The following is a 72,089-nucleotide window of genomic DNA, read 5'->3' as shown; positions in this document are numbered from 1 at the left end:
AAAACCTATCATATTTTTCAGATATGTCATGTCTGCATGTATTTTTATTTTTATTCTACTCATTTCTGCACTTAAATCCTATGATATTTTATTGGCGATGTGCTCCATTATTTCCCTGAGCTTCTAATGCATCCTTAACAATTTCATTCTAAATTCCTCATCTCTTAATCTAGTAGAGGGCAACTATCAGCATGAGGGTGAATTCCACAATCAAATTAAAACACTGAGATGTTTGTCTCCCCCTCCCTGCACCCCTTGTGCCCCCAAACACACACACCCTTCACACACACATAGCATTTGGATCATACCTGGTGCTGCTCAAGGTTACTCCTGGCTCTGCGTTTAGGAATTATTCCTGGTGGTGCTCAGGAGACCTTGTGAAATGCTGGAGTTTGAACCCAGTTTGGCAAAGCAAATGTTCTACTCAATGTACTATCACTCTGGCCCACGTTTGTCTTATCTTTGAAAGAAACTCCTTTAATGTTTCCTGTAAGACTTCAAAGTATGAATTACCTAAGATGTTGCCTATCCTTGAAGTTCTATATAGTTCTAGCTGGACAGAGTATTCTTGGTGTGTTCATTTCATAGAGTTTTTGTACTATACCTTTCCTTTTTCTTTCGACCCTTAAAGTCTCATTTGATAGAATTTCGGTGAATGCTATCAATCTTTCCTTTGTGTGTAAGTTTCTTTTTTGATCTTACTGCTCTCAATATTCTTTCTCTTGTCTTTGACTTTTGTCTTTCTGTACAATGTGTCTGGATTTTTTTTCTATTTGAGCCTATTTTCTCTGGGATAGTCAGGTCTCTTGAATCTTGGTGCCTGCACTCCTCAGCTCTGGGAAATTATTTTTTATGAATTTATAAAAAAAACTTAGGCAGAAATGCCTACTCTTGACTCTCCCCTCTGTAGCACCCCATATTCTTTCTTAAACATATTGTTCTCTCTTTATTTCCTCATAATCTCCAAATAAAACTGTTTTACTTCACCATTTGTCTCCTGAAATTCTTTTCTGTGAGTGAAGGCAGTGGAGCTGGGAAGCCTGGGTAGGAATTTAGAACTGCATTTCCTTTCCTATAAAGAGCAGTTCCTCACTCCAGACTTAATTCCAGAGTTCTCCGAAGACATAGGGTGGCCAGACAGAACAAGTGGAACCCAGGTGATGTTTGACAACTGTTCAAGGGGCTGGTAAGACATAAGGTCTGTGCGATGAAAGTACTCATAGCAAATTCTCATCATTCCTAAATTTCACCAGCTATTTCCTTCCATAACTAAGGCAGGTAGAGTGGGGAAACGGTAGATGCCCTCCTCCGAGCTTCCATTTATCTTCTCCCCACTTTACACAAGTAATCTTCAATAATAATTAATAGAAGGAGCTGGAAATGAGAGCAAAAGAAGACTTTATTCTATTCCATGATTTCTCTCTCTCTCTCTTTAATGTAGGAGTAATGCTATTTATTCAGCCACTGATTAGCTGAGATTTTTCTCTCTTTTGAAGATCACACATATAGACTGTGGTAATGGTGGGTGGAGAACAAGGACAAAAAATATAGACTCAAATAAATTGTTTTATTTTCTATTAAGCATAGACGCTAATCATTTTATTAATTTTAAATAATTTTTCCAGTAAGAAATTTTGAGAACTGTCTAAAAGATTTTTTTTTATCATAACTCTGGTAGATTCTCAGCAGTTTACTTCTAACATAGAAGACAAAAAGAGGAAAACTCAATATATAATGAACAGTTTTCGATTAAGTCTTGAATCTCTTGGAGCAAAAGTGATAACCTGGGAAGCCTATACCAGGGGATAAGGGTGTGAAAAAATGCTCTTCATCATTAATTATCAGGGAGATGCAGATCAAAACAAGAATGAGATATCATCTCACACCACAGAGACTGGCCCACATCCAAAAGAACAAAAGCAACTGGTGCTGGGGTGGATGTGGGGAGAAAGGGACTCTCCTTCACTGCTGGTGGGAATGCTGACTGGTTCGACCCTTTTGGAAAACAGTATGGATGATTCTCAAAAAATTAGAAATTGAGCTCCCATTTGACCCAGCAATACCACTTCTGGGAATATATCCTGGAGAGGCAAAAAAATATAATAGAAATGACATTTCATTTGTATGTTGATTGCAGCCCTGTTTACAATAGCCAGAATTTGGAAAAATCCTGAGTACTCAAGAACAGATGACTGGTTAAAGAAACTTTGGTACGTCTACACAATGGAATACTATGCAGCTGCTAGAAAAGATGATGTCATGAAATTTGCATGTAAGTGGATCAACATGGAGAGTATCATGCTAAGTGAAATGAGTCAGAAAGAGAGAGACACACATAGAAGAACTGCACTCATTTGTGGAATATAAAGCAACAGGATGGGAGACTAACACCGTAGGATAGTAGAGATAAGGACCAGGGGGATTGCTCCATGGCTCAGAAGCTGCCCTCACATGTTGGAGGAAAAGACAGCTCAGATAGAGAAGCGGCCACCAAGTTAAGGATTCTTAGGGGGCCTGCTATGGAGGGGAAATGTGTGGTTAAAGCAGACTATAGACCGAGCATGATGGCCACTTAGCACCTGTATTGCAAACCACAACACCCAAAAGGAGAGAGTAAAAGGGAATATGCCTGCCACAGAGGCATGGTGGTGGACCCGAAGGAGTAGTGGTGGGAGGTATACTGGGAACATTGGCGGTGGAGAATGGGCACTGGTGGAAGGAGAGGTACTCAATTATTGTATGATTGAAACATAAACATGAAAGTTTGCAAGTCTGTAGCTGTACCTCACAGTAATTCACTAAAAAAATAATTTTTTTTTTAAAAGAGTGTGCTTTGCTTTCCTATGTACCTCTAGAAGAGTGGACATATTCTTGCAGCTCACAGATAGTAATTTAGCCATTCTTTCATAAGACAGGAGTGCAGATTTATTTTTGCTACAGGCAGAAACACAGGGGGCCTGGTACCTGATAGTGTGCATGGGGGTGTGGGAGAAAGACATTGGAATACAAAATAGTTAAAAGTCATAAAGATCTTTGAAATACAGGACCCATCAGAAAAGCTTGCAAAACCTTTGAGATGCAGAATTCCATGCCCAGAGCATCAGCTAGACCCCCTGAGAGAAGCCTTTGCAGGAACAAGAATTGTTAAGAATATTGTTAAGAATATCAAAGAAGACCACTAACAGTTCCAAGCTACCCCCTCTGGGCAATAGCCTAGCAACAGACTTGAGTGTCAGTTTGGGAAAATTTTATATGAAGTAACCTTGCAGAGGGAAAGGTATGTGTTTCTTTGTTCTGGGGTCACCTGTGTCCCCCTGATTGGGATGTGTCCCTGCTATCTCCTTTCTGGGGAAGCCCGCATTCTTTGTTGAGTGTGTAGTTCTCTTTCTTGTCCCTCAAATTTCCCAAATAAACTTATTTTACTCCAGGGGCTTTCACTGTCTCCTTACTGAAAATCTTTTCTGCGAGAGGAGGCAAAAGATCAGAAAAAAAAAACAAACAAATCAACTGGGCATAGGGTCCAGAGAGATAGTGCAGGGGTACTTGCCTTGAATGCAGCCAACCCTCGTTCCATTTCCATCACATCGTCTTTTAAAGAGCCAAGAGTGCTATCTCACTATAAACCCCAAATCCTTCACTCTGAGAACTTTTGAATATTATCCCTAAACCCACTGTCCAGCACTGTCCTCCTGTTCATTGATTTGCTCGAGTGGGTACCAGTAACATCTCCATTGTGAGACTTGTTACTGTTTTTGGCATATCGAATACGCCACGAGGAGCTTGCCAAGCTCTGCCGTGCGGGCGGGATACTCTCGGTAGCTTTCCGGGCTCTCCGAGAGGGGCAGAGGAATAGAACCAGGTCAGCTGCATGCAAGGCCAATGCCAATGCTGTGCTATCGCTCCAAGCCCCTAACAAACAAAAAATAGCCCAAACGCATGAGAAAACAGGCAGAAATCAGGCCTGATCTTTTCTATCCCTGAAAAGAGAAAAGTTCTCCCTTCAGAGACCGTGGGTCCCTGAGAGATCCAGTTGTGAGTAGTAGTTTGCTCACCACGAAGATCAAAGCCTACAGGATATAGGCTCAGTATGATGACTGACTGCCACGTGGAGGTGATGAGATACAAGGTCTGCACTATGTGAGTGTTTATAGCAAACTGTATCAGCTCTATTCCCCTCCATCTTTCTTCCCTCAGGTATTGTCTGGGTGACCGAAATGTGTCATGAGGAAGGTTGTAGACTCTCCTCTTGAGAGCACAACCTTTTTTCTCCCGGCTGCATATTACTTTCATTTTTTTGGGGGGGGGGCACACAATTGTCTGTGCTTAGGGCATATATCTGGCTCTCTGCCCAGGGATCACTCCTGGTGTGCCTTGGGAGACCACCTGGGGTGCTGGGATTGAATTTGGGTTGGTCGCTTGCAAGGCAAGTACCCAGCCCATTGTACTATCTCTTCAGCCCCTCATTTGTGACATTTTTAAGGAACAAGTGCTCTCATCACTGTATCACTGTCATACTGTTGTTTATTGATTGCCTCGAGCAGGTCCCAGTAAGGTCTCCTTCGTACTAGCCCTGAGATTTTAAAAAGTGCCACATTAGAGGCTCTTTCAGGGTCAAGAGAATGAGATCCATCATTGTTACTGGGTTTTGGCATATGGAATACACCACGTCAAAATATACCCAAGACCCACTTGATCTCTCTGAGGGAGCTGGTCCTGACCATCTAAATTTTGGGGGAGCAGTGTTTCTCAGACTGAAGTGATGTTCTTTATAGGGAAAGAAAAAGTCCTTACCTCCACTTGTATTTTTCTAGGTTTACCTTGAAGAAATAAATTTCAGAGGACAGTGTGACATAGAAAAGTTTTTTCAAGAAATCATGAGAGATGGAAGAGAGGGGAGACTTATAAAGCAAAGGACATAAAGTTTCACATCTTCTTAGAGCAGGGGACGTGGGCAATTCTAGAAATGAGTTTCTTATTAAACAAAGGATAAACCCAGAAAAGCAGGTACTCTTCTGCTTCTGTTTCAAATGGATTGCCCCAGCTTGCTTTGAAGTTGTTTTTTCAAACTTATTTCTATTGATTGAGGTACTGTGATTTTTCAGTACCATTAGTGATAACTTCCCATGTGCATAATTCCAACAACACATCCACACTTAACTCTCTCCTGGGGTAATATATATTTTCCCAAGATGCCTCAGCTTGAGACACTCTATGGACATAAGAGTTAGGGCATCGTTAGAGAAAAGGTTTTTTATTTCTGGTTTGCTTTTGAGTCACACCCCATGATGCACAAGGGTTTTTCCTGGCTCTGCACTCAGGAATTACTCCTGGCGGTGCTTGGGGGACCATATGGGATGGGGGGAATCGAACCCTGGTCAGCCGTGTGCAAGGCAAACACCCACCCACTGTGCTATTGCTCCAGCCCCCAGGGGAAAAGACTTTTTAACTGATAGCCTTCTTTGATTAGAATATTGTCAAACTTTCTGTTACTGTTTAATGGTTTTTTGAGAGGAATCTGGCCTTAGAATTCTAACTGGTAGCTTTGGTCTGGAGCTGGAGAAAGAATTATTTATAAACATTAATTGGCTTTATGGTTTACAGATGTCAACCCCTACCCATGAATGACTGTTTATTTCACAACCACAAAATAACTCCAATTTAAAGCACGTAACACATGCACAAAGAATACACTTCACATAGATGCTGAAAACAGGGTCTCAAGACAGCAGCTGAAAGAAGAAATGAAAAGATTGATCTTCTATTGTGACAGTCAAGACTCTGGGAAAAACAAAACCAAGGACAAAAGCCAAGGGTTAACAATGTATTTAGAAACCAAGTTTTCTTTTCTTATTCTCTTTTATCTTTTGGGTCACACCTGGTGGTGCTCAGGGCTTATTCCTGACTCTCTGCTCCCAGATCACTCCTGGTGGGAACCATATGTGGTGCCAGGGATGAAACTCAGCCAGCCATGTGCAAGGTAAGTGCCTGTATTTTCTCTCTAGCCCCAAAACCAAGTTCTTAACCCAAGATTCATCAGTCTAGTGAACCATTGTGTCCCCATTTCCAATTTTCATTTTTTTTTATAATTTATTTATTTATTGAATCACTGTGGGAAAAGTTACAGAGCTTTCAGGTTTAGGTCTCAGTCATGTAGATACCGAACACATTTCCCTTTACCAATACTCATTTTTAACCCCGAACCCCAATAGACCCCCACCTCCCACCCCTCCCAATTCTTGTGAGGCAGATGAGTTCTAGTTAATACTCTATCTACTTTGACTAGATAGATTATTTCGATAGAAGATGCACAATTATTGTTTAGAGTTTACGACCCACCCCCCACAATCAGACATGCTGAAACAGCGTTGTGAAATGATTTGCTTTCTACAACTTGGTTTAAGAATAGAATGATGTTTTGGATTTCTGCTATTTTACTTATTGACCCTGGAAGACTTTCTATTAAAAGTTAGCTAGTTAAGAGATTGGTTTCTGTGCCCTGGAGTCGTGGCCATGCCGGAGAGCCGCTCGTGGGGGGCAGCTGGCGACCTCGGTGGGGCGTGGGGGACGGCCCACAAAGCCCCCCTTCCCATGAGGTCCCCGCCGCTCCCCCGAGCCCGGCTCAAACCTGCTTTCCACAAGGCTCCCGTGCGGCCGCCATCTTTCTTTCCAGAGAGGAGCAGGCGGCTCCAATTTTCATTTTTTAAAAGATGCTTAAAATTAAAAAAAGTTCTGTATTTCTCAAGCAGACAGAACAATGAAGTTTGAAAATAATGTCTTAAGAAACGAATGGAAAGGTAAGAATAAATTTACCAACATATAGGTGTAGAATCCTATAAAGTCAGGGATTCTTCTAACACTTTGAATAAGGAAGTTATATTATAATTGTTTCTTTTTCTTGCAACATTCAAGCAATCATTGAAAGTTGCATTATAGCTGTTTAATTTTGGAGACTTTTTCTAACTGCATACATGAAACTCGGTTTGGGATATGTTATGGGTAATTCACCTTGGTTATTTCATTGTGATAACTTTTGTAAAATTCAATTCAGAGAACAAATTTCACAAGGGTGAACTTCATATGCATTATACATGAAGTTCATCAAGGGCTTCAGGATTTTTTTTTCTGTTCACTGGCCCCTTTATTCTGGTGTTGGATGTCTATTTCCTCTTTTTAAAAAAATTGCTTTCATCAAGAAAAAAAAACAGGAACTTCATGGATCAAAATGTGCTGCTTGGGTCCTGATCAGTTTCAGCTGCCACCTTCTTCTGTGTCTCAGCTTCTTCTGTTGTTCCCTACAGCAATAACAGGGGCTCAGAGTGCCAGTGATCAGCCTTATAAGCACCGTCTAGATAAGCTGATATTAATCACTGTCATTGCGGTGCCTTGTGAGAACACGTCACACCTAGCGTGCTTCACCCTTGGCATATTTTCTTGGCAGTCAGGGCCTGAGGCATGAGTAATGCTGACTGTGGGGAGATATTTCTTTCCTTTAAGGGCTGCTTTATGATTATTGGCCTTTATTTATACATTTTTTTTGTGTGTTGTAGAAATCTCTGACAATTTAAGAAAAGGAAAACTCTGGATAGAACTACCCTTTAACCCTCCCATATTATTTTTCTTTTTCACCAGAGGGGGGGAAAACCAAGTCTGGTTTTTTAAGATTTTCTTGAGTGAGGAAAATTTCAACCCACTTTCTTATGATAGATAAAGTTCTGCCTTTAGTCCAATGGGGGGGGGGGCAGGCGTTTTCCTTCGTTTGACTTCGTTTCTGCTCATCTTCTTCATTAGCTGGTGGTCATTCAAGGAAAAGAGAAAGAAAAACCTTTCATTTCCTCACCAGTGGGGCTGGAGAAGAATTTTCCTGTTATTTTTCTTTGGCCAAGGAGATGGAAAGAACCTTCTCATTTCTCCCACTGTTAGGAAACTGTACAGAAAAAATACAGCCCCTGAGGTTGATGAAAAATCCTTAAGATATCCCAAGAGAGAACTTATTTTTTTAACTTTTATTAGTGAAACACCATGAGGTACAGTTGTAGACTTACAAATTTTTGTGCTAGGGTTTCAGTTATACAATGATCGAGTACCCATCCCTCCACCAGTGCCCATTTCCCATCACCACAGATCCCAGTATCCCTCCCACCCCCCTATCCCCCTGTCCCACCCTGTCTCTGTGGCAGGGCATTCCCTTTTGTTGAGAGAACTTATTATTAAAGAGTTTTTTTTTCTTACCGGGAAAAAAAGTAAGAAAAAAGAAATACCAGTTGTTTTTTTTTTTTTTTGGTTCTTTGTTTTGTTTTGGAGCCTCACCCAGTGGTGCTCAGGGGTTATTCCTAGTTACGTGTTTCAGGGTCATTCCTGGAAGTACTGAGGGACCAATGATACTGAAGAGATCAAATCTGGACCTCCTGCATAAAGCTATATACTCAATTTATTGAACTCTCTCTTCTGAAAGACTGCTTCTGAAAACCAAAGTTCTATAGGTTTTTAAGCAGGTATACAGATGTGGGAGGGAGGGTGCTGGCAATGAATTCTTGGGAAGTAATGAAATCAAGATATGATTTAAAGGTGTTACTCTGCAGATGACTAGTTAAAGAAACTTTGGTACATCTACACAATGGAATACTATGCAGGTGTTAGGAAAGATGAAGTCATGAAATTTGCATACAAGTGGTTCTATATGGAAAGTATCATGCTAAGCGAAATGAGTCAGAAAGAGAGGGACGGACATAGAAATATTGCATTCATCTGGGGAACATAAAGTAACAAAATAGGAGACTAACACCCTAGAATAGCTGAGATAAGTATCAGGAGGTTCACTTCATGGCTTGGAGGCCAGCCGCACATGCTAGGGCAAAAGGCAGCTTAGGGAACACCAAGTAAAGGGAACAGCACGCCCAGGATGGGAGATGCTTGCTGAAAGTAGACTATAGACCGAACATGATGGCCACTCAACACCTCTATTGCAAACCACAACACCCTAAAGGAAAAGGTAGCAAAATGGAATGCCCTGCCACAGAGGAGGGACAGGGTAAGGGGATGAGGTTGTGGGGTGGGAGGGTTACTGAGATCATTGATGGTGGAGAACGGGGACTGGTGGAGGGATGGGTACTTGATCATTGTATAACCGAAGCCCAAGTATGAAAGTTTGTAAGTCTACAACTGTACCCCATGGTGTTTCACTAATAAAAATTAAATTAAAAGTGCATAATTAGTGGTATTGTATATTTATACTGTTTTGTAACTACCAACTCTGTTTAAATTTCTTCAAAAAATTTCCCAAGAAGAACAGTGTGTCCCCATTAAGTAATCACTCCTAATCTCCTCCTTCAGCCACTTATTTGCTATCTCCATAGAATTGCTATTATGAATATTTCATATAAGAGAAATTATATAATAAAAGAAGTTTTGAATCTGGAAAAAAAGGTGTTACTCTGTCACTAACCCAAAAGTAGCCACCCCCCAATAAAACAACAACAACAAAAATACCCCAAACCCTGGAGAGTATCACGCTGGGTGAAATGAGTCAGGAGAGGGATAAAAAGACATAGAATGATTGCACTCATTTGTGAGGAATAAAAAACACAGTATGAGACTATTACCCAAGGACAATAGAAATGAGGGCCAGAAGGACTGACTCACAGTTGGAAGCTTTTCACAAGTGTGGGGTGGAGAGGGGGGGTGTGAAGGGCAGTTCGAAGAATAGAGTAGGGACCACTATGACAATGACAGTTGGAAATAATCACTGTGGACAAGAATGGAGTGCTGAAAGTAGGCAAAGGAATATTCTTATATGATAACTTTAGTACCTGTACTGCAAACCATAATAACAGAGGCAAAAGGAAAGAGAGAGAGAGAGAGAGAGAGAGAGAGAGAGAGAGAGAGAGAGAGGTGTCTGAGAGAGAGAAGTGAGAGAGAAGGCAGAGTGGAGGTCACTGTCACTATCACTCCACTGTTCTATCACTATCCTCCACTGTTCGTTGACTTGCTTGAGCAGGCACGAGTAACATCTCCATTGTTGTTACCATTTTTGCCATAGTGAATATGCTACGGGGAGCTTGCCAGGCTCTTTCGTGTGGGTGAGATACTCTTGGTAGCTTGCTGGGCTTTCCGAGAGGCAGAGGAATTGAACCCGGGTTGACCACGTGCAAGGCAAATGCCCTACCCAATGTGCTAATGCTCCAGCCCTGGAAGTGTCTGAGAGAGAAGGCATACTGGAGGGGTGGGGTGATAGGAAATATACACTGGTGAATGGATGGGTATTGGAACATTGTAAGACTAAAACCCAGTCATGGTCAACTTTGCAACTGCGTACCTCAAGGTAATTTAATGAAAATATTTAAAAAAAATAAAGTAGCCAAAAAAAGCGTGAAGCTGATCCAATATTATAGATACAGGAACTGAGACTGATAAGACTCTAAGTGGCACCAACACTAGCTCACAGCAAACTGCACTTCATCGAGAGGAGAAGATAGAGCTGGAGTGAACGGCTCTGGTAAGAATGTGAAGGTGAACTGGCCAGAGCAACAGCAGAGTGAGTAGGGTGTTTGCTCTGCTCAGGTCAATCCAGGTTCAATTCCCGGCATCCCATATGGAACCCTGAGCCTACCAGGAGTAATTCCTGAGTGCAGAGCTGGGAATAATCTCTGAGCACTGTTGGGTGTAACCCCCAAACAAAACAGAACAAAACAAAAAAAAATTAAAGGTGAAATACCGAAAAGCTTTTTTGACATTACAAATACATTGGCTAAAAGCAACAAAAAGTGCCTTTGGAGTTTGAGATAATTGCTTGCTGCAGGAAATGTTCTGGGTGTGAGAAAATGGAAATGAAGACATAAGGATTCATTATGAGATGTTGGTATGTGTGTCTTTGTTCTGATAATTATTATTATGGACACATTTTTGCGTTTTTTTGTTTTGGGGCCATACCGGGAGATGTTGAAGACTTACTCCTGACTCTGCACTCAGGGACCACTTCTGGTGAGCTCAGGAGACTTACGGGGTGCTAGCGATTGAACCCAGGTCTGTTGTGTGCAAGTCAAGCACCCTACCCACTGTACTATCACTCTGGCCCCCTTGTGGTCCCATCTGAAGATGCTATTAACAAGAGACTAAAAGATAGATTAGACTGGAACTGTGACAGAATCTTTAAAGGCAAAAGGGTTTCTTTTTCTTTTGTGGTTGTTCCTCTTTGAGATGTACTAAAATGAAGTCTGCAACATTCTCACCTGTGCTCAAATGAAGGGACAGGTCTTGAAACATTGTATGACTGAGATCCAATCATGAATAACTTTTCAACTGTGTATCTCATGGTCATTCAAATAAAAAAATAGATTAAAACAAAAAAGAATGGAGTAAAAGTCAGTGATCAAAGTAAACTTATTGCCAATACTGAAGTATAAACTTGAAGGCACTCACCTGCAGGGCATCTTCAAAAGATGCCAAGGGCCCTAATTATATGTCCACAGAGTCATATGATTTTAGAAATCAAGTAAAAATAAGCATTTAATTTTAGTCAACAAAAGATTCCATGCTTTCCCGTTTTTCTCTTGTTACAGTTCCCTCACGTTGAATGAAACTGAGCTTGTGACAGGCCTTTTGGAGAATAGGTTGCAGGGTAGTTGACCTAAGGGTTTGTTTGGGTTTGGGTCAGAAGATTTATTTGCGGTGTTTTCAGCCATGGACACATCAAGCTGATTAGTTAGCTATTTTGGTAAAAAAAAAAAAAGTTACTATTGGGCCTCTTCTTATCACTCACTGGCTCATTAATAGCTGACACAAAAATTATTTGACCAGAGAATGTCTGGCTTCCTGACACATAAATATGGTTAGTTTTTACCATGCAAAACACGTGGGTGTTTGATAAGCAATATGGCTAGAAATACTAAGGACCACAAGCCATTGTATGGAAAATTCTTTCAATAATCAGACAGATAAAAACAGTTCTTTGCTGCAAGCAATACACTTGATTGGGTAGTTAATTTCTTTAGGAATACCTTGGAAATCTCTTACAAGAGAATTTTTCAGAATTACTGTGTTTGTAGGACACTATTGTATCTCTACTACAGACAGTATATCTTTGAGAATATATGTTTTGCACATCTAGCAATATAACTGAATTTTATAAATATGCTGAAAATATTTACATCAAGATGAGTCTCCTGCCTCCGCACCTGGCTGTCCTCACCGGGGCTCCTTGGAGAAGGGTGGGTTAAGTTTCCCTCCCCACCCTGAGCAGAGTCCCGGCAGCTGAAGACCTCCGGTTCCATCCACAGCCTTGCTTAAGACATTTGGACGAGCCTCACGCATGAGGGAACCGGCCGAGGAACCCAGGTGTGCAGGACCCGAGGCATAGATCTCCAAGCCTGTTTGGATTGGGACTGGGGTCTCCTCCACCCAGATCCCCCATCTTCCAGTATGTAGGTGTTTTTTTTTTTTATAATTTATTTATTTATTGAATCACTATGGGAAAAGTTACAGAGCTTTCAGGTTTAGGTCTCAGTCATGTAAATATCAAACACATTTCCCTTTACCTATACTTATTTTTAACCGCGAACCCCAATAGAACCCCACCTCCCACTCCTCCCAGTTCCTGTGAGGCAGATGAGTTCTAGTTAACACTCTATCTACTTTGACTAGATTTATTGTTTCGATAAAAGATGCACCATTATTATTTAGAGTTTACGACACCCCCCCCAAATCAGACATGCTGAAAAAGCGTTGTGAAATGATTTGCTTTCTACAGCTGGGTTTTAAGAATTAAATGATGTCAGCAGCCACGCGGTTTTGGATTTCTGCTATTTTACTTATTAACCCTGGAAGTATTTCTATTAAAAGTTAGATAGTTAAGAGATTGGTTTCTGTGCTCTGGAGTCGTGGCCGTGCCAGAGAGCCGCTCGTGGGGGGCAACTGGTGACCTCGGTAGGGCGTGAAGGATGGACCGAAACGCCCCCCTTCCCATGAGGCCCCTGCCGCCCCCAACCCCCGGCTCAAACCTGCTGTCCACGAGGCTCCCTGGCGGCCACCATCTTTCTTTCCAGAGAGGAGAGGGCGAATGGAGCAACACCCTTTCCCCTCCGGGCAGGCATGATGGTGTGGTTTAACACATAGTCCAATTGCTTTTCTGCTCCAAACTGCTGGTATGTAGGTGTTACACCCACCAACTGCCCTGGCGCCGTGTAATCCCATCAACGGTCAAGATCCAGAGACTATAAAACTCTGCTCCCGGAAACGCACGACCACATTTGCAGCTGCGTGACATCTTATCATCTAGTTCTTACTCTGGAGAACCTGGCAGGCTACCAAAAGTATTCTGCACACATGGCAAAGTCTGGCAAACTCCCCGTGGCATATTCAATATGCCAAAAACCAGTAACAATGATGGGTGTCATCCTCCTGACCCTGAAAGAGCCTCAAATGTGGCATTTTTTAAAATCTCAGGGCTAGGACAAAGGAGACGTTACTGCGGCCTGCTCGAGGCAATCGATGAACAACAGGAAGGCAGTGATACAGTGATACAGTTTTACACAGGAGAGCGACCCAATCAGATCTCTTTCTCTCTCTCTCTCTCTCGTTCTCTTCCTCTTAGGTCACACTGGCCATTGCATGCCAAGTGTGAGCTGGTATTGCACGGTAGTCCCAGATATCTGAAAGTCTGTATGTAATGCCACAGAAAGCATTCTAGGTTGGAGGTAAGAGTCATGGGTGGGGTGTGTTGTTACAGAGGTGGTGGTAGGTCATTTGAGAATCTGCAACTTGGTACTGTCAGGAGGGTTATGTGTATACATAGAATAGATGAAGGCCCAATAGCTGCATACAATACTGCCTTTAGAAAGAATAACTGAGCAAAGGCAGATAGTTGCATGCAATACAGTCTTGAAGAAGAGCAGATAGCATTTGTATGTCACAGGGACAGTCTTCCTGCACCAGATGTTGTTGGGTAGGGAACGTGGGTTAGTACCTTTTATTGTATTTAGTGTAGACTGGTATAGAAGATCATAGCTGGAGTTGTGTAAAAACATTTGGCAACAGAGGCAGGCAATGATGGTTCTTGGGTCAGGTTGTTAATGGTGAAAATAAAGACAAACCAATACATTAAAGTTCTAGGTTGAGGTAAAAGAATGCCAACCTCTGTGCGATTGGAATAAGGATGGCATGTTATCACTCAGGGGTTGTGTTTGCTGAAGTGTCCTCTGGAGGTGGATCAGGTTTAAGAGGATAATAAAGAATCTACTCCAAAAATTGTTAGATTGTGGTATGTTGGAGACACACCATTCAGCAGGAAATGTCAAAGAGGCAGAAAGAAATCAAGTTTTGCACCTGAAGCTTACCTTCGAACATCATTTATTTATTCTTTAGAAAAACTCACCATGCCTGTATCCCTGAGCTAGCTATTGGGGTAAAATTGTAGCTGAGAATCACTGGGGAAGGAAGTCAGAAACATTTGGATGAATATTGTTAGAGAAATATTTTCATACAGTCACGGGGTTTCATTAGAGAATATCATATATTTGCCTAAAGGAACAAGGAAAGTTAAATTTCCAACTTTGCTAGCAGGAGAGTTTTACTAGATGGAAAGTGAAGAGACTATTGTTGCCAGGAGAGAGGGAGAGAGAGAGTATTATTGCAAAGAGAGAGTTCATATGCTCAGTGTTTGCACTGTATGAAAATTGATGGTTTATGTGAGGGCTTTTGGGGCTGGAGCGATAGCACAGCGGGTAGGGCGTTCGCCTTACAAGCGGCCAACATGGCCGACCCGAGTTTGATTCCTCTGCCCCTCTCGGAGAGCCCGGCAAGCTACCGAGAGTATTGGATATGCCAGACACAGTAACAACAAAGTCTCCAATGGAGATGTTACTGGGCCCGCTCGAGCAAATCGACGATCAACGGGAGGGCCTTTACCTTTACCTTTATGTGAGGGCTTTTAAGTAGTTGGTGCAGACAGACTGCTGGAACTCTGTGTTATGAAAATGACCTTTGTGGTGGGCCATCCTTTGTGAGACCCCAGGCCCTATCAAGCATTGCTTGGGGGAGCCTTTTACATCCTCACCCCATTTAAACCAACATAACACGAAATATAAACTGACTTTGAGCTTTATGTTCAATTTCAGACTAGATCCTCATTTTGCCTGTGGGAAATTAGTGCTTGAACCTTGGCACAAGACTTCGCGTTTGTGAGTCTTCGTAAGAAACGATAAGATATTTTGGTGGTGAATTTTTTCACATGATGAGTCTTTCTAAAGAATAAATTAATGACATTATCAGACTTTGCCTTGTATAATTTTGAACAAAGTTATCATCATCAAAATGCTGCAGGCAGAGAGATGAGGGGGCCTGGTAGTGCATATTGGTGAAAGCCCCTGAAACCTAAATGTGCTCAAACAAGAAGGTCTTTGAAATACAGGCTCCACTGGAGATGGTGATGATGAGCGTGCAGAACCCCTGAGATGCAGAATTCCAGGCTCAGAGCATGGCTGGACCTCCTGGAAGGAGAGGCTCTACTGTTGGATCTAAAGCCATGCTAAGAATATTAAAAGAACATCAATAGCTGTAAGCTCTCTCTGCTGGCAATCACCTTAATAATAGACGGGTGGGGAGGAGGGCAAGTTGGGAAAATTGTATATAAACTAACTTGGCAGAGTAAGAGGTATGCTTTTGCTGGAATCTCTCCCTGAAATATAGACTTTCTTATCTTAGGACCATTCTGGAGAAATAGCCCACATCTATCTGAGATGTGTACTTCACTTTTCCACTCTGGAGAAGGCTATATTCTCTCTTAAGCATCTTTCTCTTTACCTCCCCTGATTTCCCAGATAAACTTATTTTACTTCATTTTTTCATCTGCTCCTGAAATTAATTTCTATGAGGGAAGGCAATGGATTTCGAAAGGCTAAGTAAGATTTAGGAATAGCTTTCCTTTCCTGCAAAGATCAGTTTTATCACTCCAGCCTGAGTCCACGTCTCTTTGAGAAACAGGGTCGCAGGGATTATTTGCTAAGCCAGGCAGAACAAGCAGAACCCAAATCTAGTTTGCTGACTGGCTCATCCGGCTGGTGAAACATGAGGTATATCCTATGTCGGTGCTTAGAGCAAACTACCATCAGTGACTAGGTGATGAGGGCAGGTAGAGAGGAAGGCTGTGGATGATCTTCTCGAGTCTTCTACTTCTCTCCTCCCCACCTTGCACAAGTTGCCTGGGGAACCCTACTCTTTTGGGGGTAGAAGCTACCTCAAAAATAATAGTTTGAGAATGCTTTCCTCTAATTGGGATTTTGGGTAGCATGCTTCTAATGTCAATGTTTAAATCGATAATAAAAATATTGAGTTGACCAGGCCTTGGGCCAGAGGTCTGTGTAGTTCTCAAATTTTTCTCTGAAAAGACACCGAACTGGTCATTCAGCACTCTGTTCAGTACTCTAAAATTGATTGTTAATCAATATGTCGACTGGATTTGAGAGAGAGAAACAGCTGGAGAAGAGAAAGGAAAAGAGGGAGAGAAAACAATGAAGAGTGAATAAGAAGAAGCTATATATCAGAAAAGGTGATTACAAAAAAAGATGCATTCCGCCCCCCCCCGGAATTTGCAGCTTTAAAAAAGTGGTATTCTAAAAAGTTCACATTTTAGTAAATATTAGCTCTTATTATTCTACATATTTAAGCTTCTCTCCTAGGCTACACCTGGAGCTATGTACAAGGTTGTTGCTGTTTGAGGCTAGAAATTTGCCTTCCCTGCTGATGAGATTAAAACCCTAAATCCCTGAATACTTAGCTAGCCAGCTAGTCTGGAGTCAAGATAGCTTCTAATTCCCTGGCATCGTAACTGCAAGAGATTTTGGGTGTAGGGTCAACGAAAGTACAAAATGATCCCAGAAGCTCCTGAAGCAATTTGGGCAGCACAGAGAAGGATATTATGGGCCAAGGGCTTAGAAACCTTGACGGTGAGTTTGGAGCCCCTTTGTCTTTTCTCTTAGGAAATATAAAGCAGAAAAAAGTACCACCACAACCAGTTAATAGGAGACAAAAAACTAATTATGCATTTGGGTGCTTGACCCAAGTGGCATCAAGTTTGAGGAATTTTATAACCATCTGAATATGGATTGCCTTTTTGGGATTCCCTTTGCTTGTCCCCACTCATAATAAAGTATTCGAGTCTTGTCTTTCTGATGTTTTACTTCTTGATGCATGATTGAGTCATAGAGTTGTCCGTTGATGCCTGACTCTATATTGGTCCAGGTGAAAACTGATCTAGACTATGTGTGTGGCTGTTCTGAAACCCTGAGCTGAGGTTTGAGCATACTTCCATAATGAAATGCCCACCTTTAGTTCTGAGAAGACTACCAGTAGATTTTTTTTTTTTTTTTGCTTTTTGGGTCACACCCAGCGATGCACAGGGGTTACTCCTGGTTCATGCACTCAAAAATTACTCCTGGCCAGGCTCGGGGGCCATATGTGATGCTGGGAATTGAACCCGGGTCGGGCCGCGTGCAAGGCAAATGCCCTACCAGCTGTGCTATCACTCCAGCCCCAGACTACCAATAGATTTTGGAATGTTATAGATTATAGATTTAAATCTCTCTCAATGGGTTTTCATGACCATTTTCTTCTATGCAAATAACTTTATGGGAAAGAATTCTGCCATTTTTATATACATAAGATTTTAGAGCCACGGGAGAACAAGCTTCGGAATTAGTCCCCTGGCCAAATTACCATTTGGGTGCTTATTTATAAATGGAGCGACTTTGAGACAATTAAATTATTCACGTATCAGTTTATTTATACACAAGATAAGAATAATGTCAGTGCCCACTTCACAGGATTATTGGAAGAACTCAAGATCACATATGTCTAATATTGAAAATGGTGCCTGGCAGTTTTTATAGTTAGTCTAAGGAGAGGCTGTTGGGGAGATGGTGATTGGTTGAGGCGAATGCATGTGTAACTCTTGCTTTTTTAATTAGTTATTTATTAATTGTTATGATTTTTAATTAAATCAACACAAAATAAACAAGTACAAAGTTGTTCATGATTGGGTTTTAGTCATATAATGTTCCAACATCTGTCCCTCGATCAGTATACATTTTCCACCACCAATGTCCTCAACTTCCCTCCTACTCCCCACATCCTATCTATCTCTATAGCAAGCACTTTTCTTCTCTTTTCTCTCTCTCTCTACTTCCTTTCCTCTTGGGCATTATGCTTTTTAATACAGGTACTGAAAGGTTATCATGTATATTTTTTAAATCTTCTTTCAACACAAATTCTTGCCCAGAGTGATAATTTTCAACAACCATGGTCATATTGGTCCCTTGTATATCCTAACTCTCTTCTCTCCCTGCTTGTGGCTAGCTTCCAACCATGGGTCAGTCCTCCTGGCCCTCATTTCTACAGTAGAAGCTCTAGCTGCAGGGCTGTGTCTACTGATCAGATGCAATGTATTTCATGTGTGACGTTTATTTTCCTCTGACCATAGTCCTCTGTGACATTTGTTCTTATTTAGGATACTTGGGTTTTGAAGCTATAGAAGCCAACAGAAGATGCATCAGAGAAGAGCATCGGGAAGAGTAGGTTTGGAGAGAGTTTAATCATAGGGCAGTTTCTTCAGCAGCATGAGTTTTTTTCCACTGAGTTTGTCTTCTTCACCTCAGGGAAGACTGTTTGATTGCTGATTTAAAGCACGTTTCATAGGGTGAAAACTCTCTGATCTTTTCATCTCAAGGTCATAATCCTCAAAGAGATAATAGAGATGAGTAGCCATGTGAATTAATTTTTAAAGAATAGAAACTATAGATCTTGTTGGATTGACCCGGCCCAGTAAGAAGTAACTCTGAAGTATGCAGTAACTCTGTTCAGTTTCTTTTTCCATCTGAACCAGGTACCTATAGAACAGAATGTCAGGACTCTTTTGCCCACTGAAAGTAGAATACTTAGTGAATATTGACTTACGTTCATTTTTAAATTATGAAACTGTTTAGAGGTAGGCACTTCCAATGTTTTTTTAAATAGTTTTAAATTTATTTTAAATTCAGTTTACATTGGTTTACAAGAGTATAAAAATTTCTATGCTTTAAGGGTACCTGCTACCCAGCATGACTACCACCAAAATGCGAATATCCTTGAATCATAGACCTTGAACCAAGTTGGCTCACCAGGGTCTTTTGTAGTTCAACAATTTCTGTTGGAAGCCAGACTATATTGGACTCTGCTATGTTTTATTGTTTTTTTTTTCTTAGATTTTTACCTTTTCTCTACAAGGCAGCTGCTTCAATTTCAGGAAAACCATGTGCTCTTGACATTACCCCAAGAATAGCAGTATTAAAGAACTCTTCTTTTTTGCTTTATTTTTTTTATTAGTGAATCACCGTGAGGTACAGTTACATACTTACAAACTTTCGTGTTTGCATTTCTGTCATATAATGATTGCGTACCCATCCCTCTACCAGTGCCCATTCTCCACCACCAATGATCCCAAGTATCCCTCCACCCACCACATCCCCCCACCCTCCCATGCAGGGCATTCACTTTTGTTCTCTCTTTCATTTTGGGTGTTGTAATTTGCAATAAAGGCATTGAGTGGCCACTGTGTTCAATATATATTCTGTATTTGGCACGCATCTCCCAACCCGAGCAGGTCCTCCAAACACCCTTTACTTGGTGTTCCCTTTTCTATCTGAGCTGCCTTTTCACCCAGCATTTGAGGCCAGCTTCCAAGCTGTGGAGTAAACCTTCTGGTCCTTGTCTCTACTATTCTTCAGTGTTATTCTCCCATTCTGTTACTTCATATTCTACAGATGAGTGCAATATTTCTATGTCTGTCCCTGTCTTTCTGACTCGTTTCACTTAACACGATATTTTCCATCTTGATCCATTTATATGCAAGTTTCATGACTTCATTAAAGAGCTCTCTTTATCTGAGCTTTCAGGGAAGTGGGGTCATAGGAGATGGTGGGAGGGAAACCTGAGAAAGTAGTGGAGGGAAGTTTGCCGCTCTGGTGGAGAATGTGGTGTTGAAATGTATGCATGAAACCCTATCACTAACAGTACTGTAAATTACATGCTTCAAATAAAAAAGAGCTTTCTTTAGAGAGAATATGACTTTTTAATCTACAAATAAAAGCTTTCCATAGACTTTCTCATAGATTAGTAGTCAACACTACGTCCACTCTAAGATAACCTACAACATAGATAAATGTGTTCTGCATTGCCTTAGAATAGTCATGTTTTTCACCCTGAAAGTTAAGTTGTTTGCAAGCAAGTGCATTCGTTTCTGTAATCAGCTAGTCCCTTCTCATGAGGGGGAAGATAGCAAGGATTGTCTGCCAGGAGGACTGAGAAGTATTTTGCTTCCTAGTGATCTTCTTCCAGTGTCTCCACTTGCTTCCCAGTGTCTTCACTTCCTCAGGTACTTTTCCTGACCCATGATTCTAGCCCTTGTTTCTTGTAGAGGTCAAAAATCCTTACCAGGTGGTTTTGAAGGGCTAACTTGTTTCAGGTTTGTTTTCTTTGTATGCCCTGTCTCCTTAATACAACTTTAATGTCTTTAAAGATAAAGATTGTAATATATTTATTTTCTCATCTCTAGTACCTAGCAGAGATCATGGTAAATGGTTGTATTCAAAAGAATCTTGCTGAATTAAAAAAAAAGTGCCCCCAAACCAAAATTTAATGTGAAAGTCATGCAGATTGGAATAGGGATGACACCAGTTTCAGATCATAAATTTAGCATCTATTTTGCTATTGATTTGCAAATAATCTCCCTTGCACCTAGAGACATCTGGCACAAGGGAAGAGGGGCTAAATGGTGTGAATCCACTGAATCAGGCACAGATGTTGCTATATATGGGCATGCATGCATTGACTCAGGGACAATCTTGAATGGTTTGTGATTTTTAACCCTTATCTAGCAACTGTCCTTGTGTTCAATTCTAACCTTGGTTACTGCCTCATTTTTGTTTGATGTACCCCCTACCTTCAATACAAAACACACACAAGGTAATGTAGCATCACTTTCCTACCTGTGCTACTTAAAATGGGAAAGCTGGGCCACAGTATAGAAGAACTCAGTAAATATCAGTGGCAGTAAATTGGACTTTTTTTTTTGGTAGAGTAATAGATTTTATTCATGATTATTTTATATCAGTTACCAGTTACCTCAGACAATAAGAATATAAATTTGAGGGGCAAAATATTTCATTAACTGTCTTTTATTTTTAAATTTTTTTTCTTTTTTTTATTGGGATTTATTTTTTTTTTCTTTTTTTATTAGTGAAACACCATGAGGTACAGTTATAGACTTTCAAATTTTGTGCTTGGGTTTCAGTTATACAATGATCAAGTACCCATCCCTCCACTAGTGCCCATAATCCACCACCACGGGTCCCAGCATCCCCCCCACCCCCCATCCCCCCCGTCTCACCCTGCCTCTGTGGCAGGGCATTCCCTCTTGTTCTCTCTCTCTTCTTTTGGGTACTGTGTTTTGCAAGAGAGGCATTGAGTGGCAGTCATGTTTGGTCTATAGACTACTTTTAGCATGCTTCTCCCACCCTGGGAGGGTCCTCACAACACCCTTTATTTGGTGCTCTCTTCACTATCCGAGCTTCCTTTTCACCTAGCACGTGTGGCTGGCCTTCAAGTCATGGAGCAAAATTCCTGGTACTAATCTCAGCCATTCCTGGGTGTTAGTCTCCCTTTTTGTTGCTTTATGTTCCCCAGATGAATGCAATCTTTCTGTGTCTATCCCGTTCTTTCTGACTCATTTTGCTTAACATGATACTTTCCATGTAGTACCACTTGTATGTAAATTTCATAACTTCATCTTTTCTAACAGCTACATAGTACTCCATTGTGTAGATGTACCAAAGTTTCTTTAACCAGTCATCTGCTCTTGGGCACTCAGGTTTTTTCCAGATTCTGGCTATTGTACACAGTGCTGCAATGAACAAACAATTGCAGATGTCACTTCGACTATACCTTTTTGCCTCTCTGGGATATATTCCCAGGAGTGCTATAGCTGGGTCAAATGGCAGATCAAATTCTAATTTTTTGAGAATCGTCCATACTGTTTTCCAAAAGGGTTGGACCAGCCGGCATTCCCACCAGCAGTGAAGGAGGGTCCCTTTCTCGCCACATCCGCGCCAGCATTGGTTGCTATTGTTCTTGTGGATGTGGGCCAGTCTCTGAGGTGTGAGATGGTATCTCATTGTGGTTTTGATCTGCATCTCTCTGATGATTAGTGATGTAGAGCATTTTCTCATGTGCCTTTTCGCCATTCGGATTTCTTCTTTGCGAAAGTTTCTGTTCATTTCCTCGCCCCATTTTTTGATGGGGTTGGGTGATTTCTTCTTGTGGAGTTTAACCAGTACCTTGTATATCCTTGATATCAACCCCTTATCAGATGTGTATTTGGCGAATATCCTTTCCCATTCTGTAGGCTGTCTCTGTATTTTGGTCACTGTTTCTTTTGAGGTGCAGAAGCTTCTTAGTTTAAGATAGTTCCATTTGTCTATCTCTGTTTTCACTTGCTCGGCCAGTGGCGTGACATCTTTGAAGATACCATTAGCTTCAATATCATGGAGAGTTTTGCCGACTTTGTCTTCAATAAACATTATGGATTCTGATCTGATGTTGAGGTCATAAATCCATTTCGATCTTACTTTTGTGCATGGTGTTAGGCAGAGATCTGAGCCAACTTTTTTGCATGTAGCCATCCAGTTTTGCCAGCACAGTTTATTAAAGAGGCTTTCCCTGCTCCATTTCACTTTTCTTGCCCCCTTATCAAAGATTAGATGATTATATGTTTGGGAGGAGATGTCAGTATATTCAACTCTGTTCCATTGGTCTGCAGCTCTGCCTTTGTTCCAGTACCATGCTGTTTTAATTATTACTGCCTTGTAGTAGAGTTTGAAGTTAGGGAGGTTGATTCCTCCCATTTTCTTTTTCCCAAGAATTGCTTTAGCTATTCGTGGGGGCTTATTGTTCCATATAAATTTCAGGAGTGATTGCTCCATTTCTTCAAAGAATGTCATGGGTATCCTTATAGGGGTTGCATTGAATTTGTACAGTGCTTTGGGAAGTATTGCCATTTTGATGATGTTGATTCTCCCCATCCATGAACAGGGGATATTTTTCCATTTCCTCATGTCCTCTTTTATTTCCTGAAGCAGCATTTTGCAGTTTTCTTTGTACAGGTCCTTTACTTCCTTAGTTAAGCTGACTTCTAGGTACTTGATTTTCTGGGGCACAATTGTGAATGGGACAGTTTTCTTGATGTCACTTTCTTCTGTTTCACTATTTGCGTATAGGAAAGCCATGGATTTTTGGGTATTGATTTTATGGCCTGCCACTTTACTATACAAGCCTATTGTTTCTAGGAGTTTCTTGGTAGAGGTTTTAGGACTTTCTAAGTATAGTATCATATCATCTGCGAATAGTGAGAGCTTGATTTCTTCCTTTCCTACCTGGATGCCCCTAATATCTTTTTATTGCCTAATCGCTATTGCAAGTACTTCCAGTACTATATTGAACAGTAGTGGAGAGAGTGGGCATCCTTGTCTCATCCCCGACCTTATGGGGAAGGGTCTCAGTTTTTCCCCATTGAGGATGATGTTTGCTGTAGGTTTGTGGTAGATGGCTTTAACTATATTGAGGAAAGTCCCCTCTATCCCCATTTTGGCAAGGGTTTTCATCATGAATGGGTGTTGGATCTTGTCAAATGCTTTCTCTGCATCTATTGATATGATCATATGATTTTTATCTTTTCTTTTGTTGATATGATGGATTATGTTGATTGATTTCCGAATGTTGAACCATCCTTGTATCCCTGGGATGAATCCTACTTGGTCATGATGTATGATCTTTTTGATGAGTTGTTGAATTCTATTGGCTAGTATTTTGTTGAGAATCTTCGCATCTGTGTTCATCAGGGATATCGGCCTGTAGTTTTCTTTTCTTGTGGTGTCTTTGTTTCCTTTTGGTATTAGAGAGATATGGGCTTTATAGAAACTGTTTGGGAGAGTTTCTGTTTTTTTAATTTCCTGGAAAAGCTTGAGAAGAACTGGCAATAGGTCCTCTTTATATGTTTGGAAAAATTCGCTAGTAAACCCATCTGGGCCTGGGCTTTTGTTTTTGGGAAGACTTTTGATTACAGTTTCAATTTCCTTGATGTGAATAGGTCTATTCAGGTACTCTATATCTTCTTGATTCAACTTTGGGAGATGGTAGGAATCCAGGAATTTATCCATTTCTTCCAGGTTCTCGTGTTTCGTGGCATACAGACTTTCAAAGTAGTCTCTGATGATCTCTTGAATTTCTTTAGTTTCTGTTGTGATATCCCCATTCTTATTTCTGATTCGATTTATTAGGGTTCTCTCTCTCTGTTTCTTTGTGAGTGTTGCTAGTGGTTTATCTATCTTATTTATTTTCCCGAAGAACCAGCTCTTGGTTTCGTTGATCTTTCGGATTGTTTCTTTGTTTTCCACGTCGTTGATTTCTGCTCTAAGTTTTATGATCTCTTTCCTTCTGCCTGATTTAGGCTCTTTCTGTTGATCCTTTTCTAAGGTCTTGAGCTGTGAGGTCAAGTTGTTTATGTGAATCATTTCTACCGACCTAAGATATGCTTGCAGAGCTATAAATTTTCCCCTTAATACAGCTTTCGCTGCATCCCATAAGTTCTGGTAGTTTGTGTCTTCATTATCATTTGTTTCCAGGTATCTTTTGATTTAGTCCTTGACTTCGTTCCTGACCCACTCGTTGTTCAGCATCGAGTTGTTTAATTTCCAGGTGTTTGATTTGGTTCTCCGTGTCTTTGTGTTATTCACTTCTATCCTCAGTGCATCATGGTCTGAAAATATGGCTGATACTATTTCTATCTTCCTGATTCTGTTGAGGTATGTTTTGTGTCCTAGCACATGGTCTATTTTGGAAAATGTTCCGTGCGCGCTGGAGAAGAATGTGTATTCTTTCTTTTTGGGGTGTAAAGCCCTGTATAAGTCCATAAGCCCTTTCTCTTCTATTTCTTCTTTCAAAGCCAATAATTCCTTGCTGGGTTTTGTTCTTGTTGATCTATCCAGAGGTGATAAGGCGATGTTGAAGTCTTCAAGTACTATTGTGTTGGTAGTGATGTCCTCCTTAAAATCTGTTAGCAGTTGTTTTAAATATTTAGCTGTTCCTTCATTAGGTGCGTATACATTTAAGAGTGTAATTTCTTCCTGTTGTATGTATCCCTTGATGAAGAGAAAATAGCCTTCACTGTCCCTTCTAATCTTTTTCAACGTGAAATTACTGTTGTCGGATATTAGTATGGCCACCCCAGCTTTTCTGAGGGAGTTGTGTGCTTGCAGGATTGTTTTCCATCCTTTGACTTTGAGTCTGTGTTTGCTCTGGCTGTTGAGGTGAGTTTCTTGTAGGCAGCAGAATGTTGGGTTCTGTCTCTGTATCCATTTTGCCACTCTGTGTCTCTTAAATGGTGAATTTAGACCGTTGACATTGAGAGAAAGTGTGGTTATGGGGTTTTGTGTCATCTTTCTGTGCGGGTGTGTTGTGGTTGTAGGGTTTGTCTTGTCTTATAGTAGCCCCTTTAGGCCTTGCTTTAGGTTTGGTTTTGAGTCTATGAAGTTCCTGAGCTGCTGTTTATCTAGAAAATAGTGTACCGTTCCTTCGATTTTGAAGGAGAGTTTAGCCAGATAGAGTATTCTTTGTGAAGCATTCATTTCAGTGAGTTTTTTGACTATATCTCGCCACTGCCTTTGGGCTTGTAGGGTTTCCTCTGATAGGTCTGCTGTGAATCTTAGGGGTGCTCCTTTGTATGTGATTTCCTTCTTTGCCCTTGCTGCTTGCAGTATTGTGTCTCTATCGGCAGCATCGATCATTCTATGATGTGTCTTGGAGTGTTTTTGTTGGGGTCTCTTTTAGCTGGCACCCTTCGGGCTCCTTGAACCTGAATGGCTGCATTGTGGAGCTCTGGGAAGTTTTCAGCAATGATTTGTTTGACGGTGTTTTTTTCGTTGGGATTTTTTCCCTGAGGTTCTGGTAGTCCCATGATTCTAATGTTGTTCCTTTTGGAATCATCTGCTAGAACTCTGATTCTCTGTAGAGCCATTTTGAGGTCCCTTGCCACTGTTTGTTGGTGCGTGTTGGCTTGGTGCAGCTGATCTTCCAGCTCACTGATTCTCTCTTCAGCTGCGGTCATTCTATTTTTAAGAGAAGAAACTGAGTTTCTCATTTCATCTACGGAATCTTTTAATCGTGACATTTCTGCTCTCATTTCTTCTCGTAGTTTGTCGATTTTTTCTGTGGTGTTACTGGCTGTCTGTCTGACTGTTTCATTGAGTTGTTTAAACATCGTCATGACTTCGTATCTGAATACTATGTCAGAGAGGTTCCTTAGGTGAGCTGTATTGACAGAATGTTCTAGATTGTTTTCGTTGTTCTCCCCTTGTGGTGGGGATTTTCTTTGTTTCTTCATATTGCTGAGTAGGTTGGGAATTAGATTCCTTGGGGACTAGGTTCCTTAGTATGGGAAAACAACCTGCGCCCGCCAGAAAATAAGCCACACCCACTTTTGAGGTCATGCCCACTTGTGAGGAGGCCGCGCCTCTACGGAAACCTGGGTTTGGGATGAGATGGGCGCCGTGTCAGGAGTGAAGAGGGCAGGGCAGACGCTCAAAACTGCTTCTCTCCAGGCATCTCGGGAGACACCTGGGGTCCTGCAGGGAGAGATGGAGGTCCCAGGGTCACGAGCCGGCAGCTGAGCTGACCTGGATTTGGGATGAGATGGGCGCCGCATCAGGAGTCTATTTTTAAATTTTTATTAATGAGATATCATGAGGTATAGTGGTAGACTTACAAATTTTTGTGCTTGGGTTTCAATTATACAATGATCAAATACCCATCCCTTCACCAGTGCCCATTTCCCACCACCACGGATCCCAGTATACCTCCCACCCTCCATCCCCCCCCATCCCACCCTGCCTCTGTGGCAAGGTATTCCCTTTTGTTCTCTCTCTCTTATTGGGTGTTGTGGTTTGCAAAAAAGGCAACGGGTGACAATCATGTTTGGTCTATAGTCTACTTTCCGCATGCTTCTCCCATCCCAACACCCTTTATTTGGTGTTCCCTTCTCTATCTGAGCTCCCTTTTCCCCTAGCATGTGTGGCTGGCCTCTAACCCATGGAGTAAAATTCCTGGTACTAATCTCAGCCATTCTTCGGTGTTAGTTTTCTATTTTGTTACTTTATGTTCCCCAGATGAATGCAATCGTTCTATGTTTATTTCTTTCTTTTTGAGTCATTTGGCTTAACATGATAATTTCCATGTAATATCACTTGTATGTAAATTTCATGACTTCGTCTTTTCTTTTCTTTTTTTTTTTTTAAATTTATTTATTTATTTATTGAATCACCATGGGAAAGGTTACAAAGCTTTCAGGTTTAGGTCTCAGTCATGCAAATATCAAGCACATTTCTCTTTACCAAAACTTATTTTTTACCATGAAGAACCCCAATAAAACCCCACCCCCCACCCCTCCCAGTCCCTGTGGGGCAGATGAATTCTAGTTAACACTCTATCTGCTTTGATTAGATTCATTGTTTCAATAAAAGATTCACCACTATTATTTAGAGTTTCCCCCCCCCCCCCCCCCCCCCGCAAATCAGACATGCTGACAAAGCATTGTGAAGTGATTTGCTTTCTACAGCTGGGTTCAAGAATTATATGTTGGTTTTGGATTTCTGCTATTTTACTTATTGACCCTGGAAGTATTTCTACTGAAAGTCAGATAGTTAAGAAATTGGTTTCTGTGCTCTGGAGTCGTGGCTGTGCTGGAGAGCCGCTAGTGGGGGGCAACTGGTGGCCTCGGTAGGGCTTGAAGGGCGGACTGGAACGCCCCCCTTCCCATGAGGTTTTAGTCGCCCCCAATCCCCCGGCTCATACCTGCTGTCCACAAGGCTCCCATGCGGCCGCCATCTTTCTTTCCAGAGAGGAGAAGGCGACTGGGGCAACACCCTTTCCCCTCCGGACAGACCTGATGGCCTGGATTAACGCATAGTCCGTTCACTTTTCTGCTCCAAGCTGCCGGGTTCTGCATTAAGTCCTTGTGCTTCTGGGGCCGTGGCCGTGCTGGAGAGCCACTCGTGGGGGGCAACTGGTGACCTCGGTAGGGCATGAAGGACGGACTGGAACGCCCCCCTTCCCATGAGGTTTTAGTCGCCCCCACTCCCCCGGCTCATACCTGCTGTCCACAAGGCTCCCATCCGGCTGCCATCTTTCTTTCCAGAGAGGAGAAAGCGACTGGGGCAACACCCTTTCCCCTCCGGACAGACCTGATGGCCTGGATTAACACATAGTCCTTTCACTTTTCTGCTCCAAGCTGCTGGGTTCTGCATTAAGTCCTTGTGCTTCTGGGGCTGTGGCCGTGCTGGAGAGCCGCTCGCGGGGGCAACTGGTGACCTCGGTAGGGCGTGAAGGACGGACTGGAACGCCCCCCTTCCCATGAGGTTTTAGTCACCCCCACACCCCCGGCTCATACCTGCTGTCCACAAGGCTCCCATGTGGCCGCCATCTTTCTTTCCAGAGGGAGGAGGGTGGAAGGGACCAACACCCTTTCCCCTCCGGGCAGACATGATGGCCTGGATTAATGCATAGTCCTTTCACTTTTCTGCTCCAAGCTGCTGGGTTCTGCATTAAGTCCTTGTGCTTCTGGGGCTGTGGCCGTGCTGGAGAGCCGCTCGCGGGGGGCAACTGGTGACCTCGGTAGGGCGTGAAGGACGGACTGGAACGCCCCCCTTCCCATGAGGTTTTAGTCGCCCCCACACTCCCGGCTCATACCTGCTGTCCACAAGGCTCCCATGCGGCCGCCATCTTTCTTTCCAGAGAGGAGAAGGCGACTGGGGCAACACCCTTTCCCCTCCGGGCAGACCTGATGGCCTGGATTAACGCATAGTCCGTTCACTTTTCTGCTCCAAGCTGCTGGGTTCTGCATTAAGTCCTTGTGCTTCTGGGGCCGTGGCCATGCTGGAGAGCCGCTCGCGGGGGGCAACTGGTGACCTCGGTAGGGCGTGAAGGATGGACCGGAATGCCCCCCTTCCCATGAGGTTTTAGTCGCCCCCACACCCCCGGCTCATACCTGCTGTCCACAAGGCTCCCATGTGACCGCCACCTTTCTTTCCAGAGGGAGGAGGGCGGAAGGGACCAACACCCTTTCCCCTCTGGCAGACTTGATGGCCTGGGTTAACACATAACCCGTTCACTTTTCTGCTCCAAGCTGCTGGGTTATGCATTAAGTCCTTGTGTTTCTGGGGCTGTGGCCGTGCTCCAAACTTAACTATGATTTTCAGAGAGAAACGTTGGATGGTTTACTTCCCATGGATCACTTTGTATATAGAGAGGTTTTGAGGAAAAGTCCTAGTTCCCGCATACTCGAGCTGTGGTTGTAGAGGCTTCTGGTCACCGGGGTTCCATCTGGGGGAGGCGGGATGCAGTACCTACCCCATCTGGGGCTTCCCGATGATCTCGGCTCTTTTTGGAACCTGTTTTTTTTTTTTCCTTCAAGATCTGTGGATCCTGCCCTCCATGTTGTCCTTCTCTTCGGCTGAATGCTGTAAATATGGCCGACTCCGTCTTTTCTAACAGCTACCTAGTACTCCATTGTGTAAATATACCAAAGTTTCTTTAACCAGTCATCTGTTCTTGGGCATTCAGTTTTCTTCCAGATTCTGGCTATTGTAAAGAGTGCTGCAATGAACAAACAAGTGCAGATGTCACTTCGACTATACATTTTTGCCTCTCTGGGATATATTCTCAGGAGTGGTATTGCTGGGTCAAATGGGAACTCAATTTCTAATTTTTTTAGAATCGAAACTGGACCTTTTTTTGATGGGCTTACAAATAAATTTTATTTTTTGAATCATTATTTCTTGAAAAATTTAATGTTGTCTTTATTTTTTTTAATTATTACTTTTTTTGTAAAAAAATCACCTCGAGATACAATTGCAAAGCTTTCCTGTTTGAGTTTTAGTCATACAATGATTGATCATCCAACCCTCCACCAGAGCACGTCTTCCACTGCCAAAAACCCCAGTATTCCTCTCATCCCACCCCTCCCCCGCCTCTATGGCAGACAATCTCTTCCATACTCTCTTTCATATTGTTTGTTATGAATATCAAAAGATGTCACGCAACTGCGAGAGTGGCCAAATGCTCCAGAAACTCCCAAATTTCAGATAGGGTCTAGAGAAATCTCTGCAGCAAGCTGCTCAGTTTGGAGATTCTTTTTATTTTCCTTTTTCTTGTTTATTTTTAAATTTTTATTAGTGAGACACCATAAGGTACAGTTGTAGACTTACAAATTTTTGTGCTTGGGCTTCAATTATACAATGATCAAATACCCATCCCTTCACCAGTGCCCATTTCCTACCACCACGGATCCCAGTATCCCTCCCACCCCCATCCTCCCCTCCCATCCTGCCTCTGTGGCAGGGCATTCCCCTTTGTTCTCTCTCTCCTTTTGGGTGTTGTGGTTTGTAAAAGAGGCAATGGGTGACAATCATGTTTGGTCTATAGTCTACTTTCAGCATGCTTCTCCCATCCTGGAAGGATCCTCCCAACACCCTTTATTTGGTACTTCCTTCTCTATCTGAGCTCCCTTATCCCCTAACATGTGTGGCTCTGGATCATGGCCATTAAGGAGCTTAAGTAGCAGCCAGAGGCAGTTTCTGGTTGTGACTTCCAGGTGACTGGCCCATCCCCTATCTCTTGAGGCCTGGAGTTTGCTGACACTGAACCCTCATAGCTCATTTCTCATTGTGTTCTGGAAGTTATTTTTATTGAATATCCATGAGATAGACCATTACAAAGCTGTTCATCATTGGGTTTCAGTCATAGAATGATTAGCACCCGTCCCTCCACCAGTGTACATTTCCCACTACCAATGTCCCCTGTTTCCCTACCAACCATTCCCCAATATCCCATTCCCCACCCCCAGCCTCCCTCTATGGCAGGTACTTTCCTTCTTGCCCTCTCTTTTTCCTCTTATGCACCATAGTGTGCTGTAATGTAGTGTAGATAGCTATTGAAGTAATGAAGTGTAATGAAGTGTAGATAGCTATTCTGCATTGTATTTTTGAGCCTCGAGGGTATATTCCTAGGAGAAATTTTACTAGGCTTATGGACGCTTAATTTCTAGTATTTTGAGGAATGCTCATACTGTTTTACAGAAAAGCGGGACCAGTCAGCAATGAATGAACGTTCCTTTCTCCCCACATCTGTGCCAGCACTGGTTGTTCTTGTTCTTTTTGATGTGCCAGTCTCTGTGGTATGAGATGATATCTCATTGTTGTTTTGATTTTCATCACCTAATCATTAATCATGTGGAACTTTTTTTCATGTGCTTTTTTTATATTTCTTCTTTGAAGAAGTTTCTGTTCCTTTATTCTCACCATTTTTTTTTTATAATTTATTTCTTTATTGAACCACTGTGGGAAAAGTTACAGAGCTTTCGGGTTTAGGTCTCAGTCATGTAAATATCAAACACATTTCCCTTTATCAATACTTATTTTTAACCGGGAACCCCAATAGAACCCCACCTCCCACCCCTCCCAATTCCTGTGAGGCAGATAAGTTCTAGTTAATACTCTATCTACTTTGACCAGATACATTGTTTCGATAGAAGATGCACCAATATTATTTAGAGTTTACGAACCCCCCCCCCCCCCCCAATCAGACATGCTGAAACAGCGTTGTGAAATGATTTGCTTTCTACAGCTGGGTTTAAGAATAAAATGATGTCCGCGCGGTTTTGGATTTCTGCTATTTTACTTATTAACCCTGGAAGTATTTCTATTAAAAGTTAGGTAGTTAAGAGATTGGTTTCTGTGCTCTGGAGTCATGGCCGTATTCTCACCATTTTTTGAAGGGGTTGGATATATATATATATATATATATATATATATATATAGTTTGTTTGTAAAGTTCTACCAGTGTCTTATATATCTTCAATACTAACCTGTTACCAGATGGATGTTGGATAAATAATTTTTCCCATTCAGTGGACTGTCTTTATCTTGGTCATTGCTTTCTTTGAAGTGCAGAAGCTTCTTAGTTTAGTGTAGTCTCATTTATTTATCTTCGCTTCCTCTTGTTTGATCAGTGGTGTTTCATCCTTGAAGGTGCTTTTAGCTTCAGTATCATATAGAGTTCTGCCTACGTTTTTCTCTATGTACCTTATGAATTCAGGTATGAATCCTCAATAGGTTCTTTTTTTTTCATTTTTTATTAACTCACCGTGAGGTACAGTAACAAAAATCTCATGTTTGAACATTGATCATATAGTCATAAAACACCCATTCCCTTCACCAGTACATGCTTTCCACCACCAAAATCTCCAGATTCCACCCCCCTCCTTCACACCTCCCCCTGCCTGTATGCCAGACAATTTTCAAAATATTCTTTCTCTACTTTAGTTATCTTCGATATTTCAAGACCAGTCTTACCACCCCTAATACCTGCCGAAAATGCAATGCTAGACAATGTGTTTTGTATTGCTTGTTATGGACATAATACAAGGAATTCTAAGATTTTAATAGTCTTGGTCTGAAGAAACTGCTGCAGCAAGTTGCTGGAGTCCAAGATTCATTTGTGTGGCTCTGGATTATGGCCATGTGGGAGCTTAAGTAGATGGTGGGTGGATGTGACATTATCTCGGTGCCCCACTAGGGTGGGTTGAAGGAGGGCCCACTCCTCCCCTGTCCCGAGAGACTTGGGATTTGCCATCACTGTGAACTTGTACCTGGTGCTTCTCGGTGGCTTTTACAAAACGGCAACCTCTGGAGCTCTTAGAGGGCAGACGGAGCTTAATAGATTCTTAATCTATTTTGATTTGACTTTAGTGCAGGGCATAATAAAGAGGTATGAGTTTTTTTTTTTGAAATAGTTGCCTAGATTTCCCAGCACCACTAGTTGAAGAGTGTTTCCTTGCTCCACTTCATATTTCTGATTCTTTATCAATGATTAAATACTCCACTTTATATTTCTGATTCTTTATCAATGATTAAGTGATTATGTATTGAAGGTCTTCGTCAGGATCACTTAATCACTTAACTTCCCGTTAGTCGTCAATTTGCTCGAGCGGGCGCCAGTAACGTCTCCATTTGTCCCTGTCGCGTGCTGGTGTAGCCCAATGGCATCTGTTCGCTCCGGGAACATGAAGGGCCTCAAACCGATCGTTCATGATCTTGACGAAGAAGTCTGACCATCTGGAAGGTGGGCGGCCATGCGGTCTTTTGACATCCCGTGGAATCCAGTCGGTAACAGCTCTGGTCCAGCGGTAGTCTTTAAATCTCATTACGTGACCAGCCCATCTGATTTTCGACACCTTGGCAAATGAGACAGCGTCCCTGATTCTTGATCGTCGACGGATGTCAGAACTCCGGATTCTCTCTCTCATTCGTCAGGATATTCAACTCTATTCCACTGATCTGCAGGTCTGTCGTCATTCCAATACCATGCAGCTTTAATTTCTACCACTTTGTAATACAGTTTGAAATTGGGGAAGTGAAGCCTCCCATGCTCTTTTTTCCAGAAGTTTGCTTAGCTCTTTGTGGGGGTTTATTGTTCTCTATGAATTTCAGGAGTATTTATTTCTTTGAAAAACATCATGGGAATTCTAATAGCAGCCTGGAATTCTCTCTCTCTCTCTCTCTCTCTCTCTGTGTGTGTGTGTGTGTGTGTGTGTGTGTGTGTGTGTGTGATATCCGATGACGCACAAGGGTTACTCCTGGATCATGCACTCAGGAATTACTCCTGGCGATGCTCGGGGGACCATATGGGATGTTGGGAATTGAATCTGGGTCGGCTGCATGCAAGGCAAATGCCCTACCAACTGTACTATCCCTCCAGCCCTGCCTGAGATTCTTGAATCAGCTTTTGGAGAAATTACTCACCATTGTTTTGCTTCTACTATAGAGTTCACCTTCTTTTAGTTGAATATAGTAAACATATATATACACATAAATATATATTTTTGTATATATTTTTGTATGACCATTAAGGGTCATCAACTCACCTTAGCTATTTGTAGTAGTAGTACTTAGTACTTAGTAGTACTTAGTAGTACTCAGGAACTTTCAGGGCTACATCTGGAAGTGCTGGAGGGCATTGAGATGCTGGAGATAGAAGTTAGGTTCTTCTATATGCAGTTTTAACCCCTGTCCCCTGAACTATTTCCTAGACTCCAAAAGGCATTAAAACAAAACAAACGAACAAAATCATACTCTACAAGCTGCCACGATTGGGATCCTCACTGAGCCTATTCCTTTACTCGCTGAGTTTCATTATGCTACGTGCTGTTGAGGATGTGCTGTCTCCTACATTTATAACCACACACTGTATTTTAAATCCAATTTATTAGATATCCTCCAACTTGGGACACTTAAGTATCTGCACATAAGTATTTCACACCAATTTTCTCAAGAATGTGTAAGTCTAGAGTCATGGTATGGCATATTTATTTAATTTATGGCATGAAAATTTTACAAATTGCATGAACTATTGGTATTTGTGGATGGAATATTTTAAGGTTTAGGATATTCTAGGTGTATAGGAAGTGGATGCTTAGCTAATAGAACACATAAAGGTAAAAATGTAAGTATGAACGTAGCATGTAGAAATAAGTCAATCATAGGTCAGGAACTTTTTTCTTCTTCAATACCCCAACCGCTTTCTACCACTCCTACCTCTATTTTAATTTTTTTATCTACCAAGAATGGTTATGACTGAGGGCATAAGAAAGGGAAGATATAGGGGTCATTGTTTTTAAATTCATAGTAATTTTAAGCATTTAGAAAAGCAAAAAATGATTGTTAGACATTACTTAGTCTAGTGGTCATAATTCTAAAATCCACTAAAAGCCATCAATTTTGTAATGATCCTAACATTAACTTAAAATTCATTATTATAAATTTCTAAATGTCAAGTGCTGAGAGAATGAATTCGTATCTGTGGGTGTGTGTATGTGAGTGTAATCATACCAATATTCAGTTGAATACTATAGCATTATAATTGAACCATTATAACTTTCTGTTTAGATGACTGAAAATAAGCATGTATATTAACTATGTTAAGTTTGCCACTGAAAGTGCATCTATCCTATACCATAAAATTGTCCCTTTTGTTCTGTTTACCTATCTTGCTTTTCCCTTTCTTCTGGTAATCACAAATCAGTCTTATAATCTAGAAGTTAATATTGTTTCATTTAATTAATTCATGATAGGGTGTTTGCCTTGTGCTCTGCCGACCTGACCAACCCAGGTTCAATTCCTCTGCCCGTCTCGGAGAGCCCAGCAAGCTACCGAGAGTATCCCGCCCGCATGGCAAAGTCTAGTAAGCTCCCCATGATGTATTTGATATGCCAAACACAGTAACAACAAGTCTCATAATGGAGACGTTACTGGGCCCACTCAAGCAAATCATTGAACAACAGGAGGACAGTGAAAGTGTGACAGTGATTTTCACTATATATAATGGATCTGCGTTAAGTCCTATGGTATTTGTCATTCTACACCTCATTTAATTCACTGAGAATAATACTGTAGGTCTTTCTATTTTGTTGCAAATGGCATGATTGTTTTTAATAGACAAGTAGTAATCCAAGTACAAGCAATGTTGTACTAAGTCTTGGAAACCATCAGGGTACTCTTGGTAGTGTACCAAGAGCGTACAATCAGGACCACATCAAAGTATTTTAGGGAGCCATATGGTGCTAAGAACCAAAATCAGGGCCTTTCCTATGCTAGGCATGTACTTTTCCTCTTGATCTACCTTCCCAGGCCCTATTACAGCTATTTTGAACTAGTTATGTGATGTTCCAATCTCTTGAGAGTTTTGTTTTCACCTATCATATATTTTTTGTCCGTCCATTTTGATACTTTAATTTTTTTTTAACCAAACCTTTATCTACAACCAGGAGAGTTAAAGTAAACCACTTTTAGTTTTCTAGCATTTGGCACTGTGGTTTGATCTGATCTGATATGATTTTTGTTGCTATTGTTGTTCTATTCCAACTTCTGGAAACACTTAGATCTCTATTTGCAATGTTGTGTCAGTATAGGGGTGTTGTGGAGGAGCCCAACTGCTATTGTCAATTTACTGGTGCAGTGTGTTGTTCATGTTTGTGACACTGGAGGTATCTCTGCTCAAAACTGGGGTTTTGAGACTCAGCAGTCTCTGTCCTGTCAGTGTGCTGCATGTTTAATATAATGCCCACAGGTTGGAGAGGAAGAGTATAGTCTAGAGACTTTTCTGTTTTCCTCCTTATTGGGATTCAGCTCAGAATGGATTCCAGAAATGCCATGTGGGTTTTATCTGAGTCAAGGGTATGTGTGTTAATATCATTTTCATTATTCCCTTTTCAGGCCCCCTGACTAGGCAGGGAGTCTGGTCATTTGTGTTTCCCGTTCAAAATCTTTGCTTCTCATGTTTCTCTCCATCCATCTTCTGCCCATTGAAACACGGAGCTCCTCTATGTGTCCTCTAGTCAGTCTAAGTTTTTTTTCTTTTACTTTATTTTTTTAAATTTATTTTTAATTAAATTTTTTTAAATTAATCACTGTGAGGTAAAGTTATAGACTTACAAACTTTTGTTCTTACATTACAGTCGTTAAAATGATCAAGTGCCTATCCCTCCACTCTTCACCACCAATGATCCCAGTATCCCTCCCACCACCCCCACTCCCCCCATCCCCCATCCTTCACCCCTCCTCCTCCTCGGTGGCAGGTGCATTCCCTTTTACTCTCGCTCTCCTTTAAGGGTGTTTTATCATGAAATTTTTTTTCAGGTATGCAATGTTGGTTTAACATATAAAAATCCTGTCATTGCCACTGTCCTCCCGTTGTTCAACAATTTGCTCAAGCGGGCCCAGTAACGTCTCCATTGTGACACTTGTTACTGTGTTTGTCATATGGAATACATCTCGGGTAGCTTGCCAGGCTTTGCCGTGCGGGCGAGATACTCTCAGTAGATTGTCGGGCTCTCCAAGAGGGGTGGAGGACTCAAACTTGGGTCTTGGGTCAGCCATATTGGCTGCGTGCAAGGCAAACACCCTACCCGCTGTGCTATCTCTCATGTAATGAACTATATCAATAAAATTTTAAAAACTCGTAGTATAAATGGATGAAGAGAAAATTTGTTAAAATATAGCACTTATTAACAATACAAAAATCTCAAAGAGATGGGGACCAAAGGATCATATCTCTGCACAATAATTGCTTTACACTAAACACTTTTGACCAATATACTCAATGGTAAAAATCTGAGCTTATTTATTTTTTTAATCAGGAAAAGAACAAGATTGTCACATAAAAAAAGTGACTAATTATTTGTCGATGATATGATAAGTGTGGAAAATTCTAAAGATTTTCTATAATTTACTGTAAGTGAAAGTAAAAAAGAACAGTATAATGACAATAACAATTTACTGTTAAAAGACATAGAACATGACAGTTAAGAAATAGAGTCTGTCTTAGTTTTTGAGGTGCAAGTTTCACTCTCACCCTGAGTTATCTGATTATTCAGTAGTGTTGGAATCTCTTTTTTTGATGATGGCTAGTTATTCCTCTTAAGAGATAAACAAGGAGATTGTTACATTGTCTTATTGGTGATGTCATCTGGTACATTTAGTTTGAGATGAACAACACCAAAAAAAGTGAATCATGTGAAAGAGAAAGCTACTGAGAAACACGCTTAGATTCTAACCTGACTCTGATGAACTGCCAATGTATTTAGTCTCTGAGACTCAGGTTTTGTCCTGTGATAAATTGAGAGATTTTTCACCTCTGAACATTCTTGTGAGGATCAAATGAGATCATGCACATAAACAATATGAAACAGTACCTGCTACTTACGGTACTGAATATAGATTAATTCTCCTTATTGTATGTCATGAGCTTCTAAAATGTTAACCTGAATATAATGAAATATATTTTTTCCTATCTTGGCCGATATCCAAGCCATTAAGTGCCACAAATAAATAAACTAAGTAAATAATCCGAGGTGTTCTAGAGGATTTGTAAATAATTAATGAAGTAAGGTGTTCAATAACAAGTTGCAATATGAATGAAATGTTGTTTAGGTTCATAGCTTCCTTATTTATGCTGGGAATTGTCACCGATATGAATATCCATCAATACCCCCTGGGCTTTCCTATATTTTCTGGTTTTCTATGACTTAAATAAGGGTTATATGATTAATTCTGGTGAATGCACTTTAAATAGATGGGACAATATCAAGTCTAAGCCAAAGTATAGAAGACTGGGGATGACTTCCATATATATATATATATATATATATCATTGTCTCTAGTTTAAATAACTGTGACTGGACCACACACAAAAAATTACTGGGAAACTTAGGCTTCCTGATGAAGCTACAGTTTTTGTAAGGCATCCAGATTTTTAGCAGATTTGCCTAAGCAAGAGATAAAAGTTTGCTAAGCTGCTTGACATTTTGAGGTCGACTGATTCTTGCTTCCAAATGTGTCTATATTCACTAGAAACTAGAAAGATAGGAGAGGATACCTTTAAGGAAGCTGTCAAAATGTAGTATATTCTTTTCCTTGCTTTCAGGGAATAGGCAGGCAGATGATTCCCTTTGACTTTTACCCCACAAAATATCTTCAGAGAGCCTGACCTGTCCAACTGGGGACCACATGGCATAGAGATGATATTAACCAGAGCATAAAGTCTGGTGATAAGAGAATATGTACATCTGATATTCTGGCTGAGCATATATAGTCCATACTCCCTGAAATTTTGGGGCAAAGATAGATGACAGTTGTAATTTGAGTGTAAAGCAGCTGATCTAACCATTTTAAAACGACTTCAAGATGGCCACATGGAGAGGCTTTGGCATTCAACAAAATCAAGCTGTCAGGTAGGCGGCTGGGAGTAGGGACTGAGCAGCAAACTTTAAGCTGCCAGTTGATGGAGTGGGCACCTGTGGTCTCTGCTATACCCTGATTAAAAAGGTTCTTAAGAGAAGCTATTTCCTTAACCCTCTTCCACAACTGGAAATAATCTCTTGCCACAACGAAGGAAGACAAAAATGATCGTCTGTACTTTCAATTCACGTATGCTAGCATCAGATGCATCCATCGAGGACCTGATGGTACAAGCACGAATGATCAAGTACGACATCATTGGTCTGACCGAGACAAGAAGGCACAAATCTCACCATGCCGTTTTCGACACTGGAGAAGAATTGTTCCTCGGAACATGCGATAAAAGAGGTGTTGGAGGCGTCGGTGTCCTTGTCAACACAAATTTGGCCAAGAGCATTGATTCATTCGAATGCCTAACAACCCGAATCAGACGTTTACATTTGAATAGATGTGGTTCACTGCCTGCAGTTTCTATCTTCGTTGTCTACGCACCAACATCCCCATATGATGAAAGAGAAATCAAGAAGTTCTACATGGAGCTAGAGAAGTTCTATAAAGAAGACCACACCTTCTACAAGATCATTGTGGGTGATTTTAATGCCAAGATAGGACCGAGAAGATCAGCTGAAGAACTTCACATCGGGACCCATGGCCTAGAATGGAACGAACAGGGTGAGAGACTGTCTGAGTTCATCATGTCGACCAAGACCATTCATGGTAACTCACAGTTCCAGAAGGCAGAATCTAAACGATGGACATGGGAGTCTCCTGGTGGACGATTCCACAACGAAATAGACCACATCATATTCAATCGATGGTTTTGCCTGACTGATGTCGCTGTTGTTCCAAAATTTCGAACGGGATTGGACCACCGTCTCCTTCGTGAAAAATTCTACTTCACAGAGCGGGGAGAAAGGGCTGCAAAGTTCAAAAAGAGAACTCCCAGAATGACCACCAACTGGGAACTCGTTGGTACTATTGCGGCAACATGGGAAGATGCCATTGTTGACAACATTGACGAGGAATACGATCGACTGGTTCAGCACCTCCATGAATGTGCGAGGAACGCCAAGAGAGAGATAGCCACAAAAAATCGCCTATCTTCGAAAACTCTTGAGCTAATTCACCAGCGTGGTTTGGCGCATGCCTCAGGCAACCGCAAGCTAACATCCGAACTCGCAAAGCAGTGCAGAGATGCGATCAAGGAAGACCTCAAAGAGAGAAGAGCAGAAGTACTGGTAGATGCGGCAGAAGCTGGGAAAAGTATTCGTAACGCCCGCCTGTCCTTCGTCAACTGTAAGACCAAGATGACTGCCCTCCGACGTCCTGATGGATCCATCACATCCTCCAGAACAGCAATGGAGAAGATTATCCATGACTTCTACTCAAATCTCTTCGATAGCCATGTCCACTTGCCGACATACCAAATTCCACAGGATGGATATGTCGTTCCCAACGTTCTCCCTTCCGAAATCCAACATGCCATTTCGTTGGTAAAGAAACAAACAGCACCCGGCCCAGACAAGGTCAGACCTGAACACCTGAAGAACCTGCCGTCAGTACTCATCAATACACTGGCTCGGCTCTTCACTCGCTACCTGTCTGAATGCAAGGTTCCGTCCCAATGGAAAACCAGCAGGACCGTACTACTGTTCAAGAAGGGAGACATCCATGACATTGGCAACTATCGCCCGATCTGCCTATTGTCTGTCATCTACAAGTTGTTCACTCGAGTCATCCTAAATAGGATTGGCAGAACACTAGATGAAGGACAACCATGTGAGCAAGCAGGGTTCCGCAAAGGATTCAGCACCATCGACCATATCCACACAATAACCAAGCTCATTGAGGTTTCTCGGGAGTTCAAGATGCCGCTCTGTTTAACGTTCATTGATTTAAAGAAGGCCTTTGATTCTGTTGAGACGGAAGCGGTCATTGAAGCCCTAGCCAATCAGGGCATTCAAGCCCAATACATCAGGATCCTCCGTGAGCTGTATTGCGGATTCACTACCAGGATCTCACCATTCTACAAAGAAGTGATCGTTGATGTCAAGAGAGGGGTGCGGCAGGGTGATACCATTTCACCGAAACTCTTCAGTGCCACCCTCGAGAACATCATGAGACGACTGGAATGGGAAGGAATGGGAGTGAAGATAGATGGTCGGCAACTACACCACCTCCGCTTTGCTGATGACATTGTTTTAATAACACCAAACATCAGCCAAGCGGCACAAATACTGGCCGACTTTGACCGTGATTGTGGAAAGGTAGGACTACAGCTGAATCTTACGAAGACAATGTTTATGAGAAACAACCTCGTTCCTGATGCCCCTTTCGCTCTCAAGGGAACGACCATCTCAGAATGCAACAGCTATGTGTACCTAGGTCGAGAGGTCAACATGACAAATGACCTGGCACCCGAGCTGCGCAGGAGGAAGAGAGTGGCTTGGAACGCCTTCAAGAGCATCGAAGAAATAGCTAAGAGGACGAAGAACCTCCGGCTCCGGGCACATCTCTTTTATTCCACTGTTCTTCCTGCATTAACATATGCCTCAGAGACCTGGGCCCTACGCAAACAAGATGAGAATGCTATTCAGGTCTCCCAAAGAAGAATAGGAAGAGCTATGCTTGGAATATCACGTTTCACTCAAATGAGAGAAAGAATCCGGAGTTCTGACATCCGTGGACGATCAAGAATCAGGGATGCTGTCTCATTTGCCAAGGTGTCGAAAATCAGATGGGCTGGTCACGTAATGAGATTTAAAGATGACCGCTGGACTAGAGCTGTTACCGACTGGATTCCACGGGATGTCAAAAGACCGCGTGGCCGCCCACCTTCCAGATGGTCAGACTTCTTCGTCAAGATCATGAATGATCGCTTTGAGGCCCTTCATGTTCCCAGAGCGAACAGATGCCATTGGGCTACACTAGCACGCGACAGGGACAAATGGAGACGTTACTGGCGCCCGCTCGAGCAAATCGACGACTAACGGGAAGTTAAGTGATTAAGTGATTAAGTGAATCTCTTCCTTGAGGCCCTTGAATACTCCCCTGACCTTCCTCAGGAAGAATCAGCAAAGTTTTGGACTCAATTGAGAGGTAAATGCTCTAGGAAAAAGGGTCAAAATTTCCTTGTCCCATCTCCATGATGAAAAAGGTGCCCTGATAGTAAAGGCCTCTGAGTTTTGACTCCTGTTTGAGATCCAATGGTTTTATTCTTAAAATGGATAGACAGAATCCACCCCCCTTTTCCTCCAAAATTTTATTTTGTTAAAACACCAAAATTTGCCAGCTTATTCATAGTTGGGGTTTTCATATATAATGTTCCATCACTAATTCCATCACCAGTGTCAACTTTCGTCCACCAGTGTTTCCAGATTTCATCTCCTACCCACCCACCATATGGCTGGAGCAATATAGCACAGCAGGTGGGGCGTTTGCCTTGCACACAGCCAACCCGGGTTCCATTCCTCTATGTCTCTCGAAGAGCCCTGCAAGCTACCAAGAGTATCCTGCCCACATGGCAGAGCCTGGCAAGCTCCCCATGGTGTATTTGATATGCCCAAAACAGTAACAAAAAGCCTCACAATGGAGACATTACTAGTGCCCATTCGAGCAAATCAATGAACAATGGGAGGACAGTGCTACCGTGCAGTGCTACCCACCCACCACAGCCCCAGTGTGCCATCTTGACAGAAATCTTTAAAATCTGATATTTAAAATTTTGGTCTGGCGATTTTAGTGTTGCTGATTGTGATTTGGATATTTAGCTGTATCATTACTTGACACCATCCTGTATCTGAGTCCCCTTGACTCCTGAACCGTTGTTTTTCATCTATATCTTCTCCCCTTTCCTTTCACTTTCCTTCTTTCATTTGCCTCCCAAAACTCTATGGCCAAGAGTGATGTAGACATCCCTTTTTTAAACAATTGCATTGAGGGTTCTTTTAAATATTTATGAGTGATAGAAAAAATATCCATGTCTTTGTTAATATAGGGAAGAATTAGTTCTATAGAGCTGGTTTGAAACACTGAGGAGAGGAAAATATTTTTGTTGTTACTCTTGCTTTCTGCAGGTCCTCCTACAAAGAGCGGGTTTTAAAAGCATCATTGCATATCAGTCTTGATTGCGTTAATACCAAGACACCCCAAACAAAGCTGTAACCCTAAATCTCTAACCTAGAGATAGCTTTTCTTGAAATATGCCACAGACTTTAAAACCACGAGAAATACATTATTCTCCTAAGTATAGAATATAGTCTCCTAATACGGAAAGGGAGATAGAGAGAGCCGAAGCACCTGAGCCTCTGTGCTGTCTTTAAAAAAAATCAATTAATTGTAATGCTGAATTGCTTGATAGTAAGAGCTTAGAGAAAAATTTAACAATAATTTTCCTAAATGCTTTTTATGGTCTAAAGTAATAAAAACAGCAAAATGGGAGATTATACTTTGCAAACATCTTCCATGAAGAAACAGGTAATTACATTTTTATCAACTGCACTCTTGCCTTTTCTAAATGGTTGTATTTTATCGTCTTCTAAAATGTTTTTACCTTATCTACTCTTTTCCAGCAAGAGCTAGAAATGGTGTGTGATAAGTTCAATAATTATGGACACTGTAGGTTGGAAGATTTTCATGGTTGGAGTCAATTGTCAGCATTATTATCCGAGGCCATCACACTGGGTTAAGTGTCTTTCAGGATGAATTTGTAGAGGATCTCAGTATGTCTCCTGTCTCATCAGTAAAGCCTTGTGGGAGGTAGCATTGGATAATGGGCAAATGAGGGGCTTTGAGATGACTTCGGAGATGAAACCCTGAAACAAGCCCTGATTCTTTTACCCAATACTTGTGAAATCTTGTCCAAGATATTTTACTTAAGCTTTGAGTTTCTCCCATAGAATAATATTTTTATTATTTATTGGTGGTTTCTCTGAGGATTAAATTAGTCAGTGTGAAGCACTAGCAGAATGTAAGGTAAATGGCAAGAAAAGACTAATAAAACAGAAAATTATTTCCAAATGATAATAGACTGACATTAAACAGAAATATAAAAGAACAGATGATGAACAGTGAAAGGATAAAGTAATAATTATGAGATGATAATTAAATAGCTCTAACAGAAGACATAGAGAAGATGATAAAAAATTATTCAATATAATTATAGGAGAGCCCGGCAAGCTACCGAGAGTATTCGATATGCCAGACACAGTAACAACAAAGTCTCCAATGGAGACGTTACTGGGCCCACTCGAGCAAATCGACGATCAACGGGAGGGCCTTTACCTTATAATTATAGCCAAATGGACATATATCATGGTACGGAAATTGATATTTATTTTCTTTCAAATTATTTTATAAATATAATAGGCTGGATACTCCCTTTTAATATTCAGAAAAGAACTAAAACTATTGAAAACATTTAGGACTACTTCTAAGACAACTAATGTAAAGCACTTAACACATATGAAGAGTCAACAAAATCTGCATCCACCTCATTTCAAAGTCTTGTGCTTAGCTCAAGTAAGAAAAGTTCACCATCATTTTGCTGATAGTTCACTTCCAGTTGTTTTATTGACCCTTGGACTATTTGAATTGTTTTAAAAAAGGCATGGGTATGCTTCTCTAAATTTGAACAGATCGATCCATAGGCACTTGTTCCTAGAAATGCAGATGCATTTGTTAATCTCTCTCTGCTTGCATGCAAAGATGACGGGATTTCTCCTTGCCAAAGGACTGGATGTTTTAAACCTAATAGAAAGATGCTAAGTCCAAGGAGTCCCTAACCTGAAGATTATTCTCTGTTGTGTTCATGCATCTGGAGTTTGTTTCAGTGGTTCTAATTGCAAAATTGAATGCTATATGCAGCTTTGTTTCTGCTGAAATTCAGCCTTGGGATGGTGTGTGTGCCCAGGGATTGGGTTGGGGCCACTGAAGTAAAGGGTTGATTTTCTTTTTTTCTCAAATGTCCCCTTTTAATTGATTATTCTCTTAAGACAAGTATTCCCTTAAGACTTCCTAGGCGTTTGTTTAAGGAGAGCTGCAGAGGAGAAGGAGTGAAACACAATGATCAATTTATTGATATAAACTGTTCTTCAATTTCATTCAGGAATTGCCGAGCCAGGAGTCCTGAAGCTCACAGATTATTTTTCTTTTCTGTCTTTCTCCAGATGGTGGCATGTATCTTTGCCCCTTTGGATGCTATTACTTAGACAGTGGCAAATAATTAGACAAAGCAATAAAAATAATAAACATAGGACAAACAATAACTATGAACCACTTCCTCCTGATAGGTGTCTTTATAATGCAAAAAATGTCACATGTGTTTATGTATGTATGTGGTAGTACTTTATCTTTTCTCATATATTTGCTTTAGCTTTGATTCAATGTCCCTGTTTATCGTCTTAATTTGTAACCTCCAAGAGATCACAGATAATACTCATCTATTTTTCTTTTATTTTTGTTCTATTATAGAAGTTACATCAATTTTAGGCTATTTGTCAATTTCTGTATATTTAAAATTTTTGAAAACTAGTAAAATAAAACTTTGAAGTTCCACCACTGAGAGATATTAGTTATTTGTTTTGTTGTTATTTCTTGTTTCTTGGCTTGACTTTGCACAAATATGCATAGATAAAGTCATACCACATATTTCTTGTTCTATTTTCTCTTATATCATACAATATATGATGTTATATATACATATTATACATATTATATCTTATATATTATATCCTATACCTTTTCTTATACTCATAAATGTTTCTTATAATTTTAATGAATAGAACGTTCCATTGTATGAATGTTTCAAATGTATTTAACCCTTTCCTTATTGTTGTGTCTAATTTTTCACTATCAGAGACAATGCCACAGTGAGGTCCTTTATAAAGTTTTCTTTTCCATAAATCACTATTGAGGTAACATAGTTTCATATTATTTAATGAGCTTCAGGTATGCAGCATTGTAATTCAACATTCGCATCACAGAAAAAAAATCTTTCCTTCTCTCACCAGAAAATTGACCACTTTTTATTCAACCCACTTCCCTGGTCAACATCACAAGTTTGTACCTAAGAGTTTTGTTTTGTTTTGTTTCTTTATATGCCACATGTGAGTGAAATCGTATGGCATTTGTCTTTCTCCTTCTGATTTATTTCATTTAGTCTAATATCCTCAAGGTCCATTTAATCTTTATTGCCCTGCAATGTTGGGATACACAGGGCTACTCACTTTGCAGCGAGTAGAAATTCATTTTCAGTCCCTTCAGCGGCGTGTGTCAGAGTTCCTATTCCATCAAACTCCCTCTATCACTGTGACGCCTTATATTTTACTGCCTATTTTAGAAAGCAGAAATGGCATCCCACTGTTATTTTAATATACATTTCTTTGATAATTAATATAATCTGTGCTGCCTGCTTTACTTACTCAGGGTACAAGTGTGATTATATTGCTCTAATTACCCCAGAGGATTATTTAAGCCTTTATAGCCAATATTAGCAGGAAGTTCAGTATGTCCCTGGAGGCTTCCCAGAAACACCCCCATCTCTGCCGCATCTGAGCGTCCACAGGGTGAAGGTTGTTTTACTTTGAAATGTTGGGGAATGAGATAACTGGGAAGTGTGATCACAACTTCTGCAGAGGTTACCGAGGACGTTGCTAGGCAGCTTGCTTCTTCTTTGTGTACCTCCCACACTCTTGTTCAGTGGTTGTGGCAGGTTGGTGGGGTGTGGGTGGGTGCTGGTTCTTCAGAGAGCAATGTTCCAGGATACCCCAGATTTGTTCTAATGAGCCTCTGGTCCCCCTACCATGCCTGGGTGCCTATACGCCTCCTGTCTTTTGAGGTCTATTTATTCCTTACAGTTCTTTTCCTCTCAGGAGAATTTAAGGGTCAGGTATAAGTGACATAGCCAAATTGCTTCCTGGGAGCAAGAGCAGGGCTAAGATCTCAGGAGGCTCTTGGGTTGCTGAAGCAAACTCATAGTTCCCTTGCAGGAGATGCGATGCTCAGGCAGAAACAACTTTTGCTTGAGTGTCAAACTGCCTTCTGGGGTCTGTCTGCTGGATGGGTGTTGAATCCTTTTACTAGTTTTGATCTGGGTAATCTTGGCAATATTTTTAATCTCCTTAAGACTTGATTTCCTTACCTATGAAAGAGAGTTTGAACACCTTCCTCCTGGGATCCCAGTGAGAATTAAATGAGATAATTCCTATGAAGTGTATTAGACGCAAAGATATTCAATAAGAGTTAACTACAAAATTTTTAATGCTGTATAGAATTCAAAATCTTCTGTGATACAAAAATGGAATTGTGAGAGAGACAGTATGTACAATAGGTAAGACATTTTACTTGAAAATGGTCAACCTGGGTTTGATCCCTGGCAACACTGTCAGGGGTGATTCCTGATTACAAACCTAAGAGTAAGCCCTGAGCACTTCTGGTGTGGTCAAATGCCGTACTGACAAAAAAACCAAATGGAGTTTTGCTACAAAGTTTTTCTCCATTTTGTGGAGATACTACTGGAAAAATTGCTATTTTAAAATCTGTTTTAACTTCATTGATTAGTAAGGAAACGGTTTCACCCCAGCTTAATTTGTTTTGCTTATTTGTTCTTTGTTGAATTGTTAGCAGAGAACTTTCTTGTTTCCTGTTTCATTTGTTAATTAAGTTTTTAATTTGGGGATGACATTACATTAATCTGTAGCAACGAGAAGTAATGTACAAATCCCGTGTAACCTTTATTTCTTCTTAGCTGTGTAGGTATATATGTGAGTGTCTGTGTATAGTGTGTATATCACTGTATCACCGTATCACTATCATCCCATTGTTCATTGACTTACTTGAGCAGGCACCAGTAACATCTCCATTCGTCCCAGCCCTGAGAATTTAGCAGGCTCTCCTCACTCATCTTACCCAATGCTGCCATGTTGGAGGCTCTTTCAAGGTCAGGAGAATGAGACACACACACACACACACACACACACACACACACACACATATATATCTTATGTATATAAGACATATATATATATATATATTTTGCTCTATTATTTGTTGCCTACTGTCTGAACTCCATCAAATATGATGTGGTAATTATGGAAAATGGGTAGAGAGTATCTTCTGATGTGTCCAGGAATATGTTCACTCATATGTGAGGCTCAGCCCCAGCGTGTGGAAAGCAGCATGGAGTGTGGAGGTTATTGGGTAGTAGAGGTCGGCTGCTGGGACTGGGTCCCTTAGGGCGGGGAGGGCTCTCACCTGCCCCCCTCTGGGGTTTCCCTAGTGAAAACAGTCTTGTGCAGGTCTGGTGGCTTGGTTCTGGGGGCCTCATTTTATTCTCCCTTCTGGGAGAAGCAGCCTTGAGTTCTGGAGGGTGGCGGATGAGGAGATTACCTGGCGCTGGCAGGGTTGGCTTATGGATGTGACCCCCTGGGTTGCCAGAGACTGGGAGAAGCAGGTAGAGGATCTCTGCTCCCAGGCCCCATTGAGCCAAGAGTGCAAGGTCACAAAGTTCCGCATTACCTGGATTCTGTGGGATTTACTCCTTGCGTGAGGCTTGGCCTGAGCATATGGAATGTGGCCTGGAGCATGGCAGTGGTTGAGTAGTGGAGGTCAGCTGCCGGAGTTGGGTCCCTTGGGGCGGGGAGGACTCTCACCCGCCCCCTCTGGGGCGCACGGAGTGAAAACTGCCTGATGCAGAGTCCAGTGGCACGGTTATGGGGGCCTCATTTTATGCTCCCTTCTGGGAGACGGAGCCGAGGGTTCTGGGTTCCATGGGAGTTCACTCCTGTGTGAGGCTCAGCCTGAGCATGTGGAAAGCTTGGTAGTGTGTATATACATATGCATGTTTTCCAGTCTCTTTATAGCTATATTCCTTGCTGGGTGATTTCGATTGTCCTATCTTTAAGGTCATTAACTATTTCTTCTATCTTCTACATTCTCTCATTGATGTATCCGCTGAGTTTTAGTAGATAATTGTATTTCCGTCACGTACTTCTGAATGTATTCAGGGTGCATAAGAACTACATATGGGGAAGGCAGGGCTGGGGGCAAGCAGGGCTTTAGATTCGAGACCAAGATTACTCTCATGCCAGGTATGGGCTCTCTCGCCTGAGCCACTCCCCTGGTTCATTACTGTTCTAAAACTTTCATTATTCCTTATACCTCGTACTTCTTCATACCTAGCTTATTTTTTAAATTCAAATTTTTTAATTATGCATTTGTATTGATATTAATATTCATGTTTCTGGAATAAAGTGCTATACCATACCTATTATCAGAGTGCCAGCATCTCTCCAGCACCATCTCTAGGTCCCTCCTCACTTCTCCCAACCCTTATTTCCACTTAGCAAACTCGGTTCTATGGGCAGAACCTCAGTCTGTTATTGATCCCTGTTTATTCTCTTACTATGTTTTCTTATAGTCCATATGCCTGAGATCATTTAACTTTGTCCTTCCCCTCTGGTTTACTTCACAAAGCATGATGCCCTCAAATTAATACAAGTTGTAGCAAATTTAGCACAGTGGTAGGGCATTTGCCTTGCATGCGGCCAGTCCTGTCAACCCAGGTTCGATTCCTCCACCCCTCTCGGAGATCCCGTCAAGCTACCAAGAACATTTCGCCCTCAAGGCAAAGCCTGGCAAGTTCCCCATGATGTATTCAATATACCAAACACAGTAACAAGTCTCACAATGAAGATGTTACTGGGCCCGCTAGAGCAAATCAATGAACAATGGGAGGACAGTGCTACAGTGCAGTGCTTATAGCCAAGTATTATTCCATTACACACACACACACAAACACACGTGCTGGCACTCACACACACACACACACACACGTGCACGCGCTTCATGGTTTCTTTCATTTGTCGTTGCTGGGCACTTGGGCTGTATCTACATATTGGATATTGTGAATTGTGCTGCAATGAATATAGGACTAATGTTTTATGTTCTTTTAAGTATTATTTATTTTTGCCATTTTATATTGATTTCATGTCTTATATTCTTGAAGTAGATGCCAATCTAATTTTTATTTCTTTAGTTTTGGTCACACCTATAGTGATCAGCTTTCTCCTGGCTTTGAGGGACTACACAGGATGCTAGGTATTAAACTTGGGTTCACTGTGTGCAAGGTAGCACCTTATGCATTGCTTTATTGCTTCACTCTCCTGCCTTGTTTCTTTGATGGTATTTTTTTTCTGAGCAGATTTTTCCATTTGTTTCGGTTTTGTTTATAATTTCTCACTAAGAATCATATGATAGTTTTAAAAGATCTTTGGCACATAATTCTAGCATCTGAAGTTGGTGCCTACAGGCACACCTTGTTTTACAGAAATTTACTGTATTCATTCCATAAATACAGCGATTTTTGCAAATTAAAGGCTTGTGGCAACCTGCATGAAGTACATGTGTCAGCACTGTTTTTCTAGTAGCGTATGCTCACTTTGTGACTTTGTCTCACATTTTGGTGATTCTCACAATATTTTAAACTTTTCATAATTATTTTTTTTCTGTTATGATATTCTGTGTCTAGTGATCTTTGAGAGTACTAGTGTAATTGTTTTGGGACTCCATAAACCAGGACCATAGAAGAGGACCAACTGAATGGATAAAGGTTGTGTTGAATCTGTCCATCATCTGACAATTGTTCTGTCTCTCCCTCTCCTTGGGCCTCCATTTTCCCTAAAACACACCTGAACTGAAATTAACCTGATTTATAACCCTGCGATTAATGAGTTCTAAGTGTTCCAGCACAAAAAAAGACTTAAATACTTCAAATTTGAAAGCAAAATGTAGCATGGATCAGGCTTCCTGAGAAAGGCGAGTTGAAAACTGAGAGAGCCCAGAAGCTCGTCACTTGCTCCAAATACTTAACCAATTTTTGAATGCGAAGAAAAAGTTCTTGAAGATAGTTCAAACTGGTACTTCACCAAACAGAAATGATAAGTAAGTAAATCAGCTTTATTGTCAACATGGAGAAAGTTTTATCTGGGTAAAAGAGAAAACAAATTACCACATTTCCTTAAATCTAAACCTAATCCAGAATTAGACTTTAGCTCTATTCGATTTTATAAAGTCTGATGGAGGCAAGTATAAGGTCCCTTGGGATCCCCAGGGAAATTCCAGAGCTAAACTCTGCTAATTAGTAATTGCCTCCTCCCTGGTAAAGCCTTGAGGTGTAAATCCTGCCCCCTCCCTAGTAGAGCCTTAGTGTGAAACCATTTGTCTGCCTTTCCTTATTGGGATGTAAATTCTGAAACCATTTGTTGGCCCTTCCTTATCTGTTACCTCTGTTAGTAACTTTTCCCATATCTGCCTCCACTGGAATGCAGGAGCCATGAGCTGAGAATCAAAGGGAGCCAGTTAAACATAGAAGATAACCAAATGTCTGAGTTATGAGATACCTGCTAGCTGCCCATGAAATGCGTGGGCTCTGCTGTAATGGCCAGTGAAGGCCTATATAAGATCCTCTTTGAAGAAGTTCGGGGTCTTGCCTAACCTATTGGACCTGCATGTTTGTGTACGCGGCTCGACCCTGGCTAGCCAGTCTTACAATAAACCTTGCTTGCTGTTTGCAGTCTCTGGAGTCTCTTTGTCGTTAAAGGGAGGTCACTATCTGCGTCCTAACAGTAAGAGAGCTGCAGAAGAAAAGTTTAAAGCCAACAGAGGTTGGTTCATGATGAAGTCCAGTGAAGAAAGTCATATACATAAATGGAATTCAAGGGCAAGTAACTAGTCTTGATATACAGCTGCATCAGGTAATCCAGAAAATCCAGCTAAGATCATTGATGAAGGTGGCAACTAAACATATTTTCAGTATATATGATATAGTCTTATAACAAGAAGTTATCAAGACATTCATAGCTAGTGAGAAGAATACAATGCCTAGTTTAAAATATCCAAGGACAGGCTGATTCTTTTTTGAGACTTAATTACAACTGGTGATTTTATGTTAAAGTCAATGCTTATTTATCAGTTTAAAGATTCTTGGGACCCACAGTAATTTTGTAAAATCTACCAGACTCTATAATAAATCTGGAAGACAGGATATTTGTTTGCAATACGGTTGACTGAATACTTAAAGTTCACTACTGAAACTACTGCTCAGAAAAAAACAGAATAGTAATTTTTTAACCCATGGATTGGCAATAATTTTGAATTTCAGGTCTTATTATTTTAGAGATATATTTTATGAAATCATAGTGATTCCATTAATGAATTTGGGCAAAGTCAACCAAAACCATTATGTAAAACATATCACATTCTATAAGCCATTAAGAATATCTGTGATTCATGAGAGGTGAAAAAAATATCAAGGAATTTGGAAGAAGATAATCCCAAACAAAGTATATCAATTCGATGGTCTCAAGACTTCAGTAAAATAACTGAAAATATGATAGATCAGAAATAATAGTGGAAGCTTAGGATATAAAGTGTTATCATCTCATGATCAAATATGAATAAGTGAGTTGTTTCTTACAAATGAGTAAAGAAGGTGTTTTTTTGAAATTTCTGGTTTCATAAAATTCTGTGAACATTATTAAAAGGAGAAAAAGATTTATACTATTACATAAACTCGGTTCATCAAGCAGTGGCAAGTTGAAAGGATAGTCTCAAATTCTGAAAGATGTTCTACTGTGAGTAAAATGCTATCAAACAGATAATGTTCCATAAACTACAATCTACAAAAAAATATTTCAGGAGTCAATTAGTACACCACACATTCCAATCACCATCATTTCAAATTTTTCCACAACCACCCAAGCCTGCCTCCAAAGCAGGCCCTTAATTATTTATTCTGTTTTGCTTGTTATGAATAATCCACTAAAAATGATCCAAAAACGTTCCTTAGAGGAAAGTATGTAATGATTGTTGTATCTTATCCTGGAGCTATTAAACCATTATATAAGAGATTGTCAACATTACCAACATGTTGCTAAAGGTTGAGGCTTGCGTGCTAATATCTTTTTTTTTTTGGATCAAGATCATTTGCTTTCTACTTTACCCCCCGTCTAGTGTGGTGTGCTACTCCTGGTACATCAGAAGTGTAGAGTATGGGATGTTTTGTAGCTGTGAATGCAGTTATGAGCCCCAGGAATTCTAAAATCTTAAATGTGGTGATACAGCTGGAGTTAAATTTTTAACCGGATAGTGACTTTGGGGTCTGGAGGCATCCCTGTAGCTTGAAGCTCACTGTTAGGATGTGGATTGTGACCTCCCTTTAAGGACAAAGAGACTCTAGAGACTGCAAACAGCAAACAGGGTTTATTGTAAGACTGGCTACCAAGGGTCGAGCTGCCTACACAGACACGCAGGTCAGATAGGTGAGGCAAGACCCCGAACTTCTTCAAAGGGGATCTCATATAGGCCTTCACTGGCCATTACAGCAAAGCCCGCGCTTTTCATAGCCAATAGATTTGTAACAACATATGCTTTCTTCACCAATCCATTTAAAAGTACATCACTCCTTAGCCTATAGATTCAAAGATGAACATTTGTGTACATGGGCATTGTGGCTAGAGGGTATCTCATAACTCATAACTTGTAACAGACATCTGGTTATCTTCTATGTCTACCCAGCTCCCCTGTGATTTACAGCTCAGGACACCTGCATTCCGGTGGAGGGGGACAAGGGAAGAGTTACTAGTGAAGGGGCAGATAAGGAAGAGTCAACAGTGGAGGCAGGATTTACATCTCAGGGCTCTACTAGGGAGGGGCAGATAAGGAAGAGTTACTAATTAGCAGAGCTTAGCTCTGGAATTTCCCTCCGGGTCCCACGGATTTTACACTTTCTTCCAAGATTTGTGAAACTCTGGATCATGGATGTTAGTGAGCTTATACAGTGCCAGAAGCACTGCCTGGGTGTGACTGCCAGGCTCCTGGAAGAACAGGGAGATGGGGGAGGATGCCCATTCCCAGCTCGATGAAACCCTGGTGAGTTAGGTCTCAAAACCTGCATACCTGAGTTTTTCAGAAGATTCATTCTAATAAGATGAGGCATTTCCTGAGCCTGTGGAGATCTACTGTGACCTTAGCTGCGGCTGGGTTCTGGAGGATTTTGGCTTCCAGAGCTCTGTTTGGGCGGGTGGTGGGCTCACTCTCTCCTCCTGGGTACCCTGGGTGAGAGACAACCTGGTGTGGGGCCTGGAGGCATCCCTGCATCTTGGTTCTCTCTTCCGAGATTTCTTTTTGAGTTTCTCAATCACGACCATTAAAGAGCTTACATGGTGCCAGAGGCAGTTCTTGGGTGTGACTGCCCAGCTTCTGTGGAAGAACAGGGAGATGGGAGGAGGTCGCCTATTCTGTTCACGACTCTGAGAGCCTGGAGAGTTTGCTCTTTACCAAGTTTTAGGATTCAATTCTTTTCCATTTCTGGAAATTATAGTTGATCATTACCAGCGATCATTGTCACTATTGACGCTTCTCTATACTAGCTGCCCTCTCCCTCTCACTTGTTTCTTCTATTGCTTCCCCTGTCCACTGGCGTCAGAGGGGCTTCATTACCTCTGGGTACTGGGAAAAACTCTGATGCTTCTGATGTAGGCAGGTAGATAGGGAAAGACCCTTCGCAATGGAAGAAGAATTCTAGGAATGACCCAACTTGTGGATACAGAAAATGGCCTGATAAGACCATCCGCAGACCCTCAGGATATAGGCCTCCCCATGAAATTCCTCTTTTTGGACCTCCCTGGTAACCTCCTTAGCAACGAACTTTTACCTGGGAAGAAGTCCCACTTGGGGCAGGTTGGAGAAACCCTATAAAGGCCACCTGGAACAAAGGAAGCGCGCGCATATGCTGCCCGAGCCCATGTGCTGCTTGCGCCCATGTGGCCGAGCACATGTGGTTCCCAAGCACGTGTGTCACCCGCATCTCCCCTCTTGAGATGTGTACTTTCATGCTTTCGTGTCTAACTTTACTCTCTCACTCTCTCTCCCTCCCTCCATACCTAAAAATCCTCCAAATAAAATCTATTTACTTCACTGCTTGTCTACTCCTGAAATTCCTTTCTGTGAGGCGAGACAAGAACCCAGCAACCCTGGGTCCCGAGTGGCAGAGGCATGTGGGAAGAAAGTGACTGTCTTTCTCCTCCCTGCTTCACATAAGTCACCCGTGGGGCCCACCGACATCACTTCCACAGTCCTGCTCTGATTCTCACAGCCCCATGCCACTTTGTTACTGTTGGAAAAGTTTTGGGGGCTCTGACATTGCAGACTTCTCACCCAGTGACCATTAAGATAAACATGCAGTCTTTCTAGTACCTAATACTGTATCGATAAAAATGTGGCTGCCTCTTCTGCCTTTTGTGATATATCTCTGTTGTAGGTGTTTGGACATCTGAAGATGGGAAGATGGGAAGATCCCAACGGGTTTTGCATGTACAGGTGGGTGTGTGGGATATAGTTTTACCTGTAATGTTAGTTGGAGAGAAAATTATTGTTAAACAGATATTTGTCTTGCTAGGCTGCCTTTTACATAATCATTTGCATAATTGCAGATTTAAAAAAACCTGCAATCTTTGCTATTCCAGATTTCCAGTTTCTTTCAACTTCCAGGATATATATATAGTTATATATATATATACATATATATATATATAGAGAGAGAGAGAGAGAGAGAGTTTACCTCATCCCAAGATTCCTTTTACCTGGCCTTTTCTTATTTGCTTCACATATAATGTTTGGTATTTTAGTTGTACTTGGTGAGAAGCTGGGAGAAATTTTGTACATTACATCTCCCTGCAAATGGAAGTTTCTTTCTGTTTTCCTTTATAAAACCATCTTGTTTTCCATAAAAAAGGTTTTATAAGGAAAAAATAAAGATATTAATTTTGTGAATATTAGAATGAAAAATTCTCTTTTCCCATAGAAAAGAGAATTTGTTTATATATTTATTTTCCTAAAATCTATGCAACAATCTTTTAGGCACTTCACTAAGGAGAAGTTGGCTTAGATTTTTTGGTCATATTGAGTTATTCAGGTTGTCAACTGTGCAATGAATAAATGAGAATTTATTCTAGGGAGTAAGTCTTTGTAGCAAATTACAGGTTTGCATGGAGTCTTCTGGAACTGATGGGCAGCTGCAGGAACTCCTTGGCCTCCTGCTAGCTAAGAAAGTTCCTGTAGGGATTCATGCTGGCTCTGTCAAAGGACCTTAATGAGGCCCAATGCCTTGGACAGTTGGAGCTGCAGTGAACAACCTCCCTCCTTGGAAAAATGCTGAGGACCTGTCATGTATGACTTGAATACTATGGAGCTGAGTCTCTTTTGGAACTCAGTTCATTTGGGACCATTATTTGCAATTAAACTTTCTACTCTTTATAATTGTGGGGGTGATGGACTCAGGGAAATCATGTCTCTTGGAATGATGTTTTGGGGTAATTCTACTCCAGTTATTCATTGACTTATCTATTTCATTGTTCATTCACTTATTAGATCATTAAATTTATTTTCAGAGAGCATGGGGGAAACATGAATGAAAATGATCTGTTTCATGGAAGGATGGCAGTGAGTTAAGGAAGACAATGACACTACAATTAGAGCCATGATAAATGGAAAGGACCTGGCTATTGTCCTGAAGGGCAGAGCAGATGTGTGGGAGACAGTCAGGAAGGCATCCCTTAGGGGGTGATCTCTGAGTCACATCTTGATGGGTCATAAAAATGAACCAAGTAAAGAGGAAGCAGGAGGTGGAGAGAGAGCATTATGACAAGGGAAATCACCCATGTGGTGAAACCCCTACGTGATAAATGATGGGTATGAAGGTCAGGTAAACGGAAGGTTGAGGAGGAATGGTGGAGAAGACTTAACTCTCAGGCTACTGAGGCTAAATTTCAGATGGGCAGTAATAAAGAATTTTTTTTTTCAGAACGATAACAAAAGTTCTTGAAAGTGCATTTTGGCTGTCTTCTCGAAATGAATGGGTTAGGAATGATGTACCTTTATTCTGGGAATATTTACTGGCCACTTTAGCCTTGGAGAAATTCAGTTGTCATTTGTAATATGGTGTTAATGACTTTTTATGATCCTAAGAACCGCATTTCTTATTGTTGTTGCTGCAGTGAATGAGGAGCGTTCCAATTTTGTGGTGAGTTTTAAAACCAAACTATACATTTGATGAGGTTTAGTAGCCTCTGGTTTTTCTTTCTTATAACCCATGAGTAGGGAAGTGTTGTTATCAGATAAATACCTTCCCATCCATCTATTTATGCAAATAACAGCAAAGGTCTTTCCTGTGATTTGTGAAGATTGCCCTGAATGAGAAAATAGGTGCTTTTCAGTGCTTTGGAAAAATGATAGGAGCTGGTGGCTAAAGAGGGGAAAATGAAGGCCACTTCCCATTCATTTCCTCCCTTTGGATCAGAAACTATTAAAATGTAAATCAAACCTTGAAACACTCAGTCAAGCAGAAACGGGAAAACAGGGACAAAGGGTGTGTGAGACATAACAAGTGGGTTTAGGGAGGGGTAGGATGGGTGGATGGTGGGTGTGGGGGGGGAGAGAGGGAAATTTTTTGTTCCCAGGAAATAATTTCACTTTCATCAAAACAAAAAAAAATAAGTTTTCTGATTTTCTATGTCCTAAGGCTGAGTTTAATTAAGGCAAGAAAGGGCAGAGAGAAGTGATAAATAAAACAAAACCTATATCTGTAGGAAACTGCCCTAGAGAAGTTTGAGGAGCACGCAGGCTGGTAATCATCATTACATGAGGGATGAGATATGTCAAGAATAGAGGATGTCATGTGGACAATGTAATGAAGCACCATATGGGAGGCGATAGTAAAATCCTAACACCTTTTATAATAGCAGAACTGAGATGCAGGGTGCATGAACGAGCATAGATTCTTTACAGTTTGACAAAATGCACCTTAAATACCCTCCTCATTACTAATCTGCTGCATGAAACACATGTTACCTGCAAGGTAATGTGCTTGGCGTGAGGCCAATGAAACATTTCACTAGTGACAGGAAAGAAGAACACTAAGTAATTAATATGTATGGTAAGGGTCACATATCAAATCGCCTTAATGATAAGAGAACATAACCAGGAACAGAAAAGGTGACAAGAATCACCTAAAATAAATGAAAAAAAGGATATCAAATGTTGCAAGGCAAACCAAACTTGTGTTTGAGCTAGGTAACTTTGGGTAAGTCACAACTTGGCTATGTAACAGTCATCCAATGTGACCATGATATACTGACCATATTTTAGTTGCCTTGAAAATAATTAAATATATTAATGATATCTCCTCACAGAAAATGAAATATCTAAATATTTTAAAAATTATTATGAGGCTTATCTACCGAAATTAATTGGTCTCTCTTTTTTACTGTCTTAACTTTTTTTTTTATTTTTGGGTTACACCCAGCGATGTTCAGGGGTTTCTCTTGGCTCTGTACTCAGAAATTACTCCTGGTGGTGCTTGAGGGACCATATGGGATGCTGAGAATTGAACCCAGATTGGCTGCGTCCAAGGCAAACGCCCTACCTGCTGTACTATCACTCTGGCCCTTGTCCTAACTTTTTTAATTAACTAAAGTTCTGTGATTTACAATACTGTAAATGATAGAACTATGTATACCACACCCATCACCAATGTACCCAACTCTCCCCAGAGAACCCTAATGCCTTTTCTTTTTGACATCCTTTTCCTGCAGACTCCAATGTGTGGAACGGGTCTTCCATTGTGTTGTCTTTGGCACTTTGTTGCTATCTTATTATGTATTTTTAAGTCTCACTTCTGAGAGAAATCCTCCTATATCTATCCCAGAATGAGAAAATCATGAACTTTCATAAGGTAGGATTAAAGCAACATTTCTGAATAAAATGAAGAATCATTTGAGCCTGAAATTATTATGGTAAAACAAGGATGGGTGAAGAGCATTAGTCAATTAATATCTTTCTCTCTTTTCTTCCCTCCCTTTTGCCTTTCTTCCTTTCATTTGGAAATTCTTTATCTGTCTGTCTACTCTTGTATAAAAAAAAACCGTCACCTAATTTTCAGTGTCTTTTGTGAATGGATCAGGGACAAAATCCAGTGAGTTTCAAAAACATCTGAGAGATTTCAGTTAGCTTTAAAGATGATTTTTACTTAAAAATTGGTTGAGTGCTCAGTTTTGAAATATGTTAGTTATGGAGGCAAGAGGGGGGGTGAACTAGCCTAAGAGAGATATGCCAGGGTCATAAAAATACTGTTCTCTAGCATGACCTTTGAGTCTATATGATGAAGAATTAACCAGAAAACAAATGAGGCTTCTTCTGGAAGGATGTGGAAGTGAGTATGTCCTCAAAAGACTCAGGCTTGCAGAATGAATCTGTATAGTGGGAATAGGGTGGGTAGTGGGGGAGGAGAAAGTCCAAACACCAGGTCAAGGCTGTCACGTGATCAAAGAAAAGAGAATATGACTCCATGACCTTTTTGTGATTAGTGTTAAATTGGGTTTTTCTATATGTTTGGCATATATGTTACAGATGAATATGTAGGATGGTAGTGGTGATACATACATAATTATGTGTCTAGCTATATGTAAATAAATATAAGTAATTGTATGATTGTATGTCTTCCTGTGTGGGTGTGTATGTGCATGTGCACCATTGTATGTGTGTGTGTATATAAAACTAAAAAATGAGGGTTTTCGATTTTTAAATGCTACTAAAGTGCTTTGAGATCCTTGGTGTAGTTTCCATGGAAACCAGAGAGGCTGTCTCAAAACAAATGACAGGATTCTGGAGAAAAGGGCACAGATGGTCACGTTAAATATCTGTTTTTAAATAAATTATCCTTTATTTTTGGTATATGTGTGAGGACAAGCAGCCTAAAAGAGTTACCAGAATATCAGAAAGATTTTAATGGTTATTTTAGTAAAAATGAGGATATGGAGTATGTTAACCATTCAGTTTTTTGTTTTATGCCGCTTTCACTAAATAGAGGTTATTTCCAAGATTCCCTCTTTGATTTCTTTCTTTTCTTCAGCTTGTGTACCAACCAATTCTTGTTAAATATTTATGGACAAGATTAAAGACTTTATAAAACTTAGAGCTGGCAGCTGTCCTCGCCTAAAGGATAAAGCAGTGAGTTTTCATTTTAATTGGATAACTATGTGACCAAAATATCTAACCCCAAGGGAAATATAAAAAGTAAATTATGTAAAGCAATTTTTAAAAGAGAAAACCACCTTTCACATTTTGTAGTCTTCATTCTCTTTGGTGGTTTTGTCTGAAGGTGAAGTTACAGTGTTGGCTTTTATCGTTTTCTGAGATCGAAGACACATATCAGTGTTTCAGGATGTTTCTTAATAAGATTTCAGTGGTGAACATACAGTTTTGGCCCTTGTTGTGGCATGGAAATCACTCATCATGTTTCACTTCTAAGGATATTTCACACAACTGCCTCATGAAACAAGTTATAAAATGACAGATAAAAATGCAGAGGAGCCTTGCTCTTCAAGCTGTGATGTGTTCTCCCTGGAACAAACACCTCACTTACTTGCCTCAATGTCTTTTATTGTTCGGACTTGCTCTTAAGGCTGTGTTCTCTACTGAGCACAAATTTCTCTCTTCAATATTTCTGAGCCAATTTTTCTCAGTAGAAACTATCTAAAACTAAATGCAGGGAGGGGAGGATTTTGCTAAACTGACTCTCTGACATTCATTATAGCCAACAGCAGTTAAAAAAAAGAGCGACTCTCTCCCTTTTCAAGACGACAGTTGTTTGTATTTCATAACGCTCCATTTCCTTTGAGTCGCTGATATTGGTCCAAAAGAACCAGCTGTTCTCGGACAAGTTCTTTTCTCTCAGTGGTCCCTAGGCTCAACATTGCCCTACATGGGTTGGGCAAGATAATTTCAGGCTCCACAAGTTAAAAACCATAAAGTAAATCGTGCTTCTTTCCTGATTTTGTTCAGCCATGTCAGGAAAGGAAAAAAAAAGATTTAAAATTTATTATTGTTATTATTATTAATGTAGGAGTACTGATTAGCTGATTGAATTGGGCATGAACTCCACCTTACTTTTTTTTTCATAGTTTTATTTATTTATTTATTTTTCGTCTTATATTTATTTATTGAATCACTGTGGGAAAAATTACTAAGCTTTCAGGTTTAAGCCTTGGTAATACAATGATCAAACACCTCTCCCTTCACCTGTACTCATTTTTTCCCACCAAGAACCCCAATATACCCCCCGTCCACCCCTCCCAATCCCTGTGAGGCAGATGATTTCCACTTAACTCTTCTCTACATTGATTACATTCATTATTTCGACAAAAGATGCACCATTATTGTTTAGAATTTTCCTACCAACAATAAGAATTGCTGAAAAGGCATTGTGAAATACTTTGTTTTCTATAGCTGGTTATGAGAATCATATGATCTCGCGTGGCCGCAATAGCGGCCTCACGATTTTGGGTTTTGGCAAAGAGCCAAATAATTATGAGATTGGTTTATGTGCGCCTGGTGTTATGGCTGTGCCAGAGAGTCGCTTGTGGGGGGCAACTCAGGACCTTGATAGGGCGTGAAGGATGAGCCGGTACCGCTCCCCCTTTCCATGAGACTGCACTTGCCCTGTCACCGCCAGCTCATACCTGGCTTTCCAATAACCTATGAGGCAGTGGCCACCTTGCTGCCGGGTGGGGGAGGGGGTGCGGGGGAAGAAAGGCCGAAGGGAGCAACACCCTTTCCCTCTTGGGGAGGCATGGTGCCGTAGTTTAACGCATGGTCCATTCACTTTTCTGCTGCAAGCTGCCAGGCTCTGGATTAAGTCCTTTTGCCTCTGGAGCCATGGCTGTGCCGGAGAGCCACTCGTGGGGGGCAACTCATGACCTCAGTAGGGTGTGAAGGACGTGCTGGTACCGTCCCCCTTCCCATGAGACTGCAGTTGCCCCGTCACCGCTGGCTTATACCTGGCTTTCCAATAAGCTCTGAGGTGGTGGCCACCTTGTATGCAGTCCAGATGCATTTCTGCCAAAAGCCACTGGGTTTGAGATTTGTTTCTGAGTCTCTGGGATCATGGCTGTTAATCAGCTTGATCAGGAGCCAGAGAGGCCATTTGTAGGCGGCAATTCGGGGTCTCGCTGGGATGGGGAGGAAAGGGCTGGTTCCACCCCCATATGATGAGTCCCTGGTGTCTCCTCACTGCAGGTTCAAAACTGACTGTCCAGTGGCCTCTGTAGGATGGTGGTCACCAGGCCTCTAGGGGAAACAGACCAAGGCACTAAACCTATTCCCACCTGGAGTGGCCCAGCACCAGTAACTTACTGCAGGAACAGGATGCATTTCTGCCAAAAGCCGTTGGGTTCCAAGATTCGTTTCTGAGTCTCTGGGATCATGGCCGTTAAGCAGTTTGATCAGGAACCAGAGAGGCCTTGCCTCCAATTATGTATCTGAGCCGGAGGTGGTTTGTGGGTGTGTCTCCCACGTACCTAACTTTTGCATGTTTACTTTCTTGGTAAGCTTTGTCCCAAGTTTTTGGAGTCTGGCCAAAGGCACAGCAACAATTTTGGGGTATCTGAAAGTCTGACGGTGCCATCAGCCTGCTGATGCACTTGCCTCACAGGTACAGATTGACCTGCTTGCAGCACCATACCCCCTGAAATTTATTATTTTTGAGGTTTTATTTAGATACTGTGATTTACAATGACATTAATAATAAAGTTTCACAGAAACTTTCTCAAAGAAGAAATCTAAATGACCAAAAGGCACATGAAAAAAGTGCACTTCATCACTAATCATCAGGGAGATGTAGATCAAAACTACGAGATATCATCTCACACCACAGAGACTGACACACACCCAACAGAACAAAAACAACCAGTGTTGGCGTAGATGTGGGGAGAAAGGGACTCTCCTTCACTGCTGGTGGGAATGAAGAGTGGTTCAGCCCTTTTAAAAAACAGTATGGACATTTCTCCAAAAATTAGAAATTGAGCTCCTATTTGACCCAGCAATACCACTTCTTGGAATATATCTTGGAGATGCCAAAAAATATAGTAGAAGTGACACCTGTACTTGTATGTTGATTGCAGCACTGTTTACAATAGCCAGAATCTGGAAAAAACTCAAGTACCCAAGAACAGATGACTGGTTAAAGAAACTTCGGTTCATATACACAGTGGTATACTATACATCTGTTAGAAAAAATGAAGTCATGAAATTTGCATATAAGTGGAGCAACATGGAGAGTATCATGCTAAATGAAATGAGTCAGAAAGAGAGGGACCGACAGAAAAGGACTCCACTCATTTGTGGAGTATGAAGTAACAGAATGGGAGACTAACACCCAAGGATGGTAGAGATAAGGACCAGGAGGATTGCTCCATGGCTTGGAAGCCGGTCTCACATGCTGGGGGAAAAGACAGCTCAGATAGAGAAGGGACCACCAAGTAAAAGATGCTTGGAGGACCTGCTGGTGATGGGAGATGCATGCTGAAAGTAGACTATAGACAGAACATGATGGCCACTTAATAGCTGCATTGCAAACCACAACACCCTAAAAGAGAGAGTAAAATGGATGCACCTTCCATGGGTTGGGGGAGGGATAAGGTAGGGGTTGTGGGAGGGATACTGGGAATATTGGTGGTGGAGAATGGGCACTGGTGGAGGAATGGGTCCATTTCAGTCATTGTATGACTGAAATGTAAGCATGAAAGTTTGCAAGTCTGTAACTGTACCTCCTGGTGTCACAAATCACAAATCATCCTGTTATTCGTGGATTGCCTTGAGCAGGCCCCAGTAACGTCTCCTTCATCCTAGCCCTGAGATTATATTCAAGGCTCTTTAGGAGAATGAGACCCATCATTGTTACTGGTATTTGGCATATTGGGTACGCCACGGGGAGTTTGCCAGACTCTGCCGTGTGGGCAGGCTACATTTGGTGGCCTGACAGTTTGTCCAAAATAGGGATGAGATAATAAGATGTCATAATAAGATGTCACACGGCCGCGAATGCAGCTGCGCGGTTCCGGGAGCTGGTTTTTATAGTCTCTGGGTCTTGGCCATTGATGGGATTACACGGTACCAGGGGGCCAGTTGGTGGGTGTGACCCCCGCCTGCTGGAATTTGGAGGATCTGGGTGGAGGATGCTCGGCCCCAATCCGAGTAGGCTTGGAGATCTTGGCCCCGGAACCTGCGTGGCTTTGTTTCTCTGCCAGTACCTTCATGTGTGCGGAGAGTGGTCTCAGCATGGTGGTGGCTGGTCCTGGAGGTCTTCGGCTGCCGGAGCCCTGGTCGGGGCGGGGAGGAAAGCTCAACCCGCTCCCCTCCAAGGGACCCCGGCAAGGACAGCCAGGCGCGGGGGCAGGAGACTGCACTGTTCTCTTCCAGGAGCTGGTTTTTATATGAATCACCTCCTGGTGATTCATTAAAAATATAATAATAATAAAGTGTCAGGCATACAATGTTGTACCCACAGCCCTTGTATCCCCCCACTCTGTTAGTAATCCTACACCACTAACTCTAGGTTCTTTCCCTCTAGGTTTTTTCCTCTCTGTCCCCTACCCTGCTCCGTTGGCAAAGTCAGTTCTATAGGCTGACTCTTAGGGTCTGTTACTATTGTCTACTTTTATTCCCTTACTATGTTTATTTTTGCCCTAAGAGGAGAGAGAGCATTCTGTACGTGTCCTTTGCCCTCTAACTAACATCAGTCAGGGTACCTTCTAGTTCCACCCATGCAGCCATCAATTGCATGATATCATTTTTTTAGCTGGGTGTGGTAGAATCAAAGCTAACTAAATGGTTCATGATATGTAGAAATTACACGAAACTCAAATTTTAGTGTCCATAAATATTTTTTTTGTTTTGTCTTATTTTGGGGCCATACTTGGTGATGCTTGGGATCACTCCTGGAACTGCACTCAGAAATAACCTGCGTCTGGAGTGTGCAAGGCAAAAGGGCCCCCAAATAAAGTGATTTTTAGGTGGGTCACTCCCAAAGGGGCTCAGCATTTACTCCTGACTCTGTGCTTGAGGATCACCTACTGGAAGGGCTTGGAAGACCCCATGAGTTTCTGGGGATCAAACTGTGGTGGGCTATGTGTAAGGCAAATACCCTACTTGCTGTGCCATTGCTGTGGCCTCATAAAATAAAGTTTGATGGCAACACCTCGAAGTTCATATATTTCTTTATTTTCTGTTGCTGTTTTTCCACAGCGACAGAGAACTGGAATAGAAACCATCTGGCCCATAAAGCCTGAATATTTACTATCTGGTCTCAGAGAGAATGACTGCCAGCCTCTATCTAAATGATTCTGAATTGATGGAAGAAACATTACTTATGTTTGAGTGGTAACATTTTTAATAGAACGGATTTTGTTTTAAGCACGTCTGGATTTTTCTTGATCTTTCTAAGTGGAGAAAATGTGACTTTCTTCAAGAAAACCAGATATTTACCAACCTAAGCTAATGTCACTGATTTGCTTCCACATTCTGCCATGCAGTGTTGTTAGATTGGAGTTTCTGAGGCCAGGCATAGTGGCTCAGACCTTGGCTTCCCCGTATCACATTGACTTTGTAAAGACAATACACGTAAGCTGAGATGGATTGCCTAGAAAGTAATTCCGTTCTAGCACTTGACCTCATTTTCTGAGTGCCTGTACTATATACTAAGGCAATAGGAACACACTGAGAAATGCAAGGTCATTTGTACTTGTTTCATAGAGGGGGGCAGATTTAAATAGAGATAGGATATTATTTATTTATTTATTTATTTTTGCCATACCTGGTGAATTGTAGGGAATACTCCTGGCTCTGTGCTAAGGGATCACTCCTTGCAAGTTTGGGGACCTTATGTGGTGTGACAGAGGAGACAAGGTCAAGACAAAACTCTTTATTCCAGTTGTGTCTTAATTCCCATTCATCCTCCAGGGAGTTTCAAGAGATGAGGTCTAGCGGTGATGGGGCACGTGTTCTGGAATCAGTAGATCTGTGTTATCACTTCCAGTTGTGTCGTTTACAGGCTGTGTAACTTTGGGCATTTAACTCTTGGGACCAAGTTTTCTCGTTTGTTAAATAAGAATAATGGTAACATTTCCCTCTGATAGTAGTCTTGAGCATTAGATGGGAAAATGAGCATACACACTTAGAGGAAAGCAATGATATTTACAATGGTAAAACACCAGGAAAGCCACGCCCACCTTTTGGTGATAGGAGTGTTAACTCTGTAGTTAACATTTTCATTGATTCCATAAAGAAATATGGAGGTCTTTGGGAGGAAAGAGGTACAGGAGAGAAGCAGAGAAATCTTGTTTTTACTTCCTGCTCTTCTCCCAACCCTATTCCCTCACACATCTGATCCTACTCCATGGGCAGTGGTTTTTTTTCCTTCTTTAACATTGTAGCGAGTACCATTTTAGGTCTCTCTATGTAGATGAATAGTTGGTTGATAGACCACGTGTTCTAGAGCCTTCTGGGTTTCACAGGGTGAAGCTAGCACCTTTGCTACTGTTCTGTGCTCTGCTCCTTAAAAGTCCAGAATAGGCTGAGGAGTTGGCCTGGAGTAAGTACAACCTGCATTACCACCTTGTGCCTCGTTCTAGCCAGGGCTGTTCTCTCACTTGGACTTTTGGCATAGAGTGGTAATGCAAGCCGTTCTTAATTTACGTTTACTGTGCATCAGGCTTTACTATTGCAAAGCACTAAATTCCCATTTAGTAATCTATCTTAGAGATAAAGAAATGGGGGGGGGGCAGAGAATTAGTACAGAAGTCAAGGCATTTGCCTTACTTGCATGTGAGAATCCCTGGCACTACCAACTGTCCCCTACGCACTCCCAGAGTAACCCTGAGTATACAGCCAGGAGTCACCCCTGAGAACTGCCTAATGTGCCCCCTTCCCACAAAGAAAAGATAAAAAAATAACATAAAATGTTAAATGACCTCTCAGTATTGTATAGACTACAGCACCAAGAATGAGATATAAATCTTCTGTTGCCAGAAGACTAGCAGAGGTAGACCCAAGCAAGTTGATGTGCTTTTAGCTACCAAGAGTTCATTCTAAAATCTCTAGCAAGAGCTAGGATAGGTAAAAAATATTAATGCTAAATGAAAAAAAAAGTATTTTGGGGAACTTAAAAAAATTTTAAAAATAAAATTTCTGGCAAAATAATTTTTAACCTTCACAATTGTTGATGGAAGGCGAGTTCCTGGTAGTGTTTGGACGAATCATGATGGAATCACACCTAATGTCTTACAAGGCAAGTGATATCCTCAGACTCATCCATTATATATATATATATATACACAATGGAAGGATATATATATATGCACATGTATGTATGGTTTTTTTAATTGAACCACACTGAAAAACAGTTACAAAATTGTTCACGATTAGGTTTCAGTCACATAATGTTCCAACACTCGTCCTTTCACCAGTGTACATTTTCCACCACCAATGTCCCAGTTTCCTCCCCAACCCTCCTGCCCTCTGTGACAGGCACCCATAATATATTTTTGATTCAAGTTTACCTAACCAACATTTTTTTTCTTAGAAAATAAAAATAATTGAAGAATAATCATACTTGGAGTCGTTTAGAAACTAATTTAGTAGCTATTATTGTCCTTTAGAAATTAAAGCCTTCTCACTTTGTGCTCTTAGAGTCTTTATTTTTAAATGTGGGGTGATAGGGGAGTAGGGAGTTGAAGGTAGGGAGCTGGATGAGCTGTGAAAATAAGTGGATTTTCTCTGATGTCTAATCCACTAATTATGCAGAACAAAATTGGATCATACTTGTAATTCAGTTCTTACTGTTTGCATTAGGAAATGCTGTTGGCAGAGTTGTGAGCAGGAAAAGGGAGGACATTGCAAATCATTAATGTGAACAGAGTGAGTGGTGGTTTTATTCGGTGGGGGGAGCAGGCAAGGTGTTACATTTGGACTGCTCAATTTAGCTAATGTAACTGCAGTGGTAATGACTGAAATGACAACAGAGAATGTGAAGGAAAGGAGTGTGGTAAGGAATATAACTATATCTCAAAATGACTCTGCATGTAGGATGAGGAGAAAAGTAAAATAAATGCATCTGTTATTTTTTTATCAAATTTCATGAAATTTTAATCTTCAAATCTTCTTGAATGATAAGTTTCTGCAGGTGATAAACATTTGGATGAAAAGCTTAGGACAGGTCAAATCTTTTGCCTTTTTTTTAAATATTTGTTCACAGTCCAAGTCTGTTGCCTCCTTCTCTGTGTGTAGTAGTGTTTGTCTTTGTCTTGGGATTACTTTTATGTCCCTTAACATCTTGAAGCTATTTGGGGAATTCCTGCCTCTCTTCTTCACAGCATACCAAATGCCATGAAATATTAAAATTCTGAGAAGAACATCAAGAAGGAGAATATCTCTTGATTTAAAAAAGAGAAAGAGCTGGAATAAAAGTAGCCCTAACTGGAGTGTAGATGATTGAAGGAAGATCTTCTAGACAAGTTTTGCAATGTTGGATTTGAAGAGTTTCTGCCCAGTAATTTTGCTCATTTTCTTGCCCTTATCACCCTTTCTTGTCAGTAATTTCTTAGTAAACTTATAAGATTTTCTTTCAGAAACAAACTTTACTAACATTTTTTTTGTTGCATTGACACCATTTGCCATGTGTCTGCCTAACAGAACAGCATGTCTGCCATAGACCCCACCAAGTATGCATCGAAAAACCAGACATCTAATCCGAACCAACAAGTGAAAGATTCTTGTTTTGAAGTTCTTTTGTTCAATATCAGCCCTGAGTCCCCCCCCCCCCGCCCCTTTAAAACTAGTCATTTCTCTATCAGTTCCAGGCGGAATTCATTTTCCTGAAGTGAATCAAAATTTTATCACTTCATTCACCTAAGGTGTACAATGGTCCACTTACAGACTTATGCTACCATCATCATTATTTTAGGGTACTTTCTCCCCCTCCCCCAAATCCTAGAGTCAGTATTTGATGTACTCCTTAATCCTGGCAATCAGTAATCTGTCTCAGAAATTTGGACCTTATGATCAAAACAAACAAACAAACAAACACTGTCCTCCCGTTGTTGTTTTTTTTAACGGATTATTTGATATATTTATTTAGTTGTTTATTTATTTATTTATTTTTAAATTTTTATTAGTGAAACACCATGAGGTACAGTTGTAGATTTACAAATTTTTGTGCTTGGGTTTTGAATATACAATGATCAGATACCCATCCCTCCACCAGTGCCCATTTTTCACCACCATGAATAATATCCCTCCCAGCCCCATTCCCCCCATCCCACCCTGTCTCTGTTGCAGGGCATTCCCTTTTGTTCTCTCTCTCCTTTTGGGTGTTGTGGTCTGCAAAAGAGGCATCGAGTGGCAAACATGTTCAGTCCATAGTCTACTTTCAACATGCATCTCCCCTTCTGGGAGGATCCTCCAAACACCCTTTTTTGGTGCTCCCTTCTCTATCTGAGCTGTCCTTTCCCCTAGAATGACCGGCTGGCCTCTAAGCTATGGAGTAATCCTCCTGGTTCTGATCTCTGCTATTCTTGGGTATTAATCTCATATTTTGTTACTTTATATCCCCCAGATGAATGCAATCTATGTCTATCCCTTTCTTTCTGAGCCATTTCACTTAACATGATACTTTCCATGTAGTACCACTTGTATGTAAATTTCATGACTTTGTCTTTTCTAACAGCTACATAGTACTCAATTGTGTAGATGTACCAAAGTTTCTTTAACCAGTCATCTGTTCTTGGGCACTCAGGTTTCTTCCAGTTTCTGGCTATTGTAAAGAGTGCTGCAATGAACAAACAAGTGCAGATGTCACTTCAACTATACATTTTTGCCTCTCTGGGATATATTCCCAGGAGTGGTATTGCTGGGTCAAATGGGAGCTCAATTTCTAATTTTTTGAGAATCGTCCATACTGTTTTCCAAAAGGGCTGAACCAGTCGGCATTCCCACCAGCAGTGAAGGAGGGTCCCTTTCTTGCCACATCTGTACCAGCACCAATTGCTTTTGTTCTTTTGGATGTGGGCCAGTCCCTGTGGTGTGAGATGATATCTCATTGTGGTTTTGATCTGCATCTCCCTGATGATTAATGATGTAGAGCATTTTCTCATGTGCCTCTTTTAATCACTTAATCACTTAATCACTTAATCCCCGTTATTCATCGATTTATTCGAGCGGGTGCCAGTAACATCTCCATTCCTCACGGTTGCGTGCTAGCGTAGCCCAATGGTATCTGTTCGTTTTAGGAACATGTAGAGCCTCAAACCGATCATTTAGGGTCTTGACGAAGAAGTCTGACCATCTTATAGGTGGGCGTCCACGTGATCTTTTGATGTCTCGTGGAATCCAATCAGTAATGGCTCTAGTCCAGCGGTTGTCTGTAAACCTCATTACATGTCCAGCCCATCTGATTTTTGATGTCTTGGCAAATGAGACAGCGTCTCTGATTCTTGAGCGTTGACGAAGATCAGAACTCCGGATTCTATCTCTCATTTGAGTGAATCGTGATATTCCAAGCATAGTTCTTTCGATTCCTCTTTGAGAGACCCGAATAGTGTTCTCATCCTGTTTTCGTAGGGTCCAGGTCTCTGAGGCATATGTTAATGCAGGAAGAATAGTGGAATCAAAGAGATGTGCTCGTAGTTGGAGGTTCTTTGTCCTTTTAGTTATTTCTTCAATGCTCTTGAAGGCATTCCAAGCCGCTCTCTTCCTCCTGCGTAACTCAGGTGCCAGGTCATTCATCATGTTGATTTCTCGACCTAAGTATATATAACTGTTGCATTCGGAGATGGTGGTTCCGTTGAGAGCGAATGGAGCGTCAGGAACAAGGCTGTTTCTCATAAACATTGTCTTCGTAAGATTCAGCTGTAGTCCAACCTTTCCACACTCACGGTCAAAGTCCGCAAGCATTTGTGCTGCTTGGCTGATGTTTGGTGTTATTAGAACTATGTCATCAGCAAAGCGGAGGTGGTGTAGTTGCCGACCATCTATCTTCACTCCCATGTTTTCCCATTCTAGTTGTCGCATGATGTTCTCGAGGGTGGCACTGAAGAGTTTTGGTGAAATGGTATCACCCTGCCGAACCCCTCTCTTGATATGGATGATTACTTCTTTGTAGAATGGTGAGATCTTGGTAGTGAATCCGCAATAGAGCTCACGAAGGATCCTGATGTATTGAGTTTGTACGCCCTGACTGGCTAGGGCTTCCATGACCGCTTCCGTCTCAACAGAATCAAAGGCCTTCTTTAAATCAATGAACGTTAGACAGAGCGGCATCTTGAACTCCCGAGATACCTCAATGAGCTTGGTTATTGTGTGGATATGGTCGATGGTACTGAATCCTTTTCGGAATCCAGCTTGTTCACATGGTTGTCCTTCATCTAGTGTTCTGCTAATCCTATTCAGGATGACTCGAGTGAATAGTTTGTAGATGACAGACAATAGGCAGATTGGGCGATAGTTGCCAATGTCGTGGATGTCTCCTTTCTTGTATAGTAGTACAGTCTTGCTGGTTTTCCATTGGGATGGAACCTTGCATTCAGACAGGTAGCGTGTGAAGAGTCGAGCTAATGTATTGATGAGTACTGATGGTAAGTTCTTCAGGTGTTCAGGTCTGATCTTGTCTGGGCCAGGTGCTTTTTGTTTCTTTACCGACGAGATGGCATGTTGGATTTCGGAAGGGAGAACATTGGGAACGACATATCCATCATGTGGTATGTGGTATGTGGGCAAGTGGATGTGGCTATTAAAGAGATCTGAGTAGAAGTCATGAATAATCTTCTCCATTGCCCTTCTGGAAGATGTGATAGATCCATCATGATGTCGGAGGGCAGTCATCTTGGTTTTGTAGTTGGTGAAGGACAGGCGGGCATTACGAATGTTTTTCCCAGCTTCTGCTGCATCTACCAGTACTGCTGCTCTCCTGTTTTTGAGGTCATCCTTGATGGCTTTTCTGCACTGTTTTGCCAGTTCGGAATTCTGTTTTGAGAAAGTTTCTGTTCATTTCGTTGCCCCATTTTTTATGGGGTTGAATTTTTCTTCTTATGGAGTTCAACCAGTACTTTATATATTCTTGATATCAACCCCTTGTTGGATGAGTATTGGGCGAATATCCTTTCCCATTCTGTAGAGTTCTGAGCCCATTTTTTTTGCATGTAGCTGTCCAGTGATGCCAGCACAATTTGTTAAAGAGGCTTTCTTTTACTCCACTTCACATTTCTTGCACCTTTATCAAAGATTAGA

The sequence above is a fragment of the Sorex fumeus genome, unplaced genomic scaffold (genome assembly GCF_029834395.1).
Source record: "Sorex fumeus unplaced genomic scaffold, SorFum_2.1 ptg000035l, whole genome shotgun sequence".
Taxonomy (NCBI): Eukaryota; Metazoa; Chordata; class Mammalia; order Eulipotyphla; family Soricidae; genus Sorex; species Sorex fumeus.
The sequence above is the reverse complement of the archived record's forward strand: the minus strand, read 5'-3'. Positions refer to the sequence as shown.